The sequence below is a fragment of the Gymnoscopelus braueri genome (assembly GCF_963280865.1).
Source record: "Gymnoscopelus braueri genome assembly, chromosome: 4".
Lineage (NCBI taxonomy): Eukaryota > Metazoa > Chordata > Actinopteri > Myctophiformes > Myctophidae > Gymnoscopelus > Gymnoscopelus braueri.
The window spans coordinates 51,550,593-51,622,681 of record NC_137605.1 but is presented as its reverse complement, the minus strand read 5'-3'; the positions used below and the strand labels follow the sequence as shown (position 1 = coordinate 51,622,681).

The 72,089-nt window shown below is 41.1% G+C and overlaps 4 protein-coding genes across 4 annotated transcripts; all 4 read left to right on the top strand.

Moving 5' to 3' along the window:
- Positions 1 to 19,521: 19,521 nt before the first annotated feature.
- Positions 19,522 to 22,476, top strand: LOC308083637 (SWI/SNF-related matrix-associated actin-dependent regulator of chromatin subfamily A member 5-like; the record flags this gene model as incomplete). The annotated part of the gene is made up of 1 exon (XM_080425952.1): positions 19,522 to 22,476. One exon carries the CDS (start codon positions 19,522 to 19,524, stop codon positions 22,474 to 22,476), a length of 2,955 nt encoding a protein of 984 aa, XP_080282078.1.
- A 1,747-nt stretch (positions 22,477 to 24,223) lies between these two features.
- LOC308083635 (ras-related protein Rab-5A-like) lies at positions 24,224 to 24,895 on the top strand (the record flags this gene model as incomplete). The annotated part of the gene is made up of 1 exon (XM_080425950.1): positions 24,224 to 24,895. The coding sequence occupies one exon, from the start codon at positions 24,224 to 24,226 to the stop codon at positions 24,893 to 24,895; it is 672 nt and encodes a 223-aa protein (XP_080282076.1).
- A 9,598-nt stretch (positions 24,896 to 34,493) lies between these two features.
- stx12l (syntaxin 12, like) lies at positions 34,494 to 46,962 on the top strand. The gene is made up of 10 exons (XM_080427086.1): positions 34,494 to 34,598; positions 36,223 to 36,359; positions 38,259 to 38,328; positions 39,213 to 39,312; positions 40,327 to 40,464; positions 41,232 to 41,275; positions 43,388 to 43,499; positions 44,797 to 44,869; positions 45,578 to 45,660; positions 46,818 to 46,962. Exons 2-10 carry the CDS (start codon positions 36,260 to 36,262, stop codon positions 46,908 to 46,910), a joined length of 813 nt encoding a protein of 270 aa, XP_080283212.1. The 5' UTR covers positions 34,494 to 34,598; positions 36,223 to 36,259; the 3' UTR covers positions 46,911 to 46,962.
- Positions 46,963 to 56,982: 10,020 nt separating this feature from the next.
- On the top strand, positions 56,983 to 69,809 carry LOC308083634 (uncharacterized protein; the record flags this gene model as incomplete). The annotated part of the gene is made up of 10 exons (XM_080425949.1): positions 56,983 to 57,001; positions 57,183 to 57,339; positions 57,804 to 58,235; positions 59,802 to 60,248; positions 61,709 to 62,152; positions 63,347 to 63,781; positions 64,047 to 64,316; positions 64,529 to 64,612; positions 67,006 to 67,066; positions 67,737 to 69,809. 10 exons carry the CDS (start codon positions 56,983 to 56,985, stop codon positions 69,363 to 69,365), a joined length of 3,978 nt encoding a protein of 1,325 aa, XP_080282075.1. The 3' UTR covers positions 69,366 to 69,809.
- Positions 69,810 to 72,089: the final 2,280 nt, after the last annotated feature.

Below are 72,089 nucleotides of genomic sequence, written 5' to 3'. Positions count from 1 at the left end.
GTTGTCGGAGAGATTTGGTCTAGAGGGAAAAAAGAGCGTAGTACAGTGCGACTCAGGTCCGTTTTGCTAAGTCAAGAGGGTTTAAGTGGTAAAACAAATTGATTGGACGTGATTCATTTCGAAATGTGACAAGGAGGCATGCTTTTCTTAGTTCTGATATCATCCTCACAATTGTTTTGTTAAAACAAAAAGATTTTTGCTAAAAGGTTTTATATTCCGATAGTAATCATTGTTCATTAATAGGGGTCTCTTCTTCTCTCCAGCTCTTTAAATAGAAAATATATTTTCTGGTGGGTTGAAAATGTTCAGCCAATCAGGAAAGAGTAGGCTACCCATTTATCAGCTTAACTTCTATAGTGTTCCAATTGTGTGTGCTTGTTTCTTCATCACTTCCAATTTCACTTGTTTAATCTGTATTCTGTGCAAGTTCTCTCTCCTGATTGGATAAACCTGAAAATGCATTTTCTGTTTACTAAAGAGCAGGAGAGACGGGGAGACTCCTGTTACTGAACAAACACTCTATATAGCAATGATTACCACCAGCATATAGAGCTATTTAACACTCACCTACTACCTTTAGCTTACCTTGAAGTAAACAAGCTTCCTCAAGGGCAGAGTATCTAATCCCTGTCATACTTAGAATAAAATGAGAGTTTGTCTTTAGGCACATTCATTGAATAGAAATCTACTGTATAGTAAAATGGCCATGGTAAAGTGTGAATGCGACGCTCCAATTCATGAAATCTGACATTCCGCATTTTATGACAAATACAACCAACAAAATGAAAGGCATTACTCAAGTGAATTTAAATATACATTTTGCATCACCTTTTTAATGCACATGTTTCAAAGTGCTTTGGGGTTTTCACAGAAAATGCATAATCTGTTGTTACAAACAACGATAAACAACAAAGTATACTACATACACATAACAATCTATTAAAATGAGTTATATACACAACATCCACTGCAACAAAAAAACAAAAAATGACAATGAAATCCCAAATAAGCGTGTGTGTGTGTGTGTGTGTGTGTGTGTGTGTGTGTGTGTGTGTGTGTGTGTGTGTGTGTGTGTGTGTGTGTGTGTGTGTGTGTGTGTGTGTGTGTGTGTGTGTGTGTGTGTGTGTACTACAAAGGATGTAAGTGCTTTCTTTGTAGAGACAGGTGATGGCTACATTTGAACATGTGCTGTTACTGAAGAGCTTGTACAGCACAGCTCTTTTTAAGGACAAATACATTTATATACAAACATATACACAAAATGTACTCATTCTTATATTATTATAATTGATTTCTCATCGTCTCATCCGTCGCTCCATGGTTGCTGATCAAACAAACAATAGAACAATAGAATAATTACGTAGATGAGCTAAACATGTCTAAGGCATGGTCTGTTGCATATCTCAAGGTCCTATATGACACGTTAGATAATTGCGATACACATCCTTAAGTGGGATCACATTTATGTAGTACATAGTGGTTTATGTAGTACATAGTACATACTGTAGTAGTGGTTCTCAAAGTGGGGTCCAGGGACCCCCAGAGGTCCTTGAGGAAGTTCCAGGGGGTCCCCAGCCAAATGAGTTAAATATAGCACCAAAAATCAGTTTAACCCCTTTAACGCTATATCCTGTACATTGGCTATTTGAAAATAGCCGATCTACAAGCTTTCCTAGACACGACGCGTCACATTGCACATTGCGATGCGTAGTGAGCTTGTACATCGTCTATTTTCAAACAATCTTAATATTTTAAACAAAATTAATATTTTTGAGCATATCCTTGGCAAAAAATATTTTCATTTAACTTGAGATGGCTCAGATCTCTCGTGTGTTGCTCCTCACGTTCCTAGTGTTCCTCTTTTCTTTCTCATGCTCTTCCTGTCTCTATCTCATGTCGCCCTTTTTTCTCATGTTGGTCGTGTTTCTTATGCTCGTGTTTCCTGTTGTTCCCCTTTCTTCTTCTGTCTTATGTTCCTTGTGTTTCTTCCCTGTTCTTCGTGTGTCTTGCCTGTTTCTCTTGTGCTCCTCGTGTTTCCTGGTTTTCGTGTTAATAAAGAGTCTAAAGTCTGCTCTCGCCGGTCGTCCTGCATGTAGGTCCAACTTCTCAACGTAGACATTGACACCTGCAGCTGTTGTTTATGTATCCCGCAGATATCCCGTGTCTTCTTACCATTAATTCCGTAAGAGTTAAGTAAACATGTATACTATGTACAAAGCCTGATTCATACTGCTATGTCGTGCATTGAAAATAGCAGACCTACAGCTTATAGGTTTGCTATTTTCAATGTGCGACACCGTCGTGCGGCGGAGCATGAATTGGACTTAAGAGTTCAGTCTTCATCATTCCATTTAGGGTTCAAATATCTTCTCTTATACTTTAAAGGACCACTTCACCAATTTTAAACGTATATTCATATAGGCCTAATTGGTCCTCACCAATGCTTATTATAATATGCTACCATTTTTGTCTCCACAGGCTGTGTCTGCAGAGGAGGGCTGTTGACAGTTCAGAAAGCCAACTACCAATGACATCATCGATGGGGAATCCAAGCTAATAGAAACTGCAGATTTTCTATTCCTGGAAAGTTAGCATGCTATTATAGAAGCCACTGGTTCTCGCATTAACAACAAAATAAAATAAAACATTTTGAATTGTGTTTGAAATGTCCAAACCTGCCCATTGATGACGTCATTGGTAGGCAGGTTTCTGAGGGCTGTGGTCAGAGCCCTTCCCTGGGAACCGAGTGAGTAGACAGAAATATAATGAGCATTAATGAGCATTAGTGAGGACCAATTAGGCCTATATGAAGATAGGTTGAAAATTGGTGAAGTGGTCCTTTAAGTCACTTGTGGTTTTCGGCTTTCGGGTAGCGGGTGTTCAAGGGAGGCACCGTGAAATAGTGTCCTTCCACTTATGCCCTGATGCCCAGTGACTGAGCCCATAGGATGTGGATGAGAGGTGGGGATCTGAGGGTGGCACTGATGACCAGTGTCCGAGCCCCTTGAGTGGGGATAAGGGGTGTGGAAGGAGGGGGGATGGGGGGGCAAGGACGTTAGTCATGATAACGTCCTTGGCGGGGGGGGGGTCCTTGGCCCCAAAGGGTGTGGGTAAGAGGTGAAGGGGGGCACATGGATGCCCTGATCCCCAGTGACTGAGCCCATAGGATGTGTATGAGAGGTGTGGGTGGCACTGATGCCCAGTGTCCGAGCCCCTAGGATAGGGCGAGTGGGGGAGGGCGTCACTCATAGGCAGCGTCCTTGGTCCCCAAAGGGTGTTGGTAGGAGGTGAGGCGGGGGCAGGGTGGGTTGAGGGTAAGGATGGCACTGATGCCCAGCGTCCGAGCCCATAGGGCGGGGATAGGAGGTAGAGAGAGGGGAGGAGAGGTGGTGAGGGTGGCACTGATCCGATGCCCAGCATCCGACCTCATAGAGGGGGGATAGGAGGTGAAGAGGGGAGGAGAGGGGCTGTGTGTGGCACTGATGCCCAATGTCCGAGCCCATAGGGTGGAGATAGGAGGTGAAAAGGGGAGAAGGGGTGAGGGTGGCACTGATGCCCAACGTCCGAGCCCGTAGGGTGGGGAGAATGAGGTGAACAGGGGAGGCGAGGGGGTGAGGTAGGCACTGATCCCAGCTGCGTCCGATGCCTCTACACTCAGCAGAGACCGTGTTGTTGTCCTTTGGAAACCAGGCCAGTCCGTCGTCCGGTTGTAAAGATTCCAGTGTTGCTGGCTGCTGGCATTCGCTCCAGGTTCAGTGGCAAAACTCTGAGCACTTCATGTCCACCTGTACATTAACAGAAAAAAGAAAAAAAAACAGTTATATTTCAATATGATTTACTAAACATTTTGGTTCATGGAGTAGGTTGTATAGGCTTAACCCATTGAGACCTGAAGCCGATTCTACATGTCTCCTAAATCCCAACAGTATTCTGAAAAACCGATGTTTCTATATCAGTGGTGTTCAATCTTTTTCATGTCAAGGACCCCCAAAATGATATGTATTTGGCCGCGGACCCCCATCAAAATATTTTGTTCCAGGGACCCCCAGAAGCAAAGATTTGAGTTAAAAATGTTCGCTTTAAAAATATATATATTCAAAGATTTGCACATATTTTCACGATTTTTCAAAAATAGCAGATCTACAAGCTCGTAGCGCGGCACTCGGTGCCGCGCTATGAGCTTGTATATCTGCTATTTTTGAATAGCCCAAAGTGTAACATAATGCTTTTTAGCTCAAATCTAAAAATGACACAGATCCAGGTCTTAATGGGTTAAGAAAGCTGTGGTTCTTTTCATGTCAGGGACTTAATTATGTATCTGGCCGCGGACTCCAATCTGAAATGATTCTGTGCCAGGCCAAGGACTGTTAAAAATGTTAAAGATTATTCAAGATTTTTTTTTTATCATCCGACCACTTAACACAGCAGCCTTTCAGCTGCCATGTTAAGTGGTCAGATGGGTGGGCCACGTGCAATTTCAGAGCATGTTTATTTGTGTTCTGGCTTGGATCAAAGGAACTAACAATAAGTTCCTATTTTATCAGTTGTAAAGAGAAAATACCATGATTATTTTTTTACATATATGTTTTAAATATATATATTAATGTTATATGTTATCATTAAAACATTTTTTTTGACTATTAGTTGTGGGCCCACTTGCAATATCCTCACGGGCCACCAGTAGACCCCGGACCAGAGGTTGAGAATCACTGTTCTGAGACACATGAGAGGACCCCAAGAGGTCCTTAAGGGGGTTCCAGGGGGCCCCCGGCTAAATGATTGATAGTTAGGTTTAGGTACCAAATGGACCCTTATGGGGTCTATTAAACCTGACATAAAATGGACCTGAAGTGAATTCTTGTCTTAGAACTAACTCTTAAAGTCCTTCTCCTTCAATACATTTCGCACACACGCTTTCCCAAGCTGACAATTAAGCTGACACTTAATCTAGAAATAGAAAGACAGAACAGTCCTTGTATGTCTACTGGGCTCCACAATGTCTGGCTGACAAGCAAAAGATGAGATTGCGAGGGGTTAAAGGGCAAATACAAGACGACTCAGAATACACTTCACAGGAAGACACACTGAGAGAGGTTATTGCATCATGAGATGAGACAACATATTCTGTTATAAGGTAGTCTATTGAATGACAATGGAAAACATAGAAACAGACTACACAGTGTAGTCATCAGTGTTCATAAATCTTCTCAGATAAATAAACATTAAAAAAAAAATCTATTAAAGTAGAAAATATAATGTTATATTTTAACCAATCTGTATGGTAGGCCTATGTATGTTAATACAATAGTACATATGTGTGATAGAGTATGTTAATAAGTTAATACAATACAACTAGTACATAATTATGCACTGCAGCACTGCTTGGAGGTGGTGGTCTCCTTACTTTTCCATTGAGACATTTGTTAAATAATAATCTCGACCAGCCGAATGTTATTTTATTTAATCAAGTGCGCCATCTACAGATCTGGTTAATGGAATTTTCTATTGACCAGATCTGTAGATGGCGCACTAGAGTGAATCAAAGAAGTCTGGTGGTGGACATATTATTTTCTGGCCAAAATGTGGATTTTACACAAAAGGTGTGGTTCTGGAACGTTCCCCATCACGGAGAACAGTCTTTCAACATAATAAAACTGGCTTTGTTTCAGCGAGTAGCTAAATCATAATATGATTTTCACTAAAGTTTAGACATCGCATTTAGTGGACGTTTCAGTCTATGGGGAATAGCACTGTTTCTCTCTAACGCTCTGACAGCCGCGCTGCTCTGCTCATAGACCGGAAAGTCCACTGCTGTGCGAGGTCTCCGTCATTAGTAAAAATAAACAAAACTGTTTCGCTACTCACCAAAACAAAGGCTGTTTTGTGTTTTTGAAAGTCTATTCTCCAGGGTGGGAGGCCTCTCAGCACCCCACCTTCTCTGTATAATACACCTTTTTGGCAGAAAATAAAATATGTCCGCCAGATGGAAATTATTGTATTTATTCCACTGCGCCCTCTACAGATCTGGTCAATTTAAAGTACCATTGACAAGATCTGTAGAGGGCGCAGTGGAATGAATACAATAATTTCCCCCTACAGGTTTGTAATGTAACTCAGAGAGTGTACAAAAACAGTTATGGGGGCACGCGTTCTAATGAATGCATAGTGTACCAAATTGGGGAGGGGGGAGTCTAAGAAGAACAAGAGGGGGTCTGGAAATAAACTCCTTGACATTAAAACGTGAAGACTGGACTCATCAATCAAAGCAGTGGGCATAAATAAACTGACCTGTTGTTTACTTGAAGGCATCTCAGCTAGTGTCAACCTGAAGATCTGGAGGGTCCATGATGTGGTCGTTGTGGTCCAGAAGATTCAACAGGTCTGCTGCAGGGGTTCCATCCATGGTCCTAGTCCGTCCATGTGAACACAGGCACAAACTGTTCCGAACCCAGGAGGGTCATGAGGCCAAATCTGGTCTGTCTGTCAGTGTCACCAGAAATGTAATGTCATTGCATGTTAGTTTAGGAGATGGTTAATCTGAAATGGGTTCTTCTCAATAGAACCTGAAGTAGAGTCAGAGTGATTTCTGGAATCCTCTACAACAGGGTTCCAGAGAAGCAAGCCTCTTGCTGGCTTGCTTCTCTGGAAGTGGCTCAGTCAAAGGGACCTCACTTCTGGCTGCAGTACAGTTTTATTCTTTCTATCTCATAAGGGAGGAGCAAAGTAGAGAAGGCTGTCCTGCTGCTGTTGTTGGAGAGAGGTGAGATAAGTTCTCTGCTGCCTAGACTGCCCCAACGCTCCTGATTTCGTGTATAGAGGGGCGGGTGTAAAGAGCCGGCGAGAGACTGCGGCTGATCCCATTGGTTCACCGATCTGTCCGTCAACCCCCGCCCCGTTAACACAACATTACGAGCGACGCCCACTGCACTCTGGTTGGTTGGGAAGTGAAACACTTCCTTATACCGAGTACACCGACGCGCTGGGCCAGGCTTTTATTTTTTAGCAACACTAAACAATAAAAGCCTGGAGATCGAGGCTATCTGCTGCCTGAATCTACATGTTTTTTTCAGTAGTAATTAAGTACATTTACTCAAGTGCTGTACATTTTTACTTTACTGGAGTATTTCCAATTTTCAGTACTTTTACTTCTACTCCACTACATCTCAGACTCAGAGGCAAATATTATACTTTCACTCCACTACAATTGAAAACTTTTAGTTACTAGTTACTTTGCAAATTTGTATTATTAGAAAACATACCGTACACCACTTGAGCCCTATTTCGGCCATTTGAAAATAGCCGATCTAAAAGCTCACGCGACGCATCGTGAGCTTGTAGATCTGCTATTTTCAAAAGATTTGTATACATTTGAAAACTTGTTAAATGGGACATTCTGCAAAATGACTATGAGTATTTTCTACTTTTAGTACTTTAAGTACATTTTGATACCAATACTTTTGTACTTTTGCTCAAGTAAAATTTTAATTCTGGAGTTTTACGAGTTTTTTTACTTTTACGTAGATAAATAATTTGAGTACTTTTTTCCACCCCTGCCCCTACTTCTTTTAGCTTGTGTCTCCTTCTACATATCAGAGATATGGTAAAAAAAAAATGGAATCTGCACAGTGCTGGAAACATTTTGTTTTGTTTTGATAAAACAATGTTTTGTTAAAAAGTTAAAGCTTCTGTTAGTGAAATTGGTAGGCTATCCCGATTAACACAAACATAAATATATATATTTTTAAAACTAATAAATATTCAGCATATAAAACACTTACCCTCCTTTATCACAGTATTGAAACTACACCAATAAATCACCCCCCACTGTTTTTCTGTAAATATACTTTTACTGCTCCTAGTAGTATTGATGATTTCTTGTATAGTATTGTATGTTTTTGTATGTCTTGATGAATTGAATACATAGGACCAAAATGAATCAATCAATCAATCAATCAAAAAAAAGTTACAGCTGAGGAGTCCAGTGAAAAGCCTATATCTGAATAGAATACAGCGGACAGGAACACATGGGAGACACATGGCAGACTTCACACAGTTGTAAATCAGAAGAAGTGTCAGTTTAAGCACCTTTAACCACATTCCACTGTTGTCCGTGCCTTAACTCTTCTTATCAGAAGGGAACAGGGCCATAGTGGGGGTTAGTACAAACAAAAGAGAGAGGGTAGAGCGTGTGTGTGCGTGTGTGTGCGTGCGTGCGTGCGTGCGTGCGTGCGTGCGTGCGTGCGTGCGTGCGTGCGTGCGTGCGTGCGTGCGTGCGTGCGTGCGTGCGTGCGTGCGTGCGTGCGTGGTGTGTGTGTGTGTGTGTGTGTGTGTGTGTGTGTGTGTGTGTTGTTAAAGTATGTGTGTGTGGGGGGGATAGTACTACAGAGTACAGACGCATACCAAAGATACTCCCTGGTTAGTTATTGAATTTCAGCTGAATTGCATGTCAGAAAATGAAATGTTGTGACTATGAGCATTCAACACACAAAGTTCATAGTGGTTTAGCTCCTTAATACAGCTCACTGCCTATAATATAAACCAACCAGGCCTCTTAGATCATCAGACAAATCAATACCTCAAAGACAGGACAGGGATGGAAGCAAGACCTTTTCTGGGCAGGCAGACCAAAATAACTGATCCTTGCCACTGGGCTCATACAAGCGGAACGGGGCATTGTTGAGGGACCAAATACATAATATAAATAACAAACTAAATCGGTTAGTCTGATTAACCCTGTTTTATACTTCATTGTACAATGGTGGTGTACACAAATAGTGAAAATAGACGATCTACAAGCTCACAACGTGTCACATCACAACTGATAGATTTATAAATATGTATTTATCAATAAATATGTATTTATCAATCTGATAAAGATATATTTCATTTGTATGTATTCACATGCCCCTTATGTGTGAATCTGGTTAAAAGTGCTTGTGCATCTCAGGCAGTGCCTGTGTCTGATTATTATGTCTAGCTGGCCTCCTAGTATATGTCAACAATATTAGATAGTAGGTTAACCTCGGATTGTTTACAGTATTGATGTCACGACGAACCTGGTTGCCAGGGCAACGGAGCAAGATGGGGCCACAGCCGACAGCTGACGCGATGACGAGGCGTGAACCAACGCTCTGTGTGTAAAAAACTTTGTATTGCTGTTAAACTTCAGAAGAATATATCTGGAACCTTGCTCTAAGTAATTCCGACGCTTGTTAAGATCTCTTCTCTGGAATAAACCTAAATATATATATTTTTATAAGCAGTTTCATCTGTTTATTGATTTAATTAATTCATGTCTGACAGACAATGGCCATGTGTTTACTAAAGAAAAATAAAGCTATCAGCGACGCGTTGTGAGCTTGTAGATCTGCTATTTTCACTTTTTTTTAATAATCATTCATTAATCGTAATCAAGGCAAAAGTTTGAAATAATCGTGATATTTTGATTTGAAGTCATATTGTCATATTTATAGGCCATAGGCCCAGCCCTATGGCATATAGCAGCCAGGGCCTTCTATCTTGAGGGACTGGCTCCTGGAGGAGCAGATGGTATGGTACGTCCCAAGCGCGGGGCCCTGTGCGGCCGCACAGTTCGCACTACCCTTGGTGCGGCCCTGCGTGCAGCATGTGTTAATGTGTACAAATGCAACCAAATGGACCCATAGGGTCAGAAAGGTGGTAAGGGTCCATTGTGTGTAGCAGGAAGGAAGATATGTCTCTCTCCATCTCTTCCATACTGTAGTTCTTACGGGTGTGACCCAGCTGGTTTAGGAGCTCCCCATATAGCATCAGTAACAGTTGTAAGTCACCATGATGTTTGTACAGTGGGTTTTAACCGTGGTGTAAACTTTAAAGTAAATAAGTGTACTCCACTACATCTCAGAGGAAAATTTCTGCAATTATTTGAAGACTTCAGTTAGGAGTTTTCAAATGAAAGTGAAGTTTAAAATAGGCCTTCATTGGTTAATACCAACTAAGCCCTATGTTAAACTTTTTCGAAAATAGTAAATCTACAGCTGACAACGCGATGACAGGTCAGTGTGATTTATAGCAGTGGTTCCCAACCCCCCCCCCCCAAACACACACACACACACACACACACACACACACACACACACACACACACACACACACACACACACACACACACACACACACACACACACACACACACACACACACACACACACACACACACACACACACACACACACACACACACACAGTGGAGGTTGAGTGATGTCATGTATTCCTTATATATAACCATCTGGGCCTACATTATCTTCTTTATTATGCTCATATAATATTCCACATGCTCAATACTCATAATCATTTATTCATTTTGTTTGGTTGTATTAATTGTGTCTGTTATCACATTTATTGTAATCAAGTTTATTGTAATGTGGTGGAAAATTCACTTATATAAAAATGTATTCTACCTTCTGGCTTCTGTCAAGAAAAATACTCAGACGGTCTCAAAGTACAAAAGGTTATTAAAGTCTACAACTGTGTTCTCATACACATACAGGATAAAGATCCTCTTGTACCCCTCCTTGCTAGGGTGTTGATATGCAATGGAGGAAGTAAGTATCAACTGTCAGTATCCTTTGCCTACCGGAGTCAACAATACGAGGATACAAACTGACATCTCAACCCGTGATGATTGAAAGGTCAGCAGATGGGGAAACAGTGTTGATTTTGTCGACTAAAACTATGACGAAAATGTTTCGCCGACTACCTTTTTTCACTGACTAAATAAAAACCAAGCTATGATGACTAATTAAGACTAAATATATTGACAATTAGGTCAACAAATAAAAACTAGACAAAAATATTAAGGAGGGACTGGAGAAGAGATCCAGTAGAACTTAGACAAGTCATTTTATGTTTGGTTGTGCGTCGCTCCACGACGCGTTGTGAGCTTGTAGATCGGCTATTTTTAGCATGCAACCAAGTGTAAAATCATCCATTACGACGCTATCAAGGCCTGCCAAAATACATTTTAGTCGACTAAATCAACTGTATATTTAGCCGACTAAAATCTTATGATATTTAGTCCTCTAAAGCTAGACTAAAACTAAAACATTTCAGATGACTAAAATATGACTAAAACTACATTTTATTCAAAAGACTATGACTAAAACTAAATCAAAATTTGCTGTCAAAATCAACAAATTGTATATTATTGTATGTCTTTAAATGTCTCAATGAATTGAATACACAGGAACACAATGGAAACAAGCCCTTTGGGCTTTTTGTGTTATCCTTTTAGCACCATTGTATAATTGTACCACTGTACTATTTGCAAACTGTTAATAAAGTATCCAATCAATCAATCAGAGATAAGTTCGATGTGAAGCAGATGAGTTCTCCTTTCCCATCGCCCAAACAATGAACGATGAACATAATAGAATCATTTTTACTCTACATTAATCAAGTTATTATCAATAACATATATCCATTCTTTATAATCATGTGTGGTTAAGAGCGACCTTCTCCTGAACTATAATATACAATAGGTCATTCTTGTGAAGCAGTATTGTGTGTCTGCATCTGGTGTTGGAGGCCCTTTGATGGGGCGCTGGGATTATGTGTCATATTTTAACCGTGGTCTCTGCGTCCTAACAAGGAAGTACAGTGTTTTAAATAGGTAACCTTCCAAAGCACCTAAAGAATGGTTTTATGAGGTAATGATTTGTTGGTATTAAGCGCTGTTTGTATCAGTCAGCAGGCCGAGGTAACTAATGGGTTGATGACAGGCAGCTAAATGTCTTCCAGGCGGAACATGTGGTCAGGCAACTGCTCTGTAGATCTACGTAGCTGACGTCTAAATTTAACTTTATCCATTCTTTAGCTCTCCATATTAGGAGGATGTAGTACTGAATCGGTTGCTGCATTTAAATATGCCAAGAGACGTATCCAGACAGGGTTTGGATAAGGATAATTCCTTTTAACAGGTCGTTCATGAAAGTCCTTGCGGTCTTGTTTCCAATGAGAACCTGTGAGCAATTGGGGTTAAGAGTCTTGCTCAGGGACAAATTTCATATCATCGGCACATATGCTGGGATAGCCTGGAATCGAACTTGGGGCAACCAGGGCCAGCTGGTTCCCTAGGCAGGCTCACTAACCACTCAGCTATGGCCGCCCCCATTTTCTACTACTACTTTCACACCTGAAGTAGGATTGTCCTGACATTGAAGTAGGATTGTAGACCTATGTATTATTCATTGTGTCTGACATGACATTTTTAGGAGGTTTGAAGGAAAAGGGATTAACCAAGAGTCTATGTAAGCCATGTACTCGCTCTGTCTATTCAAGCTTCAGTGAGGATTCTGTTCTCTGTCTAATTATAATCACTCCGCTTCAACTTATAACTTGATTACTTGACAGTAAATTGCATTGACTTGTATATCCTGAGTGTGGCTCTGATATAGGGTTATATAAGGTTATATAATCACCTAATAACCTATTATTAAAAACGACTGCCATATTCATGACATTCAGTGTATGTTTGTGTATAATATATGTAATATATATATATTATATACGCACGCACGCACGCACACACACACACACACACACACACACACACACACACACACACACACACACACACACACACACACACACACACACACACACACACACACACACACACACACACACACACACACACAGTGGATTAGTCCTCTCACAATATTACGCTGTTCACACTGTCTGTGAACCTTTAGCCACTTCCTCAGGCATTCACATCCACCAGCCTGCATCAGCACTGACAGCTGTGTGGTGACATCATACAGTCCTGCCACCAAAGGGACAGCCACAGGACTTCCCTAGATAAAGTATGATATGTTTATGGACACTCTGGACAAAAGGTGATCTGGGAAACAGAAGGTGCCTGGTCTGAGCCCCAGCTCTGGTCTAAAGAAGAAGCCAAAAGGGTCGCACTGATAGAGATGCGATTAGAAATGATAGAGAAATGATTGATAATTAGGACCCAAATTGACCCTTCCAGCCAGGTGTGTAACTCTGAGAGTAAACAAATGGAACCAAATGGATTGACAAGTGAGCCTTCCAGGACAACACCAGTTAAAATACACAGCAACCTGTCAAATGCCTCCACACTCGCTCACACTGGAAGGCCTTGGAGGGTCTTTCAGTTGCAGTTACCAGGTCCTTGCTGTCATCCTTGTTTTGCTGCTGAACGTTTTTCAGACTCGCCTGGGGGAATCCAAATAGAATTAAACTCTGTTATGCAACAAATATGTCAGTAAAGTTATTGAAATGCAGTGGTGGAAAAAGTACTCAAATGTTTTACTTAAGTAAAGTAAAAGTAGCAATACCACAATACAATACTCTGTTACAAGTAAAAGGTCTGTGTTTAAAATGTTACTTGAGTAATAGTACAAAAGTATTAGCATAAAAATATACTTACAGTACCAAAAGTAAAAGTACTAAAATGTTTGAAAATAGCAGATCGACAAGCTCACAACGTTTTCAAATAATTGGAGTAAAAGTACAACAAATTTGCCTCTGAGATTTAGTGGAGTAGAAGTAAAGGTATTGAAAATTGGAAATACTCCAGTGAAGTAGAAATACCTCAAAATTGTACTTAAGCACAGCACTTGAGTAAATGTACTTAGTTACTTTACACCACTGTTGAAATGTTTAAATGCAAACTCTGTCTGGGGGTGTCGGTACATGGCCATGCGAGTCTGGCCTGGCGAGTAAAGTATCATCCATAGTCAGACGTAAGGATACGTAACGAGCGCTGGCGCTCCTTACGTTGTCGTTTTTGTCTCCCCCGTCACTTACGGCTCCAGGATTTCCTTCCGTGCAGTCGACATTCACCGTCAGGCCGACGTGCACGTTGACTGTAGTACCACTGGCGCCCGTTGGCAGTATAAGGGGAAAAAAGTTTCCCTCTGCCCCTCTTTCTCCACGTTGGTGGAAGTACTTGAGTAAATGTACTTAATTACAAAAATACCGTCGATCCATGGTCTGTGTGACAAAATGAACCCAGCCATTCCCTAAAGTTAAACACACACACACACAAATAATATAGAGCACAGTGCAGTAGGGGTCGAAACTCACGTTTTGTAGACAACCATTGTTTTTGTCTAGTTTGTGGACAGCTCTGAAACTTTTATTGCGTTGTTTTGGCTAGATGCTACAATGGTAGCTTCATGTTGTTAGCTGCGCTGCGCTGTTGCCAGGTTTTGTGAGAGAAATAAGCAACCAGGTCTATGAAAACAAGCCCAAAAGAATCAACTATGCCATGAAAATAGCAGATCTACAATATATGTTTGAGAATCACTGGTTTAAATAATAATTGGCCCAAATAAGCAACTACATTTTAGAAACAAGCCCAAATAAAACCGCAACCATCAATAAAAAATTGCTTGTTTGTTTACAAGCAACTTTACAGAAAAATAAGCCCAAAGTCGCTTATAATAAGCAGACATGGCAACGTTATGGGTACGTACATAGTCTCGCAACTGCCATCTAGTGGATGAATAGGTGTATTACGCCTGTACACTTTAAAATAAATAAAATAACCCCTAAATAACGTGAGTGACTATGCATGTGTCCGTAAAGAACGGACGGAATCCCTCACCCCGTTAAGGCAGCTGTTGGGGCCTCTCTCTGCAAGGCCTCCATCAGGTGTGGATGGGGGTCTCTGGGCAGCATAGTGTCCTGGACGCGATAATTATATTCGTAGGAGGCGAGATGTGGCTTCTGATTGGCTGAAATGGGTGTAGGGAGCGCTCGGCAGTGTTCTAGGGAGAGCGAATGTGTACCAATTTGTGTGAGTTTTGGACAAAATCTGTAGGAGTGGTAGCAAAAGATTTGTTTGTTAGATAACACTACATGAAGCTCCTGTCAGGCGGAAATGGCCTTTATGGGGAGTTGCAGCATGATCCAAGGAATCCAGGGAACAAACCTTCAGTACAAGAGTTAAAGGGCAAAACGTGATATAGCGCCACCATGAGTGCCACGATTTGTCTCTCCACCTGTTTGTTATTTCTCTCTTTCTCTCTGCTGTTTCTTTGTCTTTACACACCTGTCTCCACTAGTCCACTCCCTCATCAGAGCCCAACAGTACTCTAACTATTATTACTCATCTGTTGCCACTTCTCTAATCAACCTGCTGCCTTAGACTGGATACTCCTGCCTGCTACTATGCTGTTTGTAAGATGTGCTTCATCTGCTATCTGTTTAATCTTCTTTTTCATCTTCATCTGTTTTCTGTGGCTTTGCATTTGGATTGAATTCTTATTCACTCTTGACAATGAGGCCGATTTGAATAATGTGGGGTTCTTCCTTGGCCTACTGGGATTGTGCGTCCAAAGTTTCACGCCGATAGGTCCAGTGACCAGTCCAGCGGTGTCAAAACCCGACAGATGGGGCGAAAACATAATTACAACACCTTATAGTTATGTTATATTTGAGAGTTTGCTAATTTAAAGTTACAGGATAATAGATTGTCACAGATGTCACATTGAGAACGTACAGGCAGTGGTGGAAAGTAAGTTAACTAAGTACATTTACTGAAGTACTGTACTTAAGTACAATTTTGAGGTATTTTTGCTTTACTTGAGTACTTCCAATTTGCTATGCTTTTACTTCTACTCCACTACATCTCAGAGGCAAATATTGTACTTTTACTCCACTACAATTATTTGAAAACTTTAGTTACTAGTTACTTTGTAGATTTTGATTATTATTACAAAACCACTTCAGACTTATATACATGTATGTATATACTTTGGCAATTTGAAAATAGCCGATCTGCAAGCTAAGCGACGCGTTGTGAGCTTGTAGATCTGCTATTTTCAAAGGATCTTTATACATTTAAACACTTGTGAAATGGGACCTTCTGCATAATGAGAACTTTTACTTTCAGTATAAGTACATTTTGATGCCAATACCTTTGTACTTTTACTCAAGTAAATTGGACCCCAGATTGGGAAACACTGCATGGTGTTTAGCTGCACTGACCTGGCTGTGACCTTAAAATGAGAGTTTAACTGCAGTGTTGTGGAAGCTGAGTGATTTTATGAGTAATTCAGTTATGAAATATGTAACCCAGTGTGCCTTATATGTATTATTTCATTTAATAATGTATTGTTTAATTGTCTATATATCTATATAAACACATGCTATGCTTTAAATCATATCCAGCTGAGTTGATTAATGTGTTTGAACAGGTCTAACTTGTTTATGAGCATCTCTAAAGTAGATATGTGGGTTCATGTAGGCCTATCTAATGTCATTATGAGTCAAGATCTTAGCTCTCAGCAGATTACATGTCGTAAACTGTTCCAAAATAGGTTTTAAATCAGAATAGGCTCAGACATGTTTTATGAGGGTGTGTAAGCAGCCTCTGCTATCAGGACAAGGTCAGCAATATATAGTAACTAAAGCAGTGGTGTAAAGTAACTAAGTAAATTTACTCAAGTACTGTAGGCTAGGAGTATTTCCAGTTTTTTCCAGTGCTTTTACTTCTACTCCACTTCATCTCAGAGGCAAATATTGTACATTTACTCCACTACAATTATTTGAAAACTTTAGTTACTAGTTACTTTGTATAGTTTAATTATTATTACAAAACAAAAATTACCCACTTCAGCCCTATGTACATTTCGGCCGTTTGAAAATAGCAGATCTACGCATTGTGAGCTTGTAGATCTGCTATTTTCAAAAGATCTGTATTCATTTTCAACATTTGAAAACTTGTGAAGTGGGACATTCTGCATAATGAGTACTTTCTACTTTTTACGTACATTTTGATACCAATACTTTTGTACTTTTACTCAAGTACATTTTGAATTCAGGACTTTTACTTTTAACAGAGTATTTCTACATTGCAGTATTGATACTTTTACTTAAGTAAAAAATGTGAGTACTTTTTCCACCACTGCACACAAGCTGCTGAGTTGATGTTTCCCCTAAGGAGCCAGAGGGTGGTCCCATCTCCCGTGTAGGGTCAGCAGGATGCTGGGTGAGGAGGACCTGTAGCATCCATTATTTAACGTATCCATTCTTCAGCTCCCCATATAAGGAGGATGTGGAATTCAATAGGTTGCAGAATACAGTGTGCCAAGAGCAGAGTAGACTAGGCCTGTTGACAAGTCAGTGATATCCTTTGTGTTGCACTACTGCCACCTTCTGGAGTAAGATAACTCCTACAGTGTCAAGTTGTATTCCATAAGACCTGGAAGGCATCTTATCTGTGTCACTTTAAGATTTTATAAGCTATTGAAAAAAAATTTTCTTTTAAATAGTGAAGATTTTTTTCAAAAAACTGTTAGGATTTAAAAAACATTTTAAAGAATCGCCTCAGGTCTTAATGGGTTAAGAAATCTACTTACTTTCTGCCCTTTAAACCTGCTCCTGTTGACCCAGCTCTTTCCATTCCCCCGTGCGCACACACACACACACACACACACACACACACACACACACACACACACACACACACACACACACACACACACACACACACACACACACACACACACGGACATCAGACATCAGACAATTTGACATTGTGTAAATCATTGTGTAAATCATAGCATCATCTGGCTCTGGCAATGAATATCAAACCACGAAGAAAGGCTGTGATCTACAACAGCAGGTTTCCAACAACGTTGTGTATGATAGAAACCCTCTTGTTTTGCTTCAGAACATAATATAGTTACAGTGTGTATGTTTCGCTTCTGTTGTCAATATTTCTATATTGTTCTATACAGACAACACCTGTGAATGTCGGAAAGGAAAAAGAGTTAAATGATGATTAGGACCACAATGGAAATAAGCCTCAGGGCTTTATCGTGTTTTTATCATCCATATATTCGGTCCCATACGGTCATCATGTCCATATAAGGGACCGATCGACTTCAAACTTGGCGCGTGCGCAGCGGCAAGAACTCGAGGGAGTAGTAGTAGTCGAGTAATCGGATATCCAGTTGTCCAGAACCACCGATCCAACCAATATGCCCATATGGGCATTAGAATATATACTATAATGATGATGATGGATCTGTTTTTCTTATCACCCGAATATACTTTCAGAAAGGCGACAAGAAAATCCAGACGGAGACAGGCAGCCATGAGTGTAATGAAATATCTGTATTTCTAGTCAGACAGAGAGAGTATTAGAAGGTTACAGTAACACAGGTGGCATCATCGGTCGTACCTCTCTCTCCTGAGAGAAAGAAAAAGGACTGGGTTTAACATGACCCGTTATCAGGTTGGTAACATAAACAATGACATCATGGATGTGACAGTGGTGAGCTTCCGGGCGAAGGTGGACTCCTTTGATTGGATGAGAGGGATGATGATACGTCGTCGTCAGTGGTGGCCATCTTGGTTCGTTTCAAAGGGACACAGGTAGACAGACAGAAACAGACATCTCCATATATGGGCACAAAAGGGATACAGACAGACCGGTACTCTACTCAGATATATTGGTTGGATCGGCAGTGCGACGTGTCGCGGCCCAACCTCTAGTTTTAAATAAAAGCTTTCAAAGTTCACGGTGGGGTATTTACTAACATTTTATATCATAGAACAAAACGTTCAGGCATTACCTAGATCGGTAGTTCTCCAACTTGTTTTGGCTTTACAACAGCATTTTGCTTAGAAAATATCAAAAGTCCAGTTTTGATGTCAAGATGTTCAAAATAAAAGCTTTCTACCTGCTTTTTATTCAGTAACAGTTGTGCTTGTCAAGTTGTTGTTTTAATTTGGTAGATTTACATACATTTGTACCTGTTCCATGTCTCGTGTACCATCATTTTGCACTTCCTGGTCTATGGTCGTGTAGGGGTACACGACCATAGACCAGGAAGTGCAAAATGATAACGTTGCCACTTTTTGCTCACCTAGACGAGTAAAAAAAATAATAATAAAAAAGTAAAGTAGGACAGGTAGAGGAGTTGGAAAAATGAGCAAATCAGGTTTCTTTGACTTCTTAAAATTCTATTTTCTTAATACAGTAGACTGCAGTGGTTTACAAGAAATCCAGCATAAACAAACAACATTTAAGAACGAGTCGCAATGCCAATCCGACTGATATGCCCTTATTGAGATCTCTGTATCTGTCAGTCCTTGTCCCTTTTATGCCCATATATGGAGATCCCTGGTGTCATCAGTATATGCCCATATATGGAGATCCCTGGTGTCATCAGTATATTCCCATATATGTACACACCACCTTGTGTGCCCATATATGGAGCTGACATGAGTGTGATGTCAGAGGCCGGCCGGCCGGCCGCCCCGCCCCACCCCGCCCCGCCCCGCCCCGCCCGCCGTATTTGAGCAACGTTTCAGTGACGTGTGGTGATGTCACTGTGGTGGTGCAGCTATATAAACAATGTGTTTAGCCACTGATGATTCTCTGTCTTTCATTAGAATCAGTCCAGCCAGGACAATCCCCAGCGTTCCTTCAACAGAGCCTCACAGGCCTCAGATCTCATAAGCAAATTTATTGGGAAAAAAACTAAACAAAACAAAATGTCGAAGAAATCTGAGGCTGGAAAGAGGTTCTCGTCACAGACGAAGGAAGAGGCCTATGAAGAGAAAATGCTGAGAGACCGGACCAGCAGATTTGAATTCCTTTTGAAACAAACAGAGGTGTTTGCTCATTTCATCCAACCAGCAGCACAGAAGACCCCCGCCTCTCCACTGAAGATTAAACCAGGACGCTCCCGCATCTCTGCTGGATGTAACCGTCAGCATCGCTCAGAGCAAGAGGAAGATGAGGAACTTCTAAACGAGAGCAGCGGCGCCACTAAGATCTGCACACGCTTTGACGATTCCCCCTCCTATGTCAAAGGGGGCAAAATGAGAGACTACCAGGTCCGTGGTCTTAACTGGCTCATCTCCCTGTACGAGAACGGAATCAATGGCATTCTCGCTGATGAAATGGGTTTGGGGAAGACCCTGCAGACCATCTCCCTGCTGGGCTACATGAAGCACTACAGAAACATCCCCGGACCACACTTGGTGCTGGTGCCCAAGTCCACCCTTAACAATTGGATAGAGGAGTTCAAGCGCTGGGTGCCATCTCTCCGTGCCGTCTGCCTCATCGGAGATAAAGAACAGAGGACGGCCATGATCAGAGACAAGTTGCTGCCAGGGGAGTGGGACGTGTGCGTCACCTCCTATGAGATGCTCATCATAGAGAAGGCTGTCTTAAAGAACTTCAACTGGCACTACCTGGTCATTGACGAGGCCCACAGGATCAAAAATGAGAAGTCAAAGCTGTCAGAATTTGTGCGTGAGTTCAAAACCACCAATCGTCTCTTGCTGACTGGAACACCCCTGCAGAACAACCTCCATGAGCTGTGGGCTCTGCTCAACTTCCTGCTGCCTGATGTCTTCAACTCCTCAGAGGACTTTGACTCCTGGTTTGACACAAACAACTGCCTGGGTGATACATCGCTGGTCGAGCGTCTTCACACTGTCCTGCGTCCCTTCTTGCTCCGTCGTATCAAAGCCGATGTAGAGAAATCTCTGCTTCCTAAGAAAGAGACTAAGATCTATGTTGGCCTGAGCAAGCTGCAGAGAGAATGGTACACCAAGATTCTGATGAAGGACATCGACATCCTGAACTCTACAGGGAGGACAGACAAGATGCGTCTGCTTAACATTCTTATGCAGCTGAGGAAGTGCTCCAACCATCCCTACCTGTTTGAGGGAGCCGAACCCGGACCCCCCTACACTACCGATCTCCACCTGGTGGTCAACAGCGGAAAGATGGCTGTGCTGGACAAGCTGCTTCCTAAGTTGAAGGAGCAGGGTTCTCGTGTACTGATCTTCAGTCAAATGACAAGGATGTTGGATATCCTGGAGGACTACTGCATATGGAAGAACTACGGCTACTGTCGTCTGGATGGTCAGACTCCACATGAGGAGAGACAGGTCTCCATCAATGCATACAATGAGCCCAACAGCAGCAAGTTCATCTTCATGTTGAGTACCAGGGCTGGAGGCCTGGGTATTAACTTGGCCACTGCTGACATAGTTATCCTCTATGACTCCGACTGGAACCCACAAGTTGACCAACAGGCCATGGACCGAGCTCACAGGATCGGTCAGGAGAAGCAGGTTCGTGTTTTCCGCTTCATCACAGAGAACACTGTGGAGGAGAGGATCGTGGAGAGAGCTGAGATGAAGCTCCGCCTCGACTCCATTGTCATCCAACAGGGAAGACTAGTGGACTCCAGCACCAACAAGGTAGGCAAGGACGAGATGCTTTCCATCATTCGCCATGGGGCCACACACGTGTTTGCCTCTAAGGAGAGCGAGATCACAGATGATGACATTAGCATGATCCTGGACAGGTCTGAGAAGAAGACTTTGGAGATGAAGGAGGGCATGTCCAAGCTGGGTGAGAGCTCTCTGAAGAACTTCATCATGGACACAGAGAAGAACTCCAATGTCTACAACTTTGAAGGAGAGAACTACAAGGACAAAAAAAAGTTCATCCCTAACTGGATCGAGCTGCCCAAGAGATCGAGGAAAGCTGTGGACTCCTTCAACTACAGCGGGACAAAAGCAACCACGGTTCTTCGTCCTCCCAAGCAGCCCAACGTCCAGGACTTCCAGTTCTTTCCTCCCCATCTCTTTCAGCTTCTTGAGAAAGAGATTCAATATTATAGAAAGTCCATTGGCTACAGGGTTCCTCGTGACCCAGAGATGCCAAACTCTGCCCAGCACCAGAAGGAGGAACAGGCCAAAATTTACATGGCTGAGGCCCTGACGGATGAGGAGCTAGAGGAGAAGGAGAAGCTCCTCTCACAGGGTTTCACCATTTGGAACAAACAGGACTTCAATCAGTTCATTAGAGCCAATGAGAAGTGGGGGAGAGATGATGTCGACAACATTGCCAGAGAGGTGAAGGGCAAAACGTGCGAAGAAGTCAAGGAATATTATGATGTGTTTTGGGAGTGTTGCAATAAACTGCAGGGCATTGATAAGATCATGGCTCAGATCGAGAGAGGAGAGGCCAAGATCCAGAGGAGGATAGGCATTAAGAAGGCTCTGGACTCCAAGATCGGATGCTATGAGGCCCCATTCCACCAGCTACGTATCTCCTACAACATTAAGAAGGGTAAGTGTAAGTACTACACCGAGGAGGAGGACCGCTTTCTCATATGCATGCTGCACAAGCTGGGCATCGACAAGAAGGAAGTGTATGACGAGCTGCGCCAGGGCATCCGCAACTCACCACAGTTCCGCTTCGACTGGTTCCTCAAGTCCAGGACGGCCGTGGAGCTCCACAGGCGATGTAACACCCTGATCAATTTTATACAGAGAGAGAACATGGAGCTGAAGGAGAACATGGTTCTGGAGGAGAGAGAGAAGGCGGAGAAGAAGCAAGGCCCGAATACTGGCTTGGCACAGAAACATAAATCTGAGGGGACCCCAGGTGGATGTGGACGCATGAAAAAGCTCAAGTCGTGAAAGGGGTCTGGTGCTAGCGGCATACCTTCAGGGGAGGAGAGGGAGGCTCCAGTTCTATAGATTTAGATGTAACATGTATGTTTGTTTTGACATGTTCCGATGCTGATTGCCGACTTGCTCCGCCCATTTCTTTGCGAAACAAGTCTTAACAACATTTCGCTGCTTGTATTTGTATAAGTTAGTGACAAATAAAACCTTCTTGATGATGTTATGTACACAAGACGAACACCTAGTGGTGGACTGAATTACTACTTTAAACGTGCAGTGTGTGTAGGTTCTAGAAGTGTTTCTTTTTTTTTACATCACTCAAGTATGCCATGTTAGTCACTTACACTCACTGCAGAGGTTAGCCGTCTATTGTGTGTGTGTGTGTGTGTGTGTGTGTGTGTGTGTGTGTGTGTGTGTCTATCTGTCAGTCCTTGTGCCCATCTGGAGCTGGCTGATGCCATAATGACACATTGAGGTCAGACAACACACTCCATATTTGGACATTGGGAACTCCTTACATGGTTATGGCTGTGTCAGAGTGACATCAGAGATCCGCCCGCCCCTCAATTTTAATATGGGATTTATTTCAGATGATGTCATGATGATGATGTCGGTTACCCAAATATGGGCACGGTTTCAGTCTGATCCGTGCCCCAATGACTTCCATTATAAAAGGAATGTTACATATCTCCTATAAAATGTGAAAATTAAATCATGGGATTATGTGGGAGATAATAAAACAAAAACAAAAAACGAAATTGCATTTTGGTAAAACTACATTGGCTAAACATAATAGTACAGGTCTCACATATATTATATTATCATTTTGAGTTTTATTTTGATTTCCGACTAGTATCTACATTTAATTTTTTATTAAAGCGAGAACAATGGCTTCCATTATAGCATTCTAGCTGTCCAGGAATAGAAAGCCTGCAGTTTCTATTCCCCATCAATGATGTCACTGGTAGGTGGGTTTCTGGACTTGCCACTGACCGAATAGACAAAATGGTACCATATTATCATGAGCATTAATGAGGACCAATTATACGCTGATAGGTTGAAAATCGGTGAAGTCGTCCTTTCAGAGAGTTAGGGCCAGGGTATCTTGATTCTTCATTCGTCATATGATTTGGTAGTTGGGAGAGTTCTGGATCTCTATACAGTATGGGCATAAAAGACACGCACACTGAGTCCTTCCTGGCTTTATAGGCATATGTCACCTGTGAGTTCACAACACAACAACGTTTGCAGATATTTGTAATCTAATCACGGTCTAATAACAGCGTGTATAATCGGATACTGGTATCTTTGGGTATCTAAATAGGGTGCTTTCTTTGATGTCTTTATGTTCCATAATGATTGTTTATTACATCATCCGGTCTCCCCTGCAACTGGGTGTGGCATTCATTGATTGATTGATTGATTGATTGAATATTTTATTAGGCAAAAAATGTAATCAGCACAATTACATTTATAATACTTTGTCCAAAAGGTCCATCCAAAAAAGGCCTTGCGGTCTTGTTTCCATTGGGGTCCTTGACACATTGGGGTTCATGACACTGCACTGACCATAGAGTTATATATATGGCACTAATGCTCCAGTGACATAATGCTGTGACGTCACTGCGGCAGTCTAGATATGTAGTGGCTCAGAAAGAAAGGTGAGCGCAGTTATATCTTGTCTTGAAAAGACTAACAAGACTATCTACTCCCATAAAGTCACAGGTGCATAAATACTACCAATGTGGTATTGTTGACTATGTCGTCAGCCACCGCCAATCTGGGAAGAGCTACGAGACCCAACGGACCCAACGCACCCAACGGACCCAACGCCATGGGGCACAACATCTGCCAGTATAAGCTGGTGCTACTGGGCGAGTCAGCAGTGGGCAAATCAAGCCTGGTGCTTCGCTTTGTCAATGACAGGTTCACCGAGTTCCCGGACAGCACAGTAGGAGCGGCCTTCCTGACCCAGAAGGTGCATCTGGGCGACACCACGATGAAGTTTGACATCTGGGACACTGCGGGACAGGAGCGTTACCACAGCCTGGTGCACATGTACTACAGAGGGGCCCACGCCGCCGTCGTGGTGTACGACATCACAAACCAGGAGTCCTTCGTGCGGGCCAAGAGCTGGGTGAAGGAGCTGAAGAGCAAAGGTAGCCCCAACATCGTCATCGCTTTGTCGGGCAACAAGGCCGACCTCGCCACCAGCAGAGCCGTGGACTTCCAGGACGCCCAGTCGTATGCAGACAACAACACATTGGTGTTCATGGAGACGTCGGCCAAAACAACCAAAAATGTGAACGAGATTTTCATGGCCATCGCGAGGAAACTGCCTAAGATCCAGCCACAGGATAAGGGCGGTCGGAACCGGGGCGTGGACTTGACGGACGCTGGCCAGCCATCCAAGTCACCGTGCTGCAACTAAAAGTGATCGCCCGCCCTCCTTTCACCTCCTCCTAACCCACAGTACAGTATATAGCAAACTAGTGCAACAAATGTCCGAAACACCACTAATGTGACGTGTCACATGTGCCACTTAGCTCCCTTGAAGTGCAGTTTGATTTGAATTTGAATTTGTCCTCTGCATTTAACCCATCCTAAGACGCATTGAATAGCCACCATGCAGTGCTTGGGGACCAACTCTAGTTACTCTTGGTGTCAAGGGCACTGGCAGGAGCACCAACCAGTGTTGCCATATTATGTGAGAGAAACAAGCCACCAGGTCTAGGAAAACAAGCCCAAAAGAAGCGACTATGGGCCACATGAGCACTTTAAACATATACATCAGCTATTTGAAAAAAGTAGATCTACAAGCTCCCAACGCGTCGCCATGCGACGCGTTGTGAGCTTGTAGATCTGTTATTTTCAAATACAAATCTTGGGGGGAAATTATAATAAGCAGACCTTGCAATCCTGGCATCAACATGCAGGTCTTTTAGTGTGGGAGGAAACCAGAGTCTTTAACATTTTGCCCTCACCCCTGCTACCCTTTTTGATTCTTCTGTTACTCACTGCAACCTACCAGTTATCTTTGCCTCTCCAGCTCTCTGCATTTGATTGTATGTATTGCCTGTGTTGGGACTAACATGACCATCGCCTAGAGGTTGCAGTCGGGTCATTCTGATTATTATAGGTCTAACTGGCTGATTTTTAATATTGTTTCCCGCTGTATGGTTCCTGGATTATGCAAGACTACATTTTCAGGTGTATAAAATATGATGGGACATTTTTTTTTCTTTCTTCCTTCGGTTATTTGGGGTAATTTTTTTGCAGTCAGTGACAAAAAGTGGGTGCAAGGAGCTAACCTGACTCCGCCAGATGTTAGAAGCTTGCGTCACACTTGTTTCACAACCTACTTCCATCTGGGACCTCGGTAGCCCAACCACTGCAAGATGGCGGTCCTTTTTTTCAACTTGTAGTGTTCATGGTAGCGGCCATGAGGAATAGTGAAAGAATTACAATGCAATAGGCGTTTCTCGATGGCGTCACACCCGGTCATGCCAAGATCCCGCCCGTAGCTGCCCCTGATTGGTTCGACTGGGCGTGGGTCGGTGTAAACTCAAATCTCTGAGCGATCCCAGATGGAGCCTGTATTGTGAACTTAATGTTAACTCAATACCGCCCCATCTGAGTCAGGTTAGCGAGGAGCGGCATTATCTAAGATAATTTGACACCGTCATTTTGTCACCTGATACATTAATTTAAGTAGAGCTGATCATTGATTGATTCTTGTTGTTGACTCTTACGGAGCATAATACAAAGACAAAATGATCCGTCTGTCTGTGCTGCAGGAACAATGTAATAACAACTGTTTAGCCGGCTTGCTGGTGCATTATGAATCAAAACAGCTGGAATGTCATCATGGGTTTCCCCCATTCCCTTTCTGCTGTGACTGTGGACACTTAATTGTAGACAAAAAAAATTATATTCAACCATTATGGATACTGTTACTGTTACCATTATATAATAACCAAAACAATACTGAAATACATTTTGAACAAAGAAAACAAAATGTAGTCTATTAACGGCGTGGCTTCATGTGGATCTCGGACTTCATGTTGTCTATCTATGACGTATCACTCAGTTATGGTATGATCATGTCATCATATACATTTGTATCACATTTTGGACAATCTGAGCCTCAATGACTTCCATTATAAGTGATTAAAACAAGTTATTATTTAAAAATAGAACGTGTGAAAAAAGATTTGTGGGGTTCTGCGTTTGCCTATAGTGACAGTGTGCACAAGAAATGTGGCCCTGATCGGTCCAACAGTCTGCGTTTGAGTCTAGCTCTCATCGAGAGAGCTAGACAAGACCCACGCACGCACACACTCACGCACTCTCTCACACACACACACACACACACACACACACACACACACACACACACACACACACACACACACACACACACACACACACACACACACACACACACACACACACACACACACACACACACACACACTCTCTCTCACGGACAATAATGTCCATTATAATTTAATTAATAAAGGGGAAAAATGCTAAAGACACTTTTGGCATATTTTACGTTTGCACTACGTAATCCAAATAATTAATCTGAGCATTCAGGTTTACAGTGGGTGTGGATTATAGCCCCATTTGTGCTGATCTAAATTCAGATTAATCTGATAAATCGTTCTGAGGAGTAGACTATGAGTGTAAAAGAACTGAATTTTAGGTAAAATACAAATGAGAGGTGACAATTGCCATCCCCGATCCCAAATGTCCTTGACCAAGCGCTGCGGCCATATTTGACGATTTGATTGAATGATAATGTATTGGTTCACAAAATAATTTTAAGTGCGAGAATAAAGTTAGACTCTAAGGTAAGAAAGTCTCAGTCGAAAGTGACATCAGGTGATGTTTAGCAATATAAGTCAGACTAGCTTAAGGTAAAATAATTATATTTTTTATACAAGATACAAATCTGGGATTTTTCCTCTCTTGATGGCTTTATTAAAATGCATAGGCTATTGTGAGAGTGAGATACAACCAAGAAATATGCCATTTAATCTGAAAGCCCCCTAAACAAAATTTTGAAGAATAAACTGTTCCTTACATTGAATAGTTATTATTCTTAAAGGGCCACTTCACCCATTTCCAGCCTATCTCAAGCAGGTTTGGTAATTTTAAACAAATTAACTTCCCAGGCAGAGAAAGGCTGTCGTTTCTGTAAGCGTGGAATCCCCATCGATGATGATCATTGGTAGGCATGTTTCCGAACCGTTAACAGCCCACCAATGAGACGGAGCGTGATTAGACAGAAATGGTGCCATCTTATAGTGAGCATTAGTGAGGACCAATTATATGAAGATATTGATGGAAATTGTCCTTTAACGATAAATAATGGAGAAAATATCGATCTCTGGACCAGGGTTGATACCCTGATCAATTGAAAAACCATTTGAGGGAGAGATTATATACAAAAGTAGCATCATGTTTCTGGCTGTTTCTCTACTCGTACTCAACAAAGAAAAGGTAAAAGCTATGCTGATATTCCCAGAGCGATCAGATTCATGTATAGCCTTACATTTCTGTTCAAGTAATTAAGGCGGCCATTTTTGGAAAATGGCTGCCATGGTTACCACGGGACAAATCTGGCCCTATAAGCTAAAGGTCTTCCTTAGGGCATGCTATGATAGTGTGCCAATCTTGTGCTTTTATCATAAAAACAATTTCCTAAAATATTGCACGTATCTACCGGTCTACTTGAAAGTCTGTATGTGTCACTACCTACTATCATCCCAACAATATACTTCTCTTCCCTTATTGACTGACTGGAATCACTTGAAGAACCAGTTTTATTATTTACCCCCATTCCTTTTATTTATCTGCTGTCTGTTGGGCAGAAACCAACTACCGTATGTTCAAAATATAAACATTTCAGGAAATGAAAAACAAGACCAGGAGACCTGGTTCTGCCAGACCCAGAATAAATTCTGCTCTAAATGGGCACAGAGCACTACGTCACGCTAAGCTTGGCCGATCAAAAAGAGGGACAAGTAAGCACCATGTATGGACGAAACCGTTTGGAGAGGGGGACCGACAAATATATCCATATATGGACGAAAGAGGGACCGACAAAGCCTCATGTAGGCCTGACCCCCTGGGTCTGGCAACAAAAATATATAACACCACACTCACTGCCTCATCAAAGTTGGTATGGTGACTTTATACATTGTCAGATACTTGAACGTACCCTTATATTATCAATCATCACTTTACCCAAATAGAGCTCAAGTGAGGAGGTTTTTGACCATTAATGTTTTGTTCGAGATTGTTGTTTTGTCCATAATTAGAATGACAAAGTCAGACGGAAGTTGAAGTTGGAGTTAGAAGGTTTGGAGTTAGAAGGTTTGACCGGCAGTTTGAGGATCCAATGGAGTTAGGTGGTTTAGTCAGAACCGCCTTTTAATACCTTTCATCATTGGTTAAATATTTGTAAAACCCACACACAGACGTAAAGGGTGTTCAATAGCACTGATCTCTCTTCCCGACAGCGGCGATATGCTCCTCCACCCGTGTCAGATTCTTGCTCTGACACTCTTTCCACCATTGGTTCCCTTCAACCATCTTTGATGACATCATCAGTCGTCATAGGCCTACATCACTGCGGCGGTGTAGACCAAATATAGCATGTGTGCTGTGACAGGTCACTCAGTATAGGAGAATAGATCAAGTGATCGGTTAAGGAGACCTGATCACTCAGTATAGGTAGGAGAATAGATCAAGTGATCGGTTAAGGAGACCTGATCACTCAGTATAGGTAGGAGAATAGATCAAGTGATCGGTTAAGGAGAACTGATCACTCAGTATAGGTAGGAGAATAGATCAAGTGATCGGTTAAGGAGACCTGATCATCAACAAGACACCTTCAACTTGCTTTACAAATGACATGTATATGCACAGTATGCCAATGTGGTCGTCACCGCTGTCCCAAAAGGCCTTCAACTATTAGCTTTGAGAGTTCCCAGGACGACGGTAGGACCAAATACCAGGCGGATTATATGGGCAGGCCTACGGACCCTCGGAAGGGCTTTAAACCCATGACCAACCTGAGGGCCTCAACCGAACCCTTTGATGGTGTGAGCTGCAACCAGATGACTTATGTCGCCCATCAAATGGAGCCACGCTACATGAGGCCCCCAGACGTGTACAAGCCCAGCAGTGAGCCCCTCGAGCACCTCACTACACATCAAGATTCCTTCAGGAGTTGGCCATCAACTAGGAGGGAAGCTGTGGTACCTCAACTCAACTACACTACTCCCTCGGGCAGGTTTGAGGGTACGACCAAATACCAGGAGGACTTTGAACCCAGACCTATGGAACTTCGGAAAGGTTTTAAACCCATGACCAACCTGAAGGCCTCAAGCGAACCCTTCGATGGTGTGAGCTGCAACCAGATGACGTATGTCGCCCATCAAATGGAGCCACGCTACATGAGGCCCCCAGACGTGTACAAGCCTAGCAGTGAACCCCTCCAGGACCTCACAACACATCAAGATTCCTTCAGGAGTTGGCCATCAACCAGGAGGGAAGCTGTTGTACCTCAACTCAACTACACTACTCCCTCGGGTAGGTTTGAGGGTACGACCAAATACCAGGAGGACTTTGAACCCAGACCCATGGAACTTCGCCAGGGTTTTAAACCTATGACCAACCTGAAGGCCTCAAGCGAACCCTTTGATGGTGTGAGCTGCAACCAGATGACGTTTGTTACCCATCCAATGGAGCCACGCTACATGAGGCCCCCAGACGTGTACAAGCCCAGCAGTGAACCCCTCCAGAACCACACTTCATACAGCGATGCCTATATATGCCATGACATGAAGCCAGCCATGAGCTTTAAGCCAGCTAACCAGGGTATGGTAGAATGTTCTCGAATGGAAGACGCCACCACATATAACACAACGTTTACTCAACATAGGATGAACGTGTGCCCTGCCAACTATGACCCACCCCCAGGCTATGTGGTCGATAACAGTAGTGATATGGGACACAAGTACTTGAGGAAGCTTTAGGCCTTTCGTAGTTAGTTGCTCAATATTGATTTGTTTCACATTTACAATGTTTAGTTTAAAAGTTTGTTCACTACAGTATACTTTGTAGTGTTCACCACAGAAGATCCGATTGGACAGTGGTGAAAGAAACAGCAATGACAGAGTTTTGAGTCACATTTTTATCAACTGGGGGCAGCCAGGGCACTCCAAAAACTCATGTAAAAGCAGTAAGGAAAAGGCTACACACAAAATGCAACTTGTCTGATACGGCCCATTTATCTGTTTAAACAACATGGGATGACCAACAGGCTATGTGATGGCTTTTCTGTTTTATTTATTTTTATTTACTTTTATTTTATTGATTGATTGATTGATTCATTTTAGTTATTATTCTTTTCTTTTTTTTCTAACCATTTATTCATTAATGTTTTATATATATTTTTTATTTCTTTATTGGTGGGCAATCAAGTTTATTTTTATTTATTTATATGTATATTTGTTTATCTTTTGCTGCTGGATGATGTATTTGTATTTAATTTTTTTATTTGATCAAATCTATTTTACCGACATTGGGCAACTGTGTTCAGAGACCGCAGTCCAGACAGCTCCAATTAGACTGTAGTTTTATATAGTTGTTTGTTTTTTGTTTTCTTTATTTGATAGAAAATCTTATTTTTTTTATTATAAATGAGTCACGTCATTTTCTATTTTACAAAACGCTCCCTAAACCTGGTAGACAATATCCTCTCCAAATGAGACCATAGACTCTGACACTTGAAATAATAAAGTAGAGTCCAGCTGTGCATCTTGCCTAACAACGCCCCTTGGCTGTTCTAAGATCACTGGAGCTTATTGCTTTAACTACACAGAGTAAAGACACAGATCTAGAATTGCTGCAACAATGTTTAATATATCCATACAGACTAGCTGTAATCTCGGAGCAAGAACATCTCTAATATTCAAAAATACAATAAAACGAATAATGCAACATTATTTATAAGCTAAACACTGAAAGGGTTCTGAATAGGGTTATGCCGATTAAAACATTTCTGAGAGACTCTGATTTTCAGGTTCAATGCTTAACCTGTGGTAATGGAACTTTTATCTACTGAGAATAACCTAGAACCTTCCCTAACCTGAGACTATCCAGAACTTGTGAAGTTATGCGATTGTTTCAGGGGCATGGCTGTGTGGCTGAGTCCATCACTAATGTAGCTCTAAGCGCAAATTCAATAAAGAAGATCTCTGAGTTTTCATTCACAGCTAAGTGTGTGCACTTCTAGCCAATCTGCAGTCAGCCAATCAGGCAGTTGGACTCCGCCTTTAAATATCACTGCCTCAGACATGTCATTCTCTTTCCAGCATGCAACAAGCAACCCACCTCCATCCCCAAACTCCACCATGCCTCAATCGTATATAGAGTTGAGAAGGAAGGAGGTTCTCTGCACTGCCAATGTACGTTGCATATGTACGATAAATGTTAACGGAGTCTAATTGCCAAATATGTTTATTGAATAATAAAATGTTTTATTCAATAAAATTCTCATTTACAACAACTCAATCTCTCTCTTATTGAAGTGCATTGTAGGTGCAACAACACAGATATCAGCATTGAGTTGGTGAGATTACTACACACAGGACAAATAAGCGTTAGTAACACATAAGCAAAGAAAGACTATAGACTGAGGTGTGAATATGTGCTAGCACATAACAGTAATCGATAGAAAAAACTGTCATTTTGGGCGTGTACTATCCCTTTAATATCATTGGCTGATTGGAGGACAGACGCTCAATGACTGAATGAATGCGTTTTGAATATGTTGTGGAAATATCACGCATCTTTACCCTTACCCCTTATGCAATGCAAATAAGCCATGGATGATACGGTTATTTATTTCAGAACTATTAACTCTACAGCTTCATAGGCTTTTAAGTCTTTTATGGAAAGTGCTTTATAGTTTTATGTACATCTGTCAAGCTTCTGCAATGCAGAACTTATTATCAATCTGAATGGTATAGAAGTAGGCCATGTTAATAACATGCACATCTGCAGAGGTTGTGGAGGTGGTCTCCCTATACTCTTCCATTGGGATTAGACCCTCCTGTAGTAGTACACCTGCTGGTTGACAAGACTAACTGTGACGCGTTGTTAACTTGATCAAGCGACACCGTGGTACTATAGAGTAGCCCAGTGGTTCTCAACCTTTTCAGGCCGTGACCCCCCAAAATCATCATATTTGAACAGGGAACCCCCCAAAATCATCATATTTGAACAGGAAACTCCCAATATCATCATATTTGAACAGGGAACCCCCCAAAATCATCATATTTGAACTGGGGGCACCCCAGAATCATCATAATAATATTGAACTAGGGACCCCCCACCCTGACAAGCACTTGGAATGTAGGAGTTGCCTCATATTATTTGACAATTTGGCCAATGTTTGACCAGTTTTCATAGTATAGTTTGTTGATTACTTTTGATGCAGTAAGGGCCTTTTTCTTTTTCTTTTTTTTTTGGTACTAAAAAGGTCTTAAAATTCCTTAAATTGTCACTTAAGTGTCATCTGGGGCCCGCCCAAAATCATGTAGGGATCCCCCTGGGGGTCCCGATCCACAGGTTCAGAACCACTGTGTGGCCTACTATAAAGGCCTCACAGCAGGGCTCCAACACTGAGGATTGTACTGTGTAGACTGGGGTCCTGCATCCCACAGATTAAAATAAATACATAAATACATTAATTAAATAAATAAACCGTGGCCCACGGGGTCTAATAATAGTCTAATGCATATCAAACTGGGGGCTCTTGACATTAAAGTGGTTGAGTAACACACTGGCCTAGTTTGTCTTAATGCTCATGACCTTGTTAGTCATGTGAGGTCGGCAGCACGCCGCTGCATCGTTATTAGAGGCAGTATGAAAGTCATGGGACAGGCACATGGATCTAGCCTGTCCACCTCTCACATACACTACTACAGGGGTCTTCAACGTTTTTCAGCCCAAGGACCCCTTAGCTGAGAGATAGATGAAGCAGGGGACCCCCCCACTACATATTGTATGCAATTGTGTTGTCTATTAATTGTGTTGAGCTTCATAGACTTGTTTGACAGCACTGTCATCCAGTGGTGGAAAAATTACTCAAATTTTTTACTTACAGTAAAAGTATCAATACTGCAGTGTAGAAATACTCTGTTACAAGTAAAAGTCTGGTAAGAAAAGTGTTGGTATCAAAACTTACTTAATATACCAAAGTAAAAGTACTCACTCATAATGCAGAATGTCCCATTTAAAGTTTTCAAATGTATAAATATATAAATATTTTGGAAATAACAGATCTACAATATAAATTACCATTGACCAGATCTGTAGAGGGCGCAGTGGAGTAAATAAAATAATTTCCATCTGGCGGACATATTTTATTTTCTGCCCCAAAAAGTGTATTATACAGAGAAGGTGGGGTGCTGAGAGGCTTCCCACCCTGGAGAATAGACTTTCAACAACACAAAACAGCCTTTGTTTCTGTGAGTAGCGAAATATATTTGTTTATTTTTACTAAAGACGGAGACCTCGCACAGCAGTGTAATGTTGGGTCTATGAGCAGAGCTGCGCGGCTGGCAGAGCGTTAGAGAGAACTCACTAACGTTCTGGACTAGGTCAGGTGGCTGGGGTTACATTAAATCACATTACATTAAATCACAATTTAAAACATTTCACTATCAGTGTATTGCATACAAAAATACGTATAAAAAACTACTCTAAAAAAATCAAGTATCACATAAAAAAAAATACATATATTTTTTGAAGATAGAAGTGATGATTATGATGATTATTATGATGAAGCCGGACAACTGATGATAATAGACCCCCATGCTGAGCTTGTAGATCGGCTATTTTCAGCGAGTGACACCGTCCTAGAACGAAGCATAAATCGGGCTTATCGTCCCATGCATGCAAGCGCATGCACGTCGGATTAGCCTCGTCCTAGTGTTGTGATCGTGTGACGGTGACGTCGCGCATGTGGGGCTGGGTCTGCTCTACGTTCCAACAAATCTAATAAACCACATTTATATTTGGAGGCACCGTTATAATATCATCGACGAAAAGTAAGGCATTTTACAAGTGAATTCGCATGAGTTTGTATTAAATATAGGCCTATTGATGCATGTAGAATGTGTTCTAATCCTTGCCATGGTCGTCTGTAGAAATAAAGACAGGAGAGAGAAATAGGCTGAACTGTCAGTGATGTCAACGGATGGTTACATTGTAGCACAACATCAATACGGCGGATCAATGCTGACGATGTGGATGGATACCGTTGTTACTATTTCTGATTTTAGCTATAAGCTTATATGTCTGTTTTGCATAGTGATGAATGATGGACCACAGTCTCTTACTGAAGTATCCTAGAATAAACAGACACTAAAAGGATCTGCTCTGTCGCACCGATCATCTCCTCTTCAATGTTTTATTAAAGTGAGAGACGTGTGTGTTTGTTCTTTGAGACGTTTCTGTTCCAGCCATGCAATGTCTGGTGACATGGCTTTTCTTTCCCCCACTCCATATGATAGAATCTAGAGAGACTATGAGTCTGTGATTATAGCCTACTGACGGGCTCACATTGTCAGCCGAGCCGGTTGCCGATATTTCTGTATGATGAATGTTTGTTTATGTGCTTTATTGTGCTGTTGAAGGCCTGTTATGATGACATAGCGGTGCCAACAGGTTCTGATAGCAGTCCTACTTGTTCGTTATAGGCTATAATTAGTCGGCCTACATACAAAATAGTCAGCGTCGAGGGTGGATATTGGATTTTAAAAAATGCCATTATTGGCGTTTAAAATCATTAATGGTCAAATGACGATTACATGACATGTGGACGTTCTAGAACAGTGGTTCTCAAACTTTGAGGACCCCCAAATTGATACATATCAACCCACGAACCCCCCCCCCCCCCCCATTTGAAAAGATATGCCAGGGACCCCCAAAAGAGACATTTTTTAAAGACTATATGAGATTCCGAAAATTTTTAATTTCAAGGAACCCAATTTGATATGCATTAGGCCATGGACCCCCATTTGATGGCATTTGTATCTCTGGGACCCCAATATACACTGTAGAATCAATGTTAATATAACTCTGAGAGTATATAAATGGAACCATTTGTTGAACCATTTGTACTCTCTCGGAGTTACAGACCCATAAGGGTCCATTTGGTTCCTGACTATCAATCATTTGACTGGGGACCCCCTGCAACCCCCTCAAGGACCCCTGGGGGTCCCCGGACCCCACTTTGAGAACAACTGCTCCAGAATGGCTTTGCATGTGTTTGAGTTTCAAATGAGAAAAAGTGATAAATCCTGTAATTTAACATGGCCATGGCTATAAGCTTACAACGCGTTGTAAGCTTATAGGGTTAAAGTGGTTTAAACTGATTTAGCTGGAGACCCCCTGCCAGGAGGGGATTCCAGGGGGCCCCTGGAACCTCCTCAAGGACCCAAGGGGGTCCCCACTTTGAGAACCACTGCATTAACCTATTTCAGGGGTCTTCAACGTTGTTCAGTCCAAGGACCCCTTAGGCGAGAGAGAGATGAAGCAGGGACCCCCACCACATATTGTATACAATCGTGTCTGAGGACCCCCTTAGGGGTCTCGGGCCCCCTGTTGAAGACCCATGACCTATATTGTATCGCAGTGTTGTAATAGTAACTTTGTACTTGTGTTTGTTAGTTCTATATAGGTGAGTGTCTGAACATCTACAGGCAGGATGTCGTACGGCAGAGTGGAAGGCTACCGCTCCTTACCGCGAGACTTCAGCAACCTCATCCAGACATGCAGCAGCAACATCCAGAAGATCACCCAGAACAGTAAGTGTTCACGTTGTAGGGCAGTGGTTCTTAAACTTTGTCATGTCAAAGACCTCCAAAATGATATGTATTAGGCAGCGGACCCCCATGTCAAAATATGTTGTTCCAGGGACCCCCAGAAGCAAAGATTTGAGTTACAAATGTTCGCTTAAAAAAATATATATATATATATTCAAAGATTTGCACACATTTTCTAGATTTTTCAAAAATAGCAGATCTACAAGCTCATAGCGCGGCACTCGGTGCCGTTCTATGAGCTTGTATATCTGCTATTTTTGAATAGCCAAAGTATAAAATATGGATAAGGGGTTAAAATGATTGTGACGCTTTATTAACTAATTTAGCTGGGGACCGCCTGGTACCCCCCAGACCCCACTTTCAGAACCAATGTTGTAGGGCACACGCACACGCACGCACACACACACACACACACACACACACACACACACACACACACACACACACACACACACACACACACACACACACACACACACACACACACACCTGCACACGCACACGCACACGCACAATCTCTCTCTCTGGTCTCGCCCTCCACCTCTCTAGCTCTCTACCAGGTAAACATCATAGCTAGCATCTGTCTTGCATTTGTGGTCGAGCAACAATAAATGTAAATTACAAAACACCTGAACAAGTATGTTTTGGTACCTGTATTTCTCAGGTACCAAATCCCCACCCCCTAGTTTCCCCACAAGGACATTCTCCTGCACCTTCATGCTTGGACTGACATGCACATGCACTAGGACACTTTAGGCAACTTTGGCTGCGTGGACTTAAGTGCAATTACACAGTCATGCACATCACATCATGCAACACAACATAATTTGCACATATATATGACAGGACCGTAATGGAAATAAGCCGCTGTTTTTTTTGGGGCGTTTTATCCTTTCGATAATGGTGTGACAAAGTATTTATTTTACATATGTTTTTTGTTATCAATAAAGATCTAAGCAACAGAGTTCTGCATAGTAGAACTTGCATCTATTAAAATAGGTTTCAAGGAAGGTATACAGTATATTGGAGATAGTTTGACAAATCAAAGTATTGAAAAACATTTTCAGCACCCCGGACAGCGACCGGGGGGATCCCTAATTGGTGGGATTGAGTCTGCAGAAGTTACACAGATAAATAGACTTGCTTTCCAGTTTGCTAGTTAGATCTCAATTTTACCATATATTTATACATGTAAAGCTATAGACGAATCCACAGAGCGCTGCGGTGTGCATTCTGATACCGCAGTTATGATTGCGCCAGGGGAGCGCTCTGTGGATTCGTCTATAGGAAATACAATCCCTTTTAACAACAAAGAAAATACAGTTGTCCGATTACTGGTATTCACACCACACTGCCTTGCCAGGTTGCCTGACATTAGTTATCACTATAGCAGGGGTCTTCAATGTTTTTAGGTCAGGGACCCCCAGCTGAGAGAGAGATGAAGCAGGGACCCCCATTAAATATTGTATAAAATTATGTTGCAGATGAAACTACAGATTTCATACATGTATACAGATTTCATACATGGATTCATGCTAATGAGTATTTTCAGACAGTTAACCTTTTAAACCCTCAATATTTAGTCAACTTGACCGTTGGCTCTGTACTTGGTCTGCTCTTTTTCACTTTTTTACACTGACTCTCCGAAAATAGCCGATCTACAAGCTCACAACGCCTCGCAGCGTGAGGCGTTGTGAGCTTGTAGATCTGCTAATGGTCCCCAACCACACAAAGATTTGGCAGACCCCCTGTAGTAACTCTGAGGACCCCCTGTTGAAGACCCCTGCACTATAATATTTAACAACAATTGCACAAATAGTCTTGAAGCCTTGGGATTCTCAGTTTCCCGGTGACTGAACGTCTCTGTGCTTTGCTCTGCAGCTGGCCAGATCAAAACCATGCTGCACCAGATGGGGACGAGACAGGACACCCCGGAGCTCCAGGAGAAACTGTAAGTATGGACTTTGGCATTAGTTTTCCTGACGTCACTGGGTCTATCTATGGAAATTCAAAGATGACACCATCCAACGTTATCAGCACTGTTAGCCTACATGATGTCATTATTGTGTCACAACAAACAACTGGTCCAATTGTAGCAGTATAGTGGCTCAAGGCCTCGCCTGATGACCTAAAAGCCTATTATCTCCCCCGCCCAAGGGGGAATTCCTCTTTAGGCTAGTGGATAACATGTTACTTTACACACTTTACACATGTTACGTTACTTTACACACCACTTTCCAGTGGTGTGTAAAGTAACTAAGTACATGTTCTCAATTTTCAATACTTTTACTTAAAGTAAGGAAAATATTGTACTTTTACACCACTACAATTATTTGAAAACCTTAGTTAAGGTACTTTGTAGATTTTGATTATTATTACACAACATACATTAAACACTTCAGCCCAATATACAATTCGGCCATTTCAGCAGATCTACAAGCTCACAATGCGTCGCATTGTGAGCTTGTAGATCGGCTATTTTCAAACGATTTTTTATACATTTTGAACTTGTGAACTTCTACTTGTAACAGAGTATATCTACATTGCAGTATTGATACCTTTGCTTAAGTAAAACATGTGACTACTTCTTCCATCACTGTGGCTTTCCACGCGAGAGACCTGGGTGCGAATCTCGGGCGTTACACAATGACAGAGGCATTTGTTTGGATCTGAAGACTCACGCCTGATTTCCAATTAGTTGCGTGCCAAAAATAGCCGATCTACAAGCTCACACCACACGTCAACTGGGACCCATTGGGAGCTTGTAGATTGCCAATTTTCGGTGCGAGACACTGGTACGCAACTAAGTATAAATCTGTCTTTATTTTCCTACAGCCAACAGGTGCAGCACTACACCAACCAACTGGCTAAAGAGACCAACAACCACCTGAAAGAGCTAGGCTCCCTACCTTCACCACACTCTCCCTCAGAACAAGTGAGTCTGTTTTCTCTAAGTTCTCATGTGGTCCATTCAATATATTACCATATTTTGAGATTTAAAATCATTGGACATGTACATGTATTGTCCTGTGTGCAATACTGCACAAGATGTTGCAAATGTTTGATCATAAAATGCTAGCGGTGCATTCCTTTTTTTCCCCTTAATAAATGGCTGTGTACACTTCTTAATATGCCTGCTGATCAATACAACAAAGCTGTTGTTCACCTAGCCTTGGATCAAGACGGTCATCGGTCATAATGATACGAACATCTTGGGAGTTAATTCAAGTGGTTCCGCACTTGGGGTCCGTACATCTACATAAACGTTCAGATTTACAATATAAAGTGCTTACCCCGTGGCCACGGATGTTACAATTATGTACGGCCTCTCAGAAGTATATTCCATATTGATCAATAAAAAGTATTTTAATCCGATCGGTGTCAGATTCTTTCATACAGTTCTATTATTTCAGAGCACAATACACCTCCCAACCGTTAGGGTGGCGTAGTTGAAAGCATCATTGGGGGAAATGAAGGAATACAGAGAAAATTTGACAATGATCGGATTAAAATGCTTTTTTATTGAACAATACTGAATATACGGGTACTTCTGAGTGACCCTACATAATTGTAACATCCTTGGCCATGGGGTAAGCACTTTATATTTTAAATCTGAAGGTTTATGTTGATGTACGGACCCCAAGTGCGGAAGTGGACTATTTTTGACTAACTCCAAGACTGTCATATAATATATGACAGACTTGTATCAAGGCTATCGGTCACCAAGCCAAACATATTATTAGTTTTTCCAAAAATGCACCTGTTCATAGAAGTAACTAATATAATATTTTACTGTAATATAATGCAATACGTTATTATCAAGTGTTCAAGTGTTTGTATGGTCGGGGGGGAAAGTGCATGTGGTGCACCATGTTGTAGAGACTGTTCCATACTGTAATTACACAGTAAATCCACAGATAATAATAAGCTGTCATTCTCTCCCCTGTAGAGACAGCAGAAGATCCAGAAGGAGCGTCTGATGAATGACTTCTCCGCAGCCCTCAACAACTTCCAGGTGGTGCAGCGACGAGTGGCCGAGAAGGAGAAGGAGTCTGTGGCCAGGGCCCGCGCCGGGACCCGCCTCATGGTGACGGGAACATGCTTTTTCATTTGGCCCAGGGCTGCAGCCATCCATTATCTTCTTATGGATGTTTCTATCCATTGCTTCTTTTTCGATTAATCGAAATATATTTTATGTATCATAATATTTATGTATCGTTGCTGGCAGGCGGAAAGCTTGTATCTCCATACTTTTTCTTTTTTTTTGTAAATGAATGCCCTACTCCACCATACAAGGGTGTCACTGAAAAGTATTGTGAGCTTGTAGATCGGCTATTTTCACAATTTTAAATAATTTAAAAAATAATACTTAAAAAATAATGGTTTTGGACTTACAAGGTTTCCACCCGGCAGTGACGATATATTATATATATATACACACACACACACACACACACACACACACACACACACACACACACACACACACACACACACACACACACACACACACACACACACACACACACACACGTGTATATATGTCAAAAAATCAAAGTTAATAGAAATTGGAAAAAGTTCCAATTTGATATTTTTTTATAATCAACTATATTGATTAGTCAAATTAACATTTGCAGTCTTATTGGACTTCATAGTTAATTTATGCTACTGTATTTGAAGACATGATGTACAAATAACAATGTATTTTGTCTGTGTATTGTGTTTGTGTATAAATTCAATTGAACATTATCTCTAGCTATCACAAGTACTATAAATAACTACGAATAATGGAGGATATAAATCCCCTGTTTGTTTAGTACTGGTCTGATGATTGTTCACTGTTCCAATCTGCAGGGAGATGGTGGCAATGTGGATGAGCAGCTGGTGACATTTGAAAAGTATGTTTGTGGTGACTGACTAATTGGCCCCGATACTGATAGCCACGGTGGTCAATGGATGCTACAATGTGTTCTGTGACATGCCTGCCTCTAGTTAATCCTCTGTGCTTGCTGGCTTGCTGAGGTTGTAGACTGCAGAATGTATAGTGTTCCTGCATGTGTTCGTTTGCTGTGTTAGTCTCGCATATACAGTAGCCAGAGTTCAAAACGTTTAATTTCTATCCGAGTGGATCAGATTTTTGGATTTTGTGTAGGTCAAAATTGAGGGAAGAAAACTGCATTGGGATCACTTTGGCATTCGATCTGGGATCATAGAATTATCTCAGCCAACATTATGTCAATTAAGAGATAATAAGTTTTGATTAATCAAATAAAATCTTTAACACCCCAAATCCAAATCTGATCCACTCGCATAGGGATTAAAAGTTTTGAACTCCTGGACCCAGACGATCAGAGATCTCAGCCTGCTGATATACATCTGGTTGTATATCAAAATTCATTGAATGGCCTAAAACAGGGTGGAAAAATTTTGTCGATTTAACCCATTTAGACATGAAGCCGATTCTACAAATGTCTTCTAAATCCCAACAGTTTTCTGAAAAACGTATGTTTCTATCTCAGTGGTGATCAAACTTTTTCATGTCAAGGACCCCCAAAATTATATGTATTTGGCTGCCGACCCCCATGTCAAAATATTGTGTTCCAGGGACCCCCAAAAGCAAAGATTTGATTTACAAATGTTCGCTTTAAAAATATATGTATTCAAAGATTTGCACACATTTTCATGATTAAAAAAAAGCAGATCTACAAGCTCATAGCACGGCTATGAGCTTGTATATCTGATATTTTTTGAATAGCTAAAGTGTAAAATAATACTTTTTAGCTCAAATCAAAAAATGACAGATGCGTTCCAGGTCTTAATGGGTTAAGAAAAATAACTGCACCACAGAACCAATATACAGATTTCAGGGCGGTTTTTCATATTTTAATGGTTTTCAAAGCAGTGGGGGTATAGGTTTGTTATAGTGCTGGTTTTCACTGCCATCCAAGTAAGTAGCCTTACTACCGAGCCACGTGGCCCATAGGTCAGGATCACTGTCCATATTCTAACTTTTTGTGTTTGTTCATAAATTAACGCGCTACTTGATCATACTACAGTATCACACAAAAGCACCAAAGGTAGCTGATCTACAAGCTCGAAATGCGGCGCGAAGCTTGTATCTGCTACTTTGGTACTTTTTAATTTGAATCCTGAAAAGTAACTGTTTCTGTAGCGTGAGGCGTCTTGATGTACACTTACATCCTCCAGCCATGATGTACAAGTAGTACACCCCCCTTGACCTGACGCAGGGACTTATACCTCCAATCCAACTCTTTATGCTGAGTGCCAAGCAGGGAGGCATCGGGTAGCATTTTAGAGTCTTTGGTATTTGGCCAGGGATTGAACCCTGACCTCCCAATCTCAGGGCGGACACTCTTAACAGTCGGCAGAGATATCCAATCGTCTGGCTACGTGAGACTATAGCGGTATATTAGTACTTGTGCTAGGTATACTCTTGTTTTATGGCACTTAATTGTGTTAGTCTATTTGCGCTAAGAACCCATTACATCTCCCACACTGAGGCTACACCCCTGTGTCTCTTTATAACTTGATTATGTGACATGAGGCATCACCAGCATGTTAACTTCCCACTTCTGGTGTGGCATAGCCTACTAACTAATACCCCCAACATATAAACACGTCTTTTAAAAACAAACCAAAAAAAAGCCCACCCACATTGGCTCCAGCAATGTTCTTTGCCGTGTATGGGCACATTTATCTCTCTGGACAGACTTTATAGCATTTCTAAATCCATGCCATGCACATAAACCACATAAACCCTATACTGTACTTGGTTGACAGAGGCTCTATAATAGATCCTTGAATTCCCTTTCCCTCTACATCAAATCTCTTCGCAGGAAATAGCCTCTTCGCAGGATCGACTAGCTCCCAACGTGTTGCGTTGCAACGCGTTGTGTGCTTGTAGATCGGCTATTTTCACTGGTCGTTAGCCCCACATTAGGAATGCTATAGGGTTAAAGTGGTTAATGTGTGATTGTCTTATTGTGCAGAGAGGATGATGACTGGGCTCAAGACCAGACTCAGGATGAAGCTGAGGTCAGCATCACAGAGGAGGATCTGGAGGTTATCAAGGAACGGGAGACCAACATCAGACAGCTGGAGGTACTGTAGGGCTGGGCAACAGATCCATATTACTGTATGAGACTATCGTATCTGTATCTACTGTATAGTGCGTAGCAAAAAATCCTGAAGGGGGCGTCAACAAGTGGCATTTGGAGCGGCGGACATCTTGGTGGGGGATAAACAGGTTGACTTAACATTGACCCCCACCAGTATGTCTGCAGCTACTATGACACGCCCCCCGTGGTGACGACACGTTGCCAAGCACTATAGCGTTAGCAAGTTATCGCTAACGCTATGCCAGGGACTATGTATTTCCTCATTGACCAGATTTATGATGTCCCCACATGGTCTGCACTAAATAAATATGCTAAACAAATATGCTTGTAGGTTGTTGAAAGCCTTTTCTCTGCATGGGAAGACTCTCAGAACACCCCCTTTTGTATGAAATCCCCTTTTTTCTGCCATAAAACAAAATATGTCCACCAGACGGAGAAACTTCTCTTCACTCAATACTTCCACCTACAGATCCACATCAATGGATCAGAATGTTTGTAAACAAAGTGTAGAGCTGTATTTCCGGGTAGAATCGTCTCTGAACATTTAGCCTACACACAATATAAAATGTCTAGTTTGTGAACTTGTTATTATTTAGAACTAAATTATGTATTTCTCATAACAATATCAAGTATCAAGTAATATAAGTGTCCAGTTTTTCCAGAAATAAGGTTAATAAAGTCTGCTCGATGCTGCTACCGTTATCCACACGGAAATACATTTTATGGTTGTGGTGATGTCATGATGATTTGGTCTATTAACCCATTAAGACCTGAGACGCATCTGTGTCATTTTTAGATTTGAGCTAAAACATTATTTTACACTTTGGCTATTCAAAAATAGCAGATCTACAAGCTCATAGCGCGGCACCGAGTGCCGCGCTATGAGCTTGTAGATCTGCTATTTTTGCTGGTGATTGCTGGTGATTATTTATCAACATATCTCATTGTGTGAATATTTAGCAAAAGCACCAACAGTCATTCCCACAATATTAATATTGAGGTATTTGGTAAAAAATGGGAAATATTTGGAAATATTTTGTCAATATAGTCCAGGACTTGCTGGAGGTATTCTATTAGAGCAGTGGTTCTCAAACTTCCATTTGGTTCCATTGGTACACTCTCAGAGTTGCAGACCTCTAAGGGTCCATTTGGAACCCCCACAAGGAACCCAGAGGGTCCCTGGACCCCACTTTGAGAAGCATTGTATTAGAGGAAGGAATGCCACGCATGCCATCACTGTCTGTCAATCACTATACTCTCTTTTTGTCAATTCCTTTCAGTCGGACATTATGGATGTGAACCAGATCTTCAAAGACTTGGCGCTGATGATCCATGACCAGGGAGAGATGATCGGTAAGTACTGTAGTCCTTCCTCTTACCTCCTCTTCTACACATGTACTCTATTTAACCCATTCAACCCGTTAACGCATCTCTGTCATTTTAGATTTCTTTGGCTATTCAAAAATAGCAGATATACAAGCTCATAGCACGGCACTCGCTTGTATATCTGCAACAAAAAACTATCGCGAAAATGTGTGCAAATCTTTGAATTTATATTTTTTAAAGCGAACATTTGTAAAATATTTTTTTTCCAGGGATCCTCCAGAAGCAAAGATTTGAGTTACAAATGTTCGCTTTAAAAATATATATATATTCACAGATTTGCACACATTTTCACGAGAAAAATAAATAGGTAATTAAATGTTAATTAGATCTGGCATAGTGGCATTTTATCAAGATGCAAGATTTGTTACATCTTACATACGAAAGTTTTTTTCTTTCTGCTACATTTTAGCAGCAATTAAAACAATAACAAAGAGAAAAAAATAGTGATTTGTTCCATTAGTCATATCACACTTTGAGGTGCTTGAAGGTGCTGTGTGCATGGCATTTACTTCTAAATGTTATCCATCTGTGCATGTGCTCACTGCACAGTATGTGTGAATAGATATCTATTTTATATATTGTTGCTGTCGGGAAACATTTTTTAAGCTGGCATCATGCGTTCTAGTAAAGTTACCATTCAATCCTATGTACCCATGACTGTCATGTGTCCCACAGACAGCATCGAGGCCAACGTGGAGAGCGCGGAGGTCCATGTGGACAGAGGCACTGCCCAGCTTCAAAGGGCAGCATACTACAAGGTACATACAGTACCTGCTCTGTAATGTTGATTTTGACAGCAAATTTTGATTTAGTTTTAGTCATAGGGTCGACTAAAATGTATTTTGGCGGTGCCTCATTTGGCGGTGCCTCATTTTTCACTTGGTTGCACGCTGAAAATAGCAGGTCTACAAGCTCACAACGCGTCGCAGCGCGACGCGTTGTGAGCTTGTAGATCTGCTATTTTCAGAGCGCAACACCTGAGCGCAACCAAACATACTTGTCTTAGTTCTACTGGATCTCTCCACTAGTCCCTCACTAACATTTTAGTCTAGTTTTTATTTGTTGACGAAATTGTCAATATATTTAGTCTTAGTTTCAGTCATCATAGCTTAGCTTTGATTTAGTTTTTTATTTAGCTATAGTCAGTGATAAAAGGTAGTCGACGAACATTTTTTGTCATAGTTTTAGTCGTTGAAATCAACACTGCTGCTCTGCACACATCACCACCCAGCTGTACACCACCTGGCTGTAGAATGATGGGATCAATGTGTCATTATCGATTGAATCCAAACCACGCATGTGTTAGTGCACGGCATGAACAGTAGTTATGCCTTTAAAGGGCCCGACCACTTTGGTAGAGGTTTAGGTTGTGTATTTACCTTACCATGATCTAACTCCCAAAGGTGAGTAAGAAATAAAAAAAATATTGCTCCATTGACTAGAAATTGATAATTCAAAATATGCTACTCAAATATTAGAGGCGTCTGTCAATCACAGGGCCCTGAGCGCAGACGCTGATTGGCTCATCTGATTGGCTCATCTGATTGGCTCATCTGATTGGCTCATCTGATTGGCTTTTCTACTCTTTCTTCTGCAAAACGCCCACCCAGCGTTATGAAAACAAGCTCTTCAGCAAACAAAGGCACATGATATTAATACGTTTTGTTCAACAAGATAATCTCCACAAATCATCACACTTGTTATGCATTTCTAACCACAGAGGCAATTAATAGAATGGCTTGAAAATTCATTGTCACCATACTAACTGTCGCAGAACAAAATATACTCTTTTTACTTTCCACATAAATGGCAGGGGAACCCATCGCAAACGTATACTTCTGAGATTTAGGACTACAATCTGATGCTCTCATAATGATTAAGGGTTGATTTCTGTGTTGTGTGTATCTTCTTGCAGAGGAAGTCTCGTAAAAGGATGTGCATCCTGGCCATCGTGTTGTCCCTGGTCCTGACCATCCTGGTCATTATCATCTGGCAGGCCATCAAATGAGAGCAGCGGGACACTGGAGGCATGTGGAGTGGCACACTATCATTCTCACTGTTAGTTTCTCCCATTAAGACCTGAAGCCGATTCTACAAAATAATGTCTTCTAAATCCCAACAGTTTTCTAAAAAAAACATATGTTTCTATGTCAGTGGTTCTCAAACTTTTTCATGTCAAGGACCCCCAAAATGATACGTATTTGGCCGCGGACCACCATCTCAAAATGTTTTGTTCCAGGGACCCCCCAGAAGCAAAGACTAGAGTTAAAAATGTTCGCTTTAAAACAATATATATTCAAAGATTTGCACAAAATGTTCTTGATTTTTCAAAAATAGCAGATCTACAAGCTCATAGCGCGGCACTCGGTGCCGCGCTATGAGCTTGTATATCTGCTATTTTTGAATAGCCAAAGTGTAAAATAATGCTTTTTTAGTTCAAATCAAAAAATGACACAGATGCGTTCCAGGTCTTAAAGGGTTAAAGGTATCTGCAAGTTATATTTTTGGGTTACAACAAAAGGTTTATTGTTAAAAGGTTAAAGCGTGTTGCATTGCTGCTATATAGAGTGTTTGTTCAGTAACAGGGGTCTCTTCCCTCTCTCAACTTCTTCAGCAAACGGGATATCAATGTAATCCAAACAGGACAGAGAACTCACACACAGGATACCGGATAAGCAAGTGAATATGGAAGTGATGGAACAATTATTTTATTGGAATATTATAAATTTGAAGCTGATGAAAGGGTTCTCTCTTCTGATTGGATGAAATTGGTATCCCACCCGAAAACGTTTTTTTTTTCTCGAGCTGGAGAGGCAGTGAAACTCCTGTTTCTGAACAAACACTCTATAGCAATGATTGCGATGCAGAGTATAGAGAGCTTTCACCTTTGAACGAAAAAAAGGTTAAAGTGCGTTTTAGCCAAAGAATATCACTTACTGTACCTTTGACTCAGAGAGTGTACAAATGGAACCAAATTGACCCGTAATTTGTACCCTCTCAGAGTTAAACTAGCACTCAGGATTTTACGGTGTGTGTGTGTGTGTGCGTGTGCGTGTGCGTGTGTGTGTGCGTGTGTGTGTGTGTGTGTGTGTGTGTGTGTGTGTGTGTGTGTGTGTGTGTGTGTGTGTGTGTGTGTGCGTGTGAGCTGTACTGTTGAATGCTGACTTTGCAGTCCTCTTGATGTAAAGATGTAAAGTAGCCTATTTTAAAAGTGCAGACAGTACTCAGCGTCGTCTACTGAATATTTCATTGGTTAATGGGTACCACTGCTGTTGTATAATTGGTTCACAGCATCCTATAGGCTCTCACTTGTCTGTGGTGTGACGTCATGCTTCACAAAGTATTTATCTCAAGAGATAATGTATGCATCCTTCAGTTCTCTCTCTGTGTGCGTGTGTGCGTGTGTGCTTGTGCGTGTGTGCGCGTGTGCGTGTGTGTGTGTATACCTGTATATCCCACATTCTAACATCCTGTATGAAAAGCAAATAACCTTTATCACTGTATGTTAAACTGCGTTTTACCAAATGCAATGATGCACAGTTTTGTATATACATGCCTCTATGAATGCTGAATGGATAGACCATGAATTCTCTTTTGCCCCCAAAGGAGTATGAATGTCTTACCTTCCAGCTATGGTGTAGATCTAAAGTTTCACTACAAAAGACAATGTATGGTTGAAAATGGCATCCTATCTGTCTTCAGTTAATTTGTTATAGATGCATATGTGCACACAAAATGAATAAACATCAACCTGATGTTCTTTTGGTGTTATGTCTCCATTTGTCCAGTAGAGGGCATGCTAACCATCTAACCATGATCACAGAATAGACAGCAGCTGCAGTTATTCTCACTTCTTGGGCCACACACTTGTACTGAATTGATATCGCCATAGACCAGGGGTCTTCAACAGGGGGTCCGGGACCCCTAGGAGATCCTCAGAGATACTGCAGGGGGGCTGCCAAATCTTTGTGTGATAGGGACTTTATTTTATTTTATTGTTTTACATTAATCACTTGAACCCTCGCATCCCTATTCTGGGGAGAACATTAGCCGAAAATAGCAGATCTAATAGCTATTTTCTCAATTTTTTCTCAGATCTATAAGCTTGTGAGCTTGTAGATTGGCTATTTTCGGCAAAAGGGTTGGTGTACAGGGAAAAAAGAGCAGACCAAGTACAAACCAAAGGTCAAGTTTTACAATGAGCCACTTTTAAAAAATGTCATTATCACAGCCAGAATAATATAAATTTCAATACAACAATGTCATGATCTATACTTAAGGTTCCTGTGCATCCCTACCAACAAAAACATTTTGCCCAGATAATGTATTTTGCAAATATCACTGAAAAAAGTGTTGAACAATGTGGTGTAAGTTGATCATGAAAAAAAAGCTCATTTACAGTATGTTCCTATTCTATAATCTTCACAGAATAAGATCTTGTCAAAATTAATGGGGGGGAAAACTGGCTTTCTCTCTTCATAGATGATATTAAATAAGAAAGCCATGTGGTATACCATCTTTTATTTTTTATTTTTAATATAAGTTTTCATATTGATTTAATATACTGTAGGCTCAAGTCAACTTTTCCCAAATGGTCATCATACCCCATGGACATCTGAACAAATAAATGGTAGGAGAGAGCAGGACAGACCAAATATTACATATCAAAATGGGCTGATTGAGAATCACTGCACCAGAGGTGTACTTTACTCCATTGAGGTGTAAATATTGCTCCATTGACTAGAAATTGATAATTCAAAATATGCTACTCAAATATTAGAGGCGTCTGTCAATCACAGGGCCCTGAGCGCAGACGCTGATTGGCTCATCTGATTGGCTCATCTGATTGGCTCATCTGATTGGCTCATCTGATTGGCTTTTCTACTCTTTCTTCTGCAAAACGCCCACCCAGCGTTATGAAAACAAGCTCTTCAGCAAACAAAGGCACATGATATTAATACGTTTTGTTCAACAAGATAATCTCCACAAATCATCACACTTGTTATGCATTTCTAACCACAGAGGCAATTAATAGAATGGCTTGAAAATTCATTGTCACCATACTAACTGTTGCAGAACAAAATATACTCTTTTTACTTTCCACATAAATGGCAGGGGAACCCATCGCAAACGTATACTTCTGAGATTTAGGACTACAATCTGATGCTCTCATAATGATTAAGGGTTGATTTCTGTGTTGTGTGTATCTTCTTGCAGAGGAAGTCTCGTAAAAGGATGTGCATCCTGGCCATCGTGTTGTCCCTGGTCCTGACCATCCTGGTCATTATCATCTGGCAGGCCATCAAATGAGAGCAGCGGGACACTGGAGGCATGTGGAGTGGCACACTATCATTCTCACTGTTAGTTTCTCCCATTAAGACCTGAAGCCGATTCTACAAAATAATGTCTTCTAAATCCCAACAGTTTTCTAAAAAAAACATATGTTTCTATGTCAGTGGTTCTCAAACTTTTTCATGTCAAGGACCCCCAAAATGATACGTATTTGGCCGCGGACCACCATCTCAAAATGTTTTGTTCCAGGGACCCCCCAGAAGCAAAGACTAGAGTTAAAAATGTTCGCTTTAAAACAATATATATTCAAAGATTTGCACAAAATGTTCTTGATTTTTCAAAAATAGCAGATCTACAAGCTCATAGCGCGGCACTCGGTGCCGCGCTATGAGCTTGTAGATCTGCTATTTTTGAATAGCCAAAGTGTAAAATAATGCTTTTTTAGTTCAAATCAAAAAATGACACAGATGCGTTCCAGGTCTTAAAGGGTTAAAGGTATCTGCAAGTTATATTTTTGGGTTACAACAAAAGGTTTATTGTTAAAAGGTTAAAGCGTGTTGCATTGCTGCTATATAGAGTGTTTGTTCAGTAACAGGGGTCTCTTCCCTCTCTCAACTTCTTCAGCAAACGGGATATCAATGTAATCCAAACAGGACAGAGAACTCACACACAGGATACCGGATAAGCAAGTGAATATGGAAGTGATGGAACAATTATTTTATTGGAATATTATAAATTTGAAGCTGATGAAAGGGTTCTCTCTTCTGATTGGATGAAATTGGTATCCCACCCGAAAACGTTTTTTTTTTCTCGAGCTGGAGAGGCAGTGAAACTCCTGTTTCTGAACAAACACTCTATAGCAATGATTGCGATGCAGAGTATAGAGAGCTTTCACCTTTGAACGAAAAAAAGGTTAAAGTGCGTTTTAGCCAAAGAATATCACTTACTGTACCTTTGACTCAGAGAGTGTACAAATGGAACCAAATTGACCCGTAATTTGTACCCTCTCAGAGTTAAACTAGCACTCAGGATTTTACGGTGTGTGTGTGTGTGTGCGTGTGCGTGTGCGTGTGTGTGTGTGTGTGTGTGTGTGTGTGTGTGTGTGTGTGTGTGTGTGTGTGTGTGTGTGTGTGTGTGTGTGTGCGTGTGAGCTGTACTGTTGAATGCTGACTTTGCAGTCCTCTTGATGTAAAGATGTAAAGTAGCCTATTTTAAAAGTGCAGACAGTACTCAGCGTCGTCTACTGAATATTTCATTGGTTAATGGGTACCACTGCTGTTGTATAATTGGTTCACAGCATCCTATAGGCTCTCACTTGTCTGTGGTGTGATGTCATGCTTCACAAAGTATTTATTGCGAACGCAGCGGAAGGAGGCGCGCAAGTGGAGCATACTATGAAACCGTGCTCGGCTTGTGTGTGTCTCTGGGTCTCTGTGTGCACTGCCTGTGTGCACTGCCTGTGTGCAGCTCCTCTGAGATAAGTAAATGTCCAATTTAGACGTACCATACATCAAATGAAAGGTCTTTGAAAACTGAACACACCTGTCAAGGTTGCGTTTAAGCCCGCCCCTTCCCCCGGAAGCCACGCCCCGGAGAAGGCTCCTAAAAACTCCCCATTGAAACCCCATGTTAAATGAAAAGTGCCCGAATCGCTCCCAAACTTTTTCTACCCCCCCTAAGTGGGGGTCTACGAACAAATACATCGGGCTCGGATTTTGGCTCCGCCCCCCGGAAGTGGGTGAAACAGGCACTTCAAACACTTTGTTGAATTGTTCAAAAACATTCCAAGTTTTTTTTTTGTGAATTTGTATTTTTCTAAGATGCTCCTTTTAACGCAGATTTTTTGGAAAAAAAAAAAAAAAAAATTATTGGTTACTTTTTTTTAAATATTTTTTTTCATTCTTTTTTTTCTTTTTTTGCGTTCGCTTACCGCGTTCGCGCGTCTTACTTGTCTCAAGAGATAATGTATGCATCCTTCAGTTCTCTCTCTGTGTGCGTGTGTGCGTGTGTGCTTGTGCGTGTGTGCGCGTGTGTGTGTGTGCGTGTGTGTGTGTATACCTGTATATCCCACATTCTAACATCCTGTATGAAAAGCAAATAACCTTTATCACTGTATGTTAAACTGCGTTTTACCAAATGCAATGATGCACAGTTTTGTATATACATGCCTCTATGAATGCTGAATGGATAGACCATGAATTCTCTTTTGCCCCCAAAGGAGTATGAATGTCTTACCTTCCAGCTATGGTGTAGATCTAAAGTTTCACTACAAAAGACAATGTATGGTTGAAAATGGCATCCTATCTGTCTTCAGTTAATTTGTTATAGATGCATATGTGCACACAAAATGAATAAACATCAACCTGATGTTCTTTTGGTGTTATGTCTCCATTTGTCCAGTAGAGGGCATGCTAACCATCTAACCATGATCACAGAATAGACAGCAGCTGCAGTTATTCTCACTTCTTGGGCCACACACTTGTACTGAATTGATATCGCCATAGACCAGGGGTCTTCAACAGGGGGTCCGGGACCCCTAGGAGATCCTCAGAGATACTGCAGGGGGGCTGCCAAATCTTTGTGTGATAGGGACTTTATTTTATTTTATTGTTTTACATTAATCACTTGAACCCTCGCATCCCTATTCTGGGGAGAACATTAGCCGAAAATAGCAGATCTAATAGCTATTTTCTCAATTTTTTCTCAGATCTATAAGCTTGTGAGCTTGTAGATTGGCTATTTTCGGCAAAAGGGTTGGTGTACAGGGAAAAAAGAGCAGACCAAGTACAAACCAAAGGTCAAGTTTTACAATGAGCCACTTTTAAAAAATGTCATTATCACAGCCAGAATAATATAAATTTCAATACAACAATGTCATGATCTATACTTAAGGTTCCTGTGCATCCCTACCAACAAAAACATTTTGCCCAGATAATGTATTTTGCAAATATCACTGAAAAAAGTGTTGAACAATGTGGTGTAAGTTGATCATGAAAAAAAAGCTCATTTACAGTATGTTCCTATTCTATAATCTTCACAGAATAAGATCTTGTCAAAATTAATGGGGGGGAAAACTGGCTTTCTCTCTTCATAGATGATATTAAATAAGAAAGCCATGTGGTATACCATCTTTTATTTTTTATTTTTAATATAAGTTTTCATATTGATTTAATATACTGTAGGCTCAAGTCAACTTTTCCCAAATGGTCATCATACCCCATGGACATCTGAAAAAATAAATGGTAGGAGAGAGCAGGACAGACCAAATATTACATATCAAAATGGGCTGATTGAGAATCACTGCACCAGAGGTGTACTTTACTCAGTGCTGGACTGGGACAAAAATTTGGCCATGACATTTTGGCCCAGACCGGCCCACTACAACCAGTGCGCAGATACTCTACCGCCCCGCTCCGTCGAGACACGTACAAACACACATGCCCTTACTGAAAAACATCCCTCCATGTTCTGGAGCCTTGAGTAAAATAATCGATAACTATACACAATCCATACACAACTACACGACCTATAAATATGATAGTTAGCCTACAGTACTCACAAACAAGCAGAGTGTGTTGCTCTTATAAGGAGGATGCAGGCTAAACCACATCATGGCACTGGAAGCAAGCAAGCCTACTCTGGGGAGATCATCTCCACTGAGATGATGTATTGGACCTATTACAAACCTAGACATAAGAAGTAGAGGACTGTTATGAATGGGTGAAGTATGAACATGATTACATGCAAAAAATATGTCTGCATGCAATTAGAACTTTAGCTGGTTCGCTAAAGTATAGAAAACAAGGGTAAGGTAATAATGATCTGAGAATTGAGCTAGCCTATCTTTTATAGGCTAGAATAGATCTATACAGGAAATGTGTATCTGTAATTTGCGCACTGTGTGTATGCAAATAAGTTGTTTTATTGTAACAGCAAAGTCATTCAGTGCTTTTAATAACAACCATGTATGTCCCTGTGTACATTTTGAAAGGTCAGTAAACAATAACACTGAAACAAGATGTTTGATGATTGTCCTTAAAGCCCATATGGGCTGCCTGGGCAAAAGGAACAATGCATGACACTTGTGACTTGTAATGTCATTATTGTGAGAAATGTTCATTAATTGCAAAAATAGCATATTAAAAAAAGGCCTTTAGGTGTGGTGTGGTGATTTGAATAGTGAGAAATGGAGAGGACAAGCCCTGAGAGTGGTGAGAAAAGGACCCAAAATGTTTTACTATATTTTAAATACATGAGCATAACACTATATTAATTGTGTCTAATATAATAGCACCACACCACAATTGTCTGGTTGGGAAAAGAAGAAAAAAACACTTCATTATTTGGGTGCTGTTTAGTGGAATAAACTTCTGATTCACATCAAGAATAGGATGTACTGTTGTTTGTAGAGCTATTGGGATTTTGTCTTGCATAATGAATATTAGATGTTTTATGTAATCTCTAAATTCTTGTAACTTGTGGATAAGAGTTGACAGCTGCTTGATTTTATTTGAATACTTTATTGAGGTATAGGTCGTCTAGAAGTGTCTGGTAGCTGCACTAAACATCTTGTAAAATGTTAGGTTTAAAACGTGCAAATAAATCATTTTAGCTGCTAATCAGTGGTGAGCTACACTTTATTAGTGGAATAAAGGGATGCAACTTAATATTCAGGTGTGTTGTGATTTTTTTGTTGTGACATCTATTATGTCCAACATGAAGATGAAATCCATTTCTGGAACAATTAATGCACAAATGGAGGCAAATTAAATGTTTCACAAACATTAGGCAGAACTGTATCAAAGATTGTCAGAATGGTCCGGTTTTATGTAGTATTGGCTCCATCTAGTAGATATACTGGAGACATGCATGCAAATATGTGGAAAGTTGCTTTCTATTTGCTGCTCAGTGCTCACATCCTGTCTAAAGCCCGCCTACTGTATCCGGTAACTTTCTCAGACTATTATAGACAGACGAGACAGACACGGTTTCCGTATCCGCTCCATACCCAGACCGGATCAGCAACCTGCAAAGTGAATTGATCCCAGTCTACTTCCTGAGGAAGTTCACCCTCACGTCTTTTTAGGTACGACTTACGAGAAACTTTCGATGTTGTTCGGTTGCAGGTGAGACTAAATGCATTTATATCACACTGACAAGCTGTTATAAGGACATTAAATGTATAGGTTTGAAAAACCTAACTTCTGCATGTACTTTTGAGAACATTATTGGTGTAGTAGGGTGCATCTGACTAGTTTAGTTGTGAGGAACCATTTTATTCAGTAGGTCTAGAGTTTCTGTCTTGACTTTTTGTTTGAGTAACATACTGTTGAATTTGTGTTTGTTCTCAGGTTCATTTGGTGTTTATTTTCTGTTAGTTGTCTTGGTGCGTGTTGTTATGAGGTCATAGAGACTGATAAACAGTTTGCAAAGACAAGCACAGGGAAGTTTAGTTCAATACAAGGTCTGAAAAGGATTTTAAACCCAAGAAAGCACTATATGGCTTGTTTCCATTGGGGTCCTTTGTACTCAATTGATCGAAACATTTAATGACAGACAAATAAAACATAGATACATGTTGTTCAACTTGATAAAACGTGTGTAGGGACTAAGGAGTGTCTAGTGCTGAGTGCTGAATACAGGAAGCATACATTGTTGTTTTTATGTATTTATTCTGCAGCCTGCAGGTATCAGACAAGCAGACATTGCAGTGACTGTAGGTGTAGCCCCCACAGTCAAATTAGCCAGTACCAGCGTGCAACAGACCTGCCAATTGGGCTCAGCCCTTTTGGCATGACTGGTAACACGTCGGACTGGCGAGTGGGAGCCTCGGGTTCAACCCAGCTCACTGCACTTCACTACAATCTGGCGTAGTCGGCAGGACGAGGAGCGTAATATCCTTGCGTGAGGAACATGAGGGACGTCGTGTACGGTAGTCCGCGGCGTGAAGTGCGAAGCGCGAGGACGCGCTCCAAAGATCAGGGGGGTGATTGTAGCCCCCACAGTCAAATCAGCCAGTACCAGCGTGGAACAGACCTGCCAATTGGCATGACTGGTAACACGTCGGACTGGCGAGTGGGAGCCTCGGGTTCAATCCCAGCTCACTTCACTACATAGGCTACTGTGGAAAGCTTGGTGACAAGGTCGGCGTTGTGGGCTATTTTCAAAATGTGTGCCTCTTTCTTATATTATTTGACCTTTTCTTATAGTTTGTTGATTACTTTTGACGCAGTAGTAGTCTTATTCTGATTTGTTTATTTTATTTTAGAGGTATTAAAAATTACTAGAGTCCTTTATACAGTCTATATACAGTAGTTTGTATAATTACACAAACATATGTCACTACAATGTTACTGCCTTTCTGATTAGGTATACAGAGTTAGGGCCTTATATTATTAGTCTTTTTTTTTTTTTTTTTTTTTTTACATTTAAAAATAGTGAAAATAGCCCATCTATAAGCTCACAATGCATCGGCTATTTTCACTGTTTTAAATGCCTATAATAACATTAGGCATAAGGGATAAGGCGCCACGCAAAATAGTTCCCTTAACTTTATTTCATATTATTTGTAAAGTGTTGCACCATCTATACGAGTGGAACAATAACACGTATAATATTGCTGCAGAGAGGAATGGAAGCACCATACATATTAAACATACAAAAAATGCCTTTCTTTCATTCATGTCAGAGACATAAATGAACAGAGATCAGCTTCAAAGAGATCCTGGACCAGCAATTAGCACAAGTCTTCACCTGTTATACTACATGTTGGAGAATAAAGTGACAACATGGCGTCCCATTCTAAAGGTACTGTGTGTAAAGGAAACATTAGCGAATACAGACAGTATTTAACACTGAAATGCTGATTACTTTTTGCACTGTGAATGTGACATGCTGTAGAGTTGTGTGTAGAGTGTTAAAATATATATATATATAAATGATAAATAATATATAAACCTGAAGCCACTTAACCCACCATCTCCTACAGTCTTGTCCATAGACCTCTCAAAGAAAAGGGTCTCTGACCTCCTAGAGGCATTGAAACTCCAACCAGAGAAGAAACCAGTAGAGCTGACAGGCTGGTTATATGAAGAGAGTGAAGTGAGGATCTTCCTTCAGTGTCTACCCTACATCTCACAGCTCAGGTTAATTAGTTTTTCTTTAATTTAATATTTGTCTAGATATAAAAGTGATCTCAACAGATTTCTATGAAGATATTTGAGGTATGATTTATGCTAAATATTGAAAATAGCCGATCTACAAGCTCACAACGTTTCATGAAGCGATGCATTGTGAGCTTATAGATCGACTATTTTTGCCACTTGACATTGCTGAATCACAAAGTATAAAATAGGGGTAAGTGGTAAGAGATTGATTATAAAAACCTTTGTGACTTCGTCCAAGCATCAAATTATAAACTATGTTTCTTTATAGTTTTGTTAATCTGTATAATAGTTTTATAAGTTAAATACAGGTATATCATACACTTAAAAGTTTTTGTTTTCCATTGTCTCTCTCTTTAACCTAACATCAGATGGATGCAGTGTCCATCATTGTTTGGTTCTGAGAGATCAATATTCCATGTTGGTTTTCATTTGAACTGTTGCAGTGTCTATGGTCAAGAAACAACCAAGTTCCTGGGGAAGCTCATCTGTGAAGCAGCAGAACAGGAAGAAGAAACCGGAGAGAAGATTCTGGAGTTGTTGTATTCTGTGTGTAATTTCAAAACATTCCCCCTCATTGACTGGCATGATGATTGGTACCACAGGAAGTATCAATGCAATGTACTGCTGGACCTATACTCCTATGTGAAGAACTATGAGACTCAAACAGGCAGAAGTCTTCTTCCAGCATTACAACCAGTTTACCAGTCAGCTCCTACAGTCTGGTCCATAGACCTCTCAGAGAGAAAGGTCTCCCTCCTCCTAGAGGTGATGAAACTCCAACCAGAGAAGAAACCAGTAGAGCTGACAGGCTGGTCAGTTGAAGAGAGTGAAGTGAGGATCTTCCTTCAGTGTCTACCCTACATCTCACAACTCAGGTTAATGGGTTTCCTTTCATTTAATATTTGTCTAGATATAAAAGTGATCTCAACAGATTTCTATGAAGATATTGAGGTATGATTTATGCACTCTTATGTGTTTAACAACCTGGTGTCTCCATTTTGGGCATATAAATTTAGGCAAAGATTTCCAAAACCTTTTTAAAATATTGAAAATAGCCGATCTACAAGCTCACGTTTCATGAAGCGATGCATTGTGAGCTTATAGATCGACTATTTTTGCCACTTGACATCACTGAATCACAAAGTATAAAATAGGGCTTAAGTGGTAAGAGATTGATCATAAAAACCTTTGTGACTTCGTCCAAGCATCAAATTATAAACTATTTTTCTTTATAGTTGTTTTATTGTTGTTTCTTTTGCCACATCCGTGCCTGCCCATTGCCCTCTCATTGTTGGAGTTGTCGGTTCCCACTTTGGCATTCATGTCACCAGTTAAGTGAAGAATGTCATGTTGGGGTACCTTTGAAACCGCTGTTTGTAGTTATTCTTACCAGTCTTCTTTGACCTCATCCTCAGCCTCGTTGATTGGTGCATAGCACTGTACTGTAGGATGGTGAGTTTACAGAACTTTGAGTTGAGGCGTACTCGGATCAGCCTCTCACTTACTGGTCAGTGGTTCCCACTCCAGCAACGTTTTGTCTTTCTCCTTGGAGATTAGGATGGCTACACCATGTGTGTGGGTGTTCTCGTGGCCCGAATGGAGGATGACAGACCCATCATGCAAGACTTGACGTCCGGAGCCGGTCCAGTGACTTTCACTTATCCCCAGGATGTCCAGGTGGTACCTCTTCATCTCACTGAGGACTTGTGCTGTCTTGGTGGTCTCATACATGGTTCGGACGTTCCATGCTCCGATGCGGATCTTGGTTTTAGGCCCCAGTAGGTCCTCTTTCGCATTCCTGACTTCCTTCCAGCTTTCATCAGGAGTGGTCATACTGCCACCCGGGGTAGCCAGGGTCTACTTTGGTCCTCATGTAAATAGGATTGTTCATTGTAGTTTCTGTAACAATAGATTTTTTACGGGTGGCGTTGTTAGCGCCACGCCCAACCCCCAACCTGGAGGGCCAGTGTGCTGCCTTTCGTCTCACTCCTCACCCAAGACCAGTCTGGTATGGTTAAACCTGCCAGGAGCCCTAGGCACCCCCAGAATAGCACCCAAGCCTCTCGACAAGCCACGTCAAGGTCACAGCACAGGGAGAATCTTATTATAAATCTAGCTATAAAATGGAGAAAACTGTCAGTATGTCCTCCGTCCGTCGCTCAGTCCATTTTTTTCCTCAGTGGGTTGACCAATAGATCTGTAATGGCACATGGGTATTGATCATTGGTATATGCAAGGATCTACTCAGCTGATTTTCAAACTTTCCAAAAAAAAAGTTTTAGAAGCTAAGTATATCATACACTGTAAAGTTTCCTTTCATTTTCCACTGACTCTTTAACCTGAAATCTGATAGATTCAGTGTTGACCTTATTATCTTATTTGATTCTGTTTATGATAAAGAGATCAATATTTCATGTTGGTTTTCATTTAAACTGTTGCAGTGTTGCTCATGAATGGTCAGGAACGGCAGACACAACCGAGTTCCTGGGGAAGCTCATCTGTGAAGCAGCAGAATGGGAAGAAGAAACAGGAGAGAAGATTCTGGAGTTGTTGTATTCTGTGTGTAATTACAAAACATTCCCCTTTATTGACTGGCATGATGATTGGTACCACAGGAAGTATCAATGCAATGTACTACTGGACCTATACTCCTATGTGAAGAACTATGAGACTCAAACAGGCAGACGCGTTCTTCCAGCATTACAACCAGTTTACCAGTCAGCTCCTGCAGTCTGGTCCATAGACCTCTCAGAGAGAAAGGTCTCCCTCCTCCTAGAGGTGATGAAACTCCAACCAGAGAAGAAACCAGTAGAGCTGACAGGCTGGTCAGTTGAAGAGAATGCAGTGAGGATCTTCCTTCAGTGTCTACCCTACATCTCACAACTCAGGTTAATGAATTTCCTTTCAGTTAACTCAGTTAATGTGTCTATATGTAAAAGCCATCCACATTTAATATAAAGATAATGAGTAATGATTATCCATTGAATTAATTATGAACTTATTATTTGCCACGTTTTGTGCGCTGAATTTACAACAGACAAATATATATATATATATTATTTTAAATCTTATTATCCTAATACAAATCTAGCTAGAAAATAGAGAAATATGTCGGTATGTCCTCAGTCCGTCCCTCAGTCCATTTTTTCTCCTCAGTGGGTTGACCAATAGATCTGAAATGGCACATGGGTATTGATCATCAGGGTATGCAAGGATTTACAAAGCTGATTTTCAAACTGTCCCAAATTTAAGCTGTTTATTAGCATTTTTGCCATGGGCTATGGGATCTGTACACAGTAAAATATTGAGTGTTAATTTTACTTTGAGAGGAATGTAACCAAATGGAACTTTTAAGCCTGGAATCAAGCCATCCAGGCTCCTGGTGAATCATGACCATAACACATTTGATTCTGTGTAAAAAAAAAAATTACATTTTAAACCGCAAAAAAGGGTATTTATTAAATATAGTATAATATAATAAAATAAAATATTCAAATACGTTTTGACACGGAATCAAATGTTTTATGGTCATGATTCACCGGGAGCCTGGATGGCTTGGTTCCAGGCTTAAAATAATGTATATAAATATTTTTGGAAATATATATGGGGCAAATTAATGGGCTTTCTATCTCTAGCACCACAAAATGGCCACCACTGCTATGCACTTTAAGTATGCTATACCCGGGGAGGGTAGAGTACTGGAAACTGTACTCAAGTAAAAGTAAAAATTAAACCAGTAGAGATGATAGACTAGTCATATGAAGAGATTGAAGTGAGGATCTTCCTTCAGTGTCTACCCTACAGCTCACAGCTCATGTTAATGTGTATTTCTTTCATTGAAGATGTTTAGTTTTTTTTAGTTTTTATTATGAGGTATGATTTATGTACTCTTATGTATTTAACCACTTTCAATCTGGTGCCCCTATTTTGGTCATGTCATTATAGGCAAACATTTCCAAAATTAGCAGATCTACAAGCTCACGAAATCATCATGAATTGATGTGTTGTGATGCGTTGCGTTGTGAGTTTGTAGATCAGCTATCTTCATCACTTGACACAGTCGAATGATGAAGTATGAAATAAGGCTTAAGTGGTTAAAAGGGATTGACTATTTGTAACTTTTGTGATTTTATCCCAGCATCAAATGATACACTATCTGTGTTCATAGCTTGGTTATTCTTTATGATAGGTTTAGACATTATAGGTATATCATACACTTTAAAGTTTTCTTTCATTTTCTGACTCTTTAACCTGACATCTGATGGATACAATGGCCTTTTTATTTTATTTTATTCTGTTTGATACAGAGTTCAATATTTCATGTTGTTTTTCATTTAAACTGTTGCAGTGTTGCTGATGGAAGGTCAGGGACATCAGAAACAACCGAGTTCCTGGGGAAGCTCATCTGTGAAGCAGCAGAACAGGAAGAAGAAACAAGAGAGAAGATTCTAGAATCGTTGTATTCTGTGTGTAATTACAAAACATTCCCCCTTATTGACTGCCGTGATGATTGGGGATACAGGAAGCAATGTGCTCTACTACTGGACCTATACTCCTATGTGAAGAACTATGAGACTCAAACAGGCAGAAGTGTTCTTCTAGCATTACAACCAGTTTACAAGTCAGTTCCTACAGTCTGGTCCATAGACCTCTCAGAGAGAAAGGTCTCCCTCCTCCTAGAGGTGCTGAAACTCCAACCAGAGAAGAAACCAGTAAAGCTGACAGGCTGGTCAGATGAAGAGAGTGAAGTGAGGATCTTCCTTCAGTGTCTACCCTACATCTCACAGCTCAGGTTCATGTTTTTCCTTTCATTTGATATTTGTCTATAAATAAAAGCCATCCAGATTTAATGTAAAGATAATGAGGTACGATCATCAAATTGAATTAACTATCAACTGATTACTTGTAACTATTTGTGCACTGAATTTACAACCGACTATATAATTTTGAATGTTATGATTTTATCATAAATCTAGCAATCTATGTCTGTCTATTGTCAAATGTTTTATGGTCATGATTCACCAGGAGCCTGGATGGCTTGGTTCGGGACCGTACCTATGTTCCCCAGGTTCTATGTTCCCCGCTTTCCTAGGAGAGCGGGGAATATAGGACCTAACCTAAACCTAACCCTAACCATAACCTTAGTGGGGGAACATAGGTCCGGGGAACATAGATATGACCCCCTTGGTTCCAGGCTTAAAATAATGTATATAAATATTTTGGAAATATATATGGGGAACATTAATGGGCTTTCTATCTGTAGCACCACAAAATGGCTGCCACTGCTATGCACTATAAGTATGCTATACCAGGGGAGGGTAGAGTACTGGGAATCTGTACTCAAGTAAAAGTACAACTTCTCCCATTAAAAAGTACTCGAGTAAAATCAAAAATGAAACCAGTAGAGATGATATACTGGTCATAAGAAGAGAGTGCAGTGAGGATGTTCTTTCAATGTCTACTCTACATCTCACAATTTAGGTTAATGTGTTTTTCTTTCATTGAAGACGTTTCTTTTTTGTTTTGTTTTTTTACGATAATGATGTACGATTTATGTACTCTTATGTATTTAACCACTTTCAATCTAGTGTCCCTTTTTTGGGCATGTCATTATAGATTTCTTTCCCAAAAATAGCAGATCTACAAGCTCACATAAGCATCATGAAGTGATGCGTTGTGAGCTTGTAGATAAGCTATCTTTATCACGTGACACCGTCGCATGACAAAGTATGAAACAGGGCTTAAGTTGTTAAAAGGGATTGATTATTTGTAACTTTTGTGATTTGATCCCAGCATCAAATGATACACTTATGTCTTCATAGCTTGGTTTAGTAGAAGTTTAGTATATATACAGTACCCTTTCATTTTCCACCGACTCTTTAACCTGAAATCGGATAGATGCAGTGTTGACCCTTTTATTTTATTTTATTCTGTTTATGATACAGAGATCAATATTTCATGTTGGTTTTCATTTAAACTGTTGCAGTGTTGATGGATGGTCAGGAACGTCAGCCAAGATCCTGGGGAAGCTCATCTGTGAAGCAGCAGAACGGGAAGAAACGGGAGTGAAGATTCTGGAATTGTTTTATTCTGTGTGTAATTACAAAACATTCCCCCTTATTGACTGTGATGATGATTGGAGAAACAGGATGTATCAATGTGATATACTACTGTATCTGTACTCCTATGTGAAGAACTATAAGACGCAAACAGGCAGAAGTCTTCTTCCAGCATTACAACCAGTTTACCAGTCAGTTCCTACAGTCTGGTCCATAGACCTCTCAGAGAGAAAGGTCTCCCTCCTCCTAGAGGTGCTGAAACTCCAACCAGAGAAGAAACCAGTAGAGCTGACAGGCTGGTCAAAGAGAGAGAGTGAAGTGAGGATCTTCCTTCAGTGTCTACCCTACATCTCACAACTCAGGTTAATGTGTTTCCTGTTTGTGTGTACATATAAAAGCCATTCATATGTTCTAAAGATAATGAGGTATGATAATCTGCTTTAATAAATTATGAACTGATTATTTGTCACTTGCACTGAATCTAAAAGAGACAAAGGTGATGTTATACTCTAAATGCACAGAATCTGTGTGTGTGTCTGTCTGTCTGTCTGTCTGTCTGTCTTTCCTACACCTGCATATCTTGAGAATCGTCTGACCTATCGACTTTATTCTGTATTTCTTCTCCAGATGCAGCAAATCCCTCGTTCTCCAGCTCCTATCTCTGGTCTCTGAGGGCAGTGAAAGGAACACAGTGATGCGAGCAGGTTACCTGGCTGGAGCCCTGGGTGGAGAGCTGGACCTCAGTGAGACCAGACTAGATCAGAAGGCCTGTAGATGTTTGGCCCTGGTTCTGGAACACTCTGAGGGACTGACAGAACTGGACCTCAGTTACTGCCAACTCACTGACCAGCTACTAGAGACTCTGATCCCCCACCTGCACAAAGCACAAGTCCTAGAGTGAGTAGTCTTATAGATTGTGTGTGTGTGTGTGTGTGTGTGTGTGTGTGTGTGTGTGTGTGTGTGTGTGTGTGTGTGTGTGTGTGTGTGTGTGTGTGTGTGTGTGTGTGTGTGTGTGTGTGTGTGTGTGTGTGTGTGTGTGTGTGTGTGTGTGTGTGTACATGAGGTACTAATCTATTCCTTTGCCATTTCTCTTCCTTGTGTTGTTGTAGTCTGAGTTACAATAATCTCACTGATGCTCTAACAGACAGATTAGTCCAGCTGCTCTCCATCAATACCTCTATCCAAACTGTACGGTGAGTAGAATGGACTTGAGCTGGACTCACACTACAAGATAATTGGGGTGATTTTGGGTCGGAAACAACCCTCCCGAGTATCAGGGGGGCGTGCCATAACTCAGCCTAGATCGGGAGCGAATCTCGGGCATAAATATCGTCCAGTGTGAGGTTTCAAAGATCCAATCTTAACCCTCTGGAGTTGCTCACAATTTTCAAACACGTTTGATATTTATCTGGATCGCTACTGTCTGGAACGGCACAGCGGGGGACCGATAGAAAGACGTGAAGTGAATGAGTGGACTATTGGCACGGAGACCGGCCCAGACAACCTGTGATGCGTTGGACAGATGTATGTTGTAGATGTGTGTGGTAGGAAGGTTTTCCGCTATAGGCATTTTCCTGGTCCGAATAATAAAATCTGGTCAGAGACCAGATTTTATTATTCTGGCCAGATGTTACATTTATCGGCCATAATTGACCTACACCTTCCTAGCCTGTTTAGATAGTACGTGTGTGAGCACCACCCTGATTGCTATACCTGTCCATAGTTTCATAAAGCATCATTTATCTACTCGATCATGCAGGCTCGCTTGCCAAAAAGAACACAAAGTAGTCAGGACGGATGAGTGATAGCCTATATCAAAAAGCTACGCTGCATTGTGTACTGTAATATGAGAATAAACCAACTAGGCTGATGTTTCAGGCTACAGTAGCCTGAAACATCCAAACGGTCCAAACTGTGTGTTCAGAAGGGCAGCTGGCTGTGTCGGATAAAAGAAAACACACTGAATTGATTCGCCACAATCGCCAGTCAGTGTAGCTCATAAAAAAAACTTTGAATATGATTTGAATGGTTGAAAATGTACGTATTGTAATGTTGTGTTACTTTATTTCACTTAAAAAAAATTATCCCGCGATTTTTGTAACCCATTTTTTTCACCCGGTGCCAATTTCCTAAGTGATCCTGGGCGCTACACCAGCCCTACACCAGCACTACACCAGTCCCCCACAGTAGGGAGGCCAGGGCCGAGCTCATGCTTCCTTCAATGCATGAGAGCCAACTGACCTTCTTGTCACCTGACAGGGGGGAGTTTCCCTGGTAGGACGTAGCGCGTGGAAGGAACACGTTATTCCAACCAGTTCCCTTCCCCTCCATCAGGCGCCCCGGCTGTCATGGGGGAGGCGGTATAGTGACCAGGATTACTACATGTTTTTGTGAGGGTATTAACTACCCTAGGAGACACGGGGAGAACATGCAAACTCCACACAGAGTAGGCCCTTTTGCCAACCCCACCTAGGGTATGGGCGCTGATGACGCGGAGGAGAAGACACGCCTCCAGCGCCCACAGCGTCCCCGGCGGGAATCGAACCCAGGACCTTCTAGCTGTGAGGCCACAGCGTGTTACTTTATTTCATATTAAAATAATATAGGCTACTAATAATTATAATAATATCGCGGAGCAAGGCAGCCGTCCAACTATTTCTGCGTTCGGCAAGCCCGAGAATCTGGATGGAATCCTGTAGTGTGTGATGCCCTATGATTTAAAAAATGTGCATTGTGTGCATGTTTAACTCTTTGACTGCCAGAGTATTTTCATAAAGTACTCCCCCAGTGCCAGCAATTTTCGTGTTTTTTTATTTTTATATTTTGAATTTTTCTCATGAAAATAATTTAAGGGCACATAATATAAAGACCCAGCACAAATCCGCCACTAGAGTGCAGCACATGACTGCTTGATCAGGTCGTTGGGTCTCTCTCAACCTTCTTGATAGATTAGACAGGGAAAAACATGAAAACGGATGTGACGTCCTCCCAGATTGTTTTGATCGCCAAAATTACGATGTGATAGACGACGGCGATGACTGATCGTCACCCAGACCATAGATTATAGAAGAGAAACTGTCCGTTTGTCCGTCATACCGTGTGAAAGACCGTTTATTTACCTATTTTGGACGAAAATGACTGGGGAAAAGAATCAAAAACCGGAAACGGAATCCAGGTCATGAAACCGGATGCAGATGTCCATGAAGTAAGTGGAACTCGAGAATAACATTGAATATTAAGCAGCATAGCGCAATCAGAGATTAAACAATGAACGCGCGTCCAGCGCGTCGAGCGCGTCGACGGCCAACTGGACAAAGTAGCACTTGACGCGTTATCGCGTCGTCCGCAGTCAAAGAGTTAAGATCTGATAAAATAATGTATAAGATTATCCTGTAGTGTGTGATGCTACCAGATTTCAAAATCGTTTAAGATTTAAAAAATCATGTAGTGTGAGTCCAGCTTTATGTTTGAATGTTTGCATTATTGATAGAATAACGTATTGTTCTCAGGTGTGTTGATCAACATGGTTTACTACACACATCAAACCTGTTGAAGTCAAATGTTTCCTCCTTTGATGTCTTTACAGACTCTTCAACAACTGCTTCAAGGACACAACCCCCTTCCTGAAAGACAAACGCTTTGAAATGGTACTCATTGTACTTTTGCTCATTGTACTTGTGTAATGATATATTTATTGCAAGCAAGTACAATGAGGTGCACCCCATGTTCACTTAATTAACGTGATTCTTTTGAATACCTTTTGATACCACATTGGAATGCAATCTAATACCAATTGCATTGTCATATTTGTCAGAGAATTACAGAATACCAGAAGGAACTGCATTTTTTATTAAGTACATGAATTTATTGACATTTATGTCACATTTTCTGTCAATATGTCCCAGCTAACTTATTCGCTTAACAACACACAATCTAGGATAGCTTTGTATTAAGCTTATTGTCTAATAGGCTATACTTTATCATATGACAATAGCAGAGGGTTAATGTTGTTATTGAGATGTTTCAGTATTGTTTTAACCACAGTGACAAATAGCCTACATGTCAAAATGTGCATTTACTGGTAGAGTGTCATAAAGTAAGGCATGTTGGAACATCAGCAGAGAGTCAGGAATCACACAGCAGTCAATCAGTCAGTCAATCAGTCAGTCAGTCAGTCAGTCAGTCAGTCAGTCAGCCAGCAGGGAGTAGCATTCGTGAGAGCTGTCGCTGTAGGACAGTCTTATTTGGTTCATATGTATTCATTTTTATTTAATGTCCATGATTTGATATTCTCTTTTTTCTTTTTTTCATGGTGAGATGGAAGCTGATTCTGATCATGATGATGTGGCATCCATAACTCCATACGAGAAACAGCTTGAAGGTCCCTCGTCACAAAATTCTCTGCAGGAAATAGTTCCACCCTCTGTTGCTTTAGTGTCCCCCCACCTCCCCATGTTGCCTTCCCCATCCGTATCACAACAGTCCTCCCAACATTCCCCAGAAGAAATGTCATGTGACACAGCCTGTGATTTCTCAACCACAGATCATCCTGTTACAGTGTCACTGTCCTCTCCACATCCCTCATTGGAGCTCCAAGGTGAAACTGATGATCTTAGCAGATGCTTCAGTGGTTTGAGGATGGGAGAATCTAGCTCCCTGCCTCGTTCTCACAGCTTACCCTCACTGAGCCAAATTCCATGCAAAGAGAACAAGGCAAAGCGCCCCCATAGTTTAAATGATGTTACACTACTGGACAAAACACAGAAAATTACACCTGACATCATTGTTGTAAAAAACAAGGAAAGCTACAGGTTCCACTGCACCCAAGCAGGACTGTTCCAATGCAGCGTGACCGGCCTGGTGTTTAAGATGAAGGCAGAGAAAGATGTGACTTACAGGACAGTCCCTTGGAACCAAATGCTTCAAGCCCACCTTGGCAAGAGGCCTGCAGGACCACTGTTTGATTTAAAATGTCCTCAGGGGTCTGTGTGTCAGTTACACCTTCCACACTGTGAGATCCTCTCCATGGGTGGAGGCAAGTCCTTGTCTGTTGCCCATGTGATGGATGATGGCATTGAGTTTATCAAGCCCGATGTCATCACAGAAACTCATGTCATCATAAATGTAACTGAATTTTCGCCCCTTGGTGTCGTAATTACAGGTGTAAAAGAGTTGGTAAAATTATTTTTCAACAGCCCGGCCCCCAGTCCTATCCGTGCATTGGTGTTGCCGTTTTATACACCACCAATTGATGACAATCCACGTTCAATCCTGAAAGTATTGCTGCTTCCTGGGAACGTTGTGTTGGATGAAGTGCTGAACGTAAGGAGGAAGAGGCATGGAGAAGAGATTTACATTGAAGTCCCTCCATGTGAACTAATCCCAAAGCAAGAATACACCCTCTCCACTTCCCCTCAAGAAGATTCCATCATAATTCAACCAAAGAAGGCAAAATTTGAAGTTGATGAAGCTTGCTATACCAATTATATGGCAACATTTGACGTGATCTCAAAGGAAAGGTTTAGGAATGATGTTAGGCTGCTTCTTAAGCCCCTTTCCCAAACCCATGAAATGCCTGTTTTAGATAGTAACACCTCAGACAGTGCATGGGAATGCTATGTACCCCTTTCAGCTCCTGCTTTAAGAAGACAACAAGATGAGCGCACACTGAGTCGTCCAGTTGAAGACAGACTCTTTTCTGTGCAGAGCAGCTTAATCGAAAGCATTTCAGCTCCCAGTCTCAAATGTGTCGTGGACAAACTCTTTGAGAAGAGGGTGTTAACTGACTCTGAGCAGGAAGAGGCCAATGGGATGCAGGCGAAGGAGGACAAGGCACGTTTTGTCATCAATACAGTGAGGAGAAAGGGATCTGCTGCAAGTTCACTCATGATATTGATTATCTGCGATATCGACCCATTCCTAGCTGGAAATCTTGGGTTGATGTAAAACTGTACCGATGGACTTAAAATATCTTCAGTATCTAGTCAGTCAGTCAAAACGTTGGTCCTGCCTCGTTTCCGTTCTTTCCATAAGGGTCCATTTGGTTACATCTGTACGCTCTGTGAGTTACAAAGATGAATGAACACTGAGTAGCCTACACCTCACTAAGTGAGTCCGCACTGGACTAGAGATAAATAAACACTGGGCTAACAGCCTATGACCACAGGACTACTGACATACCTCGGTACCCAGAACTTGCACTGAGTTTGGGAAAAAGGCCTTCATGTTGTGCTCCCTTTGCCTGGAATTAACTTTAAAAAAAAAGAAAAGAAAACGGCACGCTTTTATTGCTTTATCTGAACTTAAAGATGGAGTTAAAGCAGTGTTATCCCTAGGTTTACTGCTTTGTGGGGGGTCTGGGCTGGATGGGGGGCCACATGCAAGAGGGGATTTGTGTTAACACACTCCAAGCAATGTTATACATTGTGCTGTATGTATGCAGTAGTTGTTTCAAGAATAGTTGCAGAATGTGCATCTTTGATTTTGACAGTCTTGGGAAGATTCAAATGGATTACTAAATGTAATTGAATAAAACACTGGCTGATAATTCAGTGGTTTGAAAGCACATCAATTAGATTATAATTTTTTAAGTGTATTTTAATCAAACAGCCTAGACCTGATGTATAAAATTGACTTGCCTTGGGAAAACAAATGGCAAGGGTTAAGATGGGATAATGTTTACTGTAGTAGTGTATATGTATCTCATAAACATGACCTTGGATTTTATGTTCTTGTCTCTCTGTGTCTTGACTCTTGACTCTTGTATACTTTATTGTAAAGCTGCCATTTTGACCAGGTCTTGCTAGAAAAGGAGTTATTTGATCTCAAGTGTCTACCTGGCTAATCAATACAGCATCTTAGCCTAAATGACATGCTTATGATAGGGACACCAGGTTGAAAGTGGTTAAGTGTGTCTCTCATTTATTATTATAATAATAATGATAATAATAATAATAATGACTGGAATTTATATAGCGCTTTTCTAAGTATTCAAAGACGTTTTACATGTGTGTTGGGGCCAGGGGAGAAGAGAACAGAAGAAAACTGTCTTGATAGTGACACTAAATAATAATGTATTGTTCATCACTAGTGGCTACATTTAGATTAAACATTGCACAGTGAACACAGTTTATTTCTTAACATTATGGTTAAACTGTGTAGAGTAGCTATAAACAACCTGACAGCACCAGATTCCTTATAAACTTAAAGGTAGGTACTGGTAGGCCTATGGACATGGGAGCTTAGTTCATGACTTTTCTAATCCACTAGAAGGTGCTATAACCATGTTACAAAAACTGCTAAACTACTGACCACTAGAGCAGACTGCACATGAAAAGATGTGAACATACATAAAACACACTCACATTAGCTCTTATATTCATAGGCCTATAATATTTCTTGCTTGGTTGATTATATATTTGGTGTACGGGTCAATATACTGTTGAAAGTGACAGTAGCCATACCTTCCTTCCTCATGGACCTACTTGCTGATTATACCAGTGTCAGTCTACTTTATATGTATAAAGTAGACTGTATCACGGTCGACACACGCTGACATTTTGCACCTTAATCCCATGTGCAATGCACTGACTTTTGTCTTTTTTTGTGTGTTTTTCTAGGACCTTAACTAACGTTCATAAGTATATCATGATTCATGCACAGTGTACATATCTGCTGCTATGCTGCTCACGCACCTCATCTCAGGTAGCCTATGTGTAAATATGTAGATAATTTGTTTGTTTTCTTTGATTGATCTCCTTTCTCCCTCCCCAACTTCTTAAGCCCCAAAATGACTGCATATACAGGTTTTGCAGCAATTTGTAGAAATATTAGACCTTAATTTTTGAATGTTTAAGCATGTTCTAATCATGTGTATACTTTATATTACTTAAAAACATTTTCCAAATATTTTATGTTGCAAGCTTTTGGGTAGCCCCATTTGGAACCTCTCCTTCCGCTGTTTAGCTCCGAGATGAGGTTCCATTTGCGTATGGTGCCGGCAAATGGCGACACCAGTGAACGGTGGCCAATATTGTCGATTCTTACCTTTTTCTGCACATCGTATCCAAAAAGTAAAGGTATTCTCCCCTGCTCTCAGATGTTTGACATTTTAGCGGTCAAGAAAGTTTAAGTGACGTTGAAGTTTAAATGGCTTTTTTAGTCAGCCTGTGCCATGTTATCATATTATTGACACAGTGCTTCCTTATTGTATCGGCACCATAGAGTTAAAAATAATAGAGAGGGCACCGGATATCGCCTCCCATCCACTTGCATTGAGTTGCTCACCCAGCGCATGTGCCTATTTGAACCCTTCTTCCGGGTTGGAAACGTATTGGAAAATGTGATGGGCGCGGCCTATTTGATATACTATATTTAATAAATACCCTTTGTTTTGCCGTTTTCAAAAAAAAAAATCACAGAATCAAACGTTTATGGTCATGATTCATGTCATGTCATGATGGCTTGATTCGAGGCTTAAATTAATAGATATAAATATTTTTGGAAATGTCAATGGAAAAATGCATTGAGTTTTTTCTTCCGGCACCAAAAAAAAACAGGAAGTGGGCGGGAACTGCGACGCTCTATTGGCTTCAATGAAACCACTGGGTTCTGGGGGCTTGATCGGCACAGTGAGTGAGGCATCCAAAGATGGCGACCGGAACTACGTCA

Coding starts and splice junctions, on each gene's coding strand:
- stx12l (XM_080427086.1), top strand. CDS start 36,260: ATGTCGTACGGCAGAGTGGAAGGCTACCGCTCCTTACCGCGAGACTTC. Junction 39,313..40,326: donor CACACTCTCCCTCAGAACAA/GTGAGTCTGTTT, acceptor TCTCCCCTGTAG/AGACAGCAGAAGATCCAGAA. Junction 41,276..43,387: donor CAGCTGGTGACATTTGAAAA/GTATGTTTGTGG, acceptor CTTATTGTGCAG/AGAGGATGATGACTGGGCTC.